The 72089-nt window shown below is 37.7% G+C and overlaps 1 pseudogene; it reads left to right on the top strand.

The window, feature by feature from the left end:
• Positions 1-15313: 15313 nt before the first annotated feature.
• LOC132514035 (tRNA pseudouridine(38/39) synthase-like) lies at positions 15314-45875 on the top strand (annotated as a pseudogene).
• The last annotated feature ends 26214 nt before the right edge of the window (positions 45876-72089 follow it).

The raw sequence follows: 72089 nt of genomic DNA, 5'->3' as shown, positions 1-72089 counted from the left end.
TATAATGCTAACATAGCATTAATAGCATTGAGATCACAGTATTAACGCAATTTTATCAAATTAACAGTATTGTATTTACCATATAACTTTGGGATCATAGTACTTATCAAATTTTATGTAACTATGTTATTAGATATTCTTCAATTATAATTGCTGGATCCTGTTCCATCATAGAATTTAGCAATTCTGTTAATGTTGGGTACTAAAGTGATTTCTATGTTTTTATAAACACATTGTGTTTTAAAAATTTATATAGGAGACTTTTATCAAATATTTTAAAACTTTGTCAAATGCAGTGTGGTATCCTAAATCGGATCCTGGAAAAAGGATATTAGTGGAAAAACTGATGACATATGAATGCAGTCTGTAATTCAGTTAATAGTGTTATACAAATGTTAATCTTTTAGTTTTGAAAAATATGATTATACAAGAAGTTAACTTTAGGGGAACCTTGGTGAAGAGGATACAGGAACTCTGTGCTATCTATGAATCTTATCTGTAAACCTACAATTATCCTAAAATACAAAACTTAAAATTAAAAATCTTACTTGGTCAAAGCTGTCAACTTTGGGGGGAAATTTTAAGGAAGTATAGCTTACAGGAAAGTGCCCAAGTCATAAACGTGTAGCTTGATTAATTTTCAAAAATTTAACACATGCATGTAACCACCACCCAGATCAAGAACAACATTAACAGTATCACAAAAGCCCCCCAGTGCTCCCTCCTGGTCACTACCCTCGGCTAATGCTAACACTATCCTGATTTCTAACAGAAAATATCGATTTTGCCAGCTTTTGCAGTTTATAAAATGGAATCACGTAGCATATTTTTGTGTCTGGAATCTTTTGATCAACACTGTGAGACTTGTCCATATCATTGTGTTATAGTTTGTTCGTTCTTATTGCTATATAGTATTCCACTGTATAAATATAGTGCAATTTATTCATATGTTGAACTATTAAAATGCATTTGAGTAAGTTGCAGTTTGGGGCTATTAAAAATACTGCTATGAATATCCATGTACAATATCTTTTGGTTAACATATATGTACACGTTTTGTAGGGTATCCATGTAGAACTAGTACTTCTGGGTCAGAGAGTATGCATTTGTTTGGCATCAGTGGCTATCTCTAATGAATAACGAAAAATAGCTTTCTAAAGTACTTGTACCATGTAATCATAATGGCATCAGAATTTTCTATGACAATACTGTGATATAGAAGACAACTGAAAATGCCCTAATACTTCCAAGGTTAAGTACTTCTAACCTGGAATTGTCTACTTAGCCAAACACTCACACAAATGTGAAGGTAGATTTAATCCATTTTCAAATGTACACATCTCAAATAATTTCATTTCACAGACCCTTTGTCAGGAAATTTCTAGAAAGTGTGCTCCTCTGAAAGTAGAGATTAAACCAAGAATGAAGAATATATTAAAAAATTTAAAGAATATATCAGAGTTAACATGAGAGAGAATGGGTGATGTTGAATGAGAATCCTATAATGAGAGCTGTGCATCAGGCCTCAGAAAAAGTAACTCAGAGTGGAGCAGGTGGATGTCATTCTCTAGGGGAGAGATGGCCCCCCCCCAAAAAGTTCACTTAATTGATTACCTGATATATTTACCCTTATTGAGAAGAATTTTTATAGTGTAGTTAAAAATTGGGGGGGATAGTTTCATAGAAAATTACAAAGTAAAAAAATAAGGCAATTATAAACTCTAAAAGAAAATTATAACAAAAAGCAATCAGTGTACCTTATGAGTGTGCCATAAACAATACTTACATAGTTCTAATATAAGTGCTGAATATTGTCTTGATAAAAATGTGATTTATTTATCACAGGAAGAGAAAGTTTTAGTGTGTGACTATGGTGAAAGAAAACAAAATCCTTAACTTTCCTAATAGGACAAAAAATAGGAAATGTTTACAATTGGTGAGAAACAACAGTGTACACATATTATTTAGATATATGAAGAAAATAATACAAGAAAGAGCTAAGAGTTGATAAAATTCTGTGAGCGGTGGGGCAGTATGGCCGGTAACTACTGTTTTAGTTTTAAGCGTATGCTTTGTGTAAAGCCCTATTAACTTGGGATTAATTTATGTGTAATGATTTTTACTTTTATTTAATAGTTTAGAAGTTGTGTAAAGGATATAAAAATAACTCTTAAAAGTCAGTATTAAGACAAAAACCTCAATAGAAAAAGAGTGCAAAAACATGAACAAATCCTTCACAAAAGAATATATACAGATGGCCAATGAGCACATGAAATGATGCTGAATATTTATCTCTAGTGAAATAGAACTTTACTCTGAGATACTCTTGTACATCTACTTGAATGTCTAAAGCTGGAAAGACTTAAAATACCTCAGAAAGGATGCTGAGCAACTGGAGCTTGCTCGAGTTAACTATGTTAGTGAAAAATGGTACAACTGTTTTGGAAAATAGCTGACAGGTTCTTATAAAGTTAACACATTTTTGACTGGAGACATATTACGGCCACAGGTGCTGGTTTCTGCAAAAATCCCCCAGTCAATAATGTGTTAACATATACCTACCTATGACGCAGAAATTCATCTCCTAGGTATTTACCAAAACAAAATAAATAAATGTTCACATAAAAACTTGTACACAAATATGCATAGGATTACTCATAATCCAAAAGAAAAAAAAGGAGGTCTTCAGCAGGAGAATGGATATATTGTGGTAAATTCACACAAAGGAATGCTACTTCAATAAAAAGCAGTGAACTATTGATACCTGGAATAATGGTGATAAACCTCAGAAATGTCACTTTGAGAGAATCCAAACACATCCAAGATACATACTGTAAGATTCTATTTACGTGAAGTACAAGAAACCAGAAAGTAGTTGCCTGGCTGTAGAGATGTGAATCAAACTGAAAGGGGGGCCAGGGAATTTTGGCAGTAATTGAAATGTTCTATTTCGTGTCTTGGGTGTTGGTTATATAGGCAGATATAATTGACAAAAGATATTAAACTTCATGTAAGACCTATACTTTTTTTGTATATAAATTACATTTTGGGGAGGAGATCAAGATGGTGGAATAGCAGGGCATGGAACTCACCTCCTCCCACAAAGACATCAAAAATACATCTATATGTAGAATAATTTTCACTGAAAACTAACAGGAAATTGTCAGACTCCTGTACAAGCAAGGCTGTGAGAAAGATCCACATGGAATCGGGTACAAAAGAAAGAGAAGTGATCAGGTCAGGACCTGTGCCCCTAGGAGAAGACTCAGAGGAAAAGGGAGATTATATGGGCAGAGGCTCACCCTGGGGAGTGAGCAGTTCAAGCCACCTATTGGAAGCTCCAGCCATGGGGTCTTACATAGGGAAGACAAGCCCCCTTGGCTGGCTGGAGGGTTGGTGGGATTACCAGGAGGGCTGTGGGAAGCCTGGACTTCACTCCTGAGGATTGCATGCATGCTTGCTCCTGAAGCACGGTGGAGAGGGCAGGCAGATTGAAAACTGCTCAAGTGGCAGGCCAGTTTAGACCATCCCAGCATGTGCCACAGTCTGATCCATGTGAGTGTTCCAGCCCAGCTTGCATCACAAAGCAGCTCCACACTGGGCGATGGCTTGTCTGAGACACAGAGGTGGCTCAGACCCAAAGTGGCATCTGAGCAGGGTCAGGGCAGCCATTACCACTGCTTATACATGCTGCAGATCAGAAGCAGTCCTGACCACTATCTGAGTCTGGACCATCAGAGCTCACACCAATCACTAGTAGTGAAATTGAATTTGTAAAAAAAAAACCCAAAAAACAAAAACCCCAGCAACCAAAAGTTCAGGAACACATGGCTTTACAGGGGAATTCTACCAAACATATAAAGAAAAGCTAATACCTATCTTTCTCAAACTATTCCAAAAAAATTTGAAGAGGAGGAAACATTCCCAAATTCATTCTACGAGGCCACCATTACCCTGACACCAAAACCAGACAAAGACTCTACAAAAGAAAGTAAATTAAAGGTGAATATCTCTGGATAAAGATGCAAAAATAAAAAATATTAGTACCCGAATTCATCAATATATAAAAAGGATCAGTCACCTTTGATCAAGTGTGATTTATTCTAGGGATCCAAGAATGGTTCAAATTTGCAAGTCAATGTGACATACCACATGAACAAAAGGAAGCATAAAAATCACATGATCATCTCAATAGATACAGAAAAAGCATTTGATGAAATAGAACATCCATTCATGATAAACTCATCAAAGTGGGTATAGAGGGAACTTCTCAACATAATAAAAGCCACTTATGACAAACCCACAGCTAACATATACCACAGTGAAAAGCTGAAAGCCTTACCTCTAAATTCGGAAGCAATGATGCCCTCTTGCCACTTCTATTCAACATAGCATAGGAAGCTCCAGCCACAGCAATCAGACAAGAAATTGCAAGGAGAGAAGTAAAACTGTCACTATTTGTAGATGACATGATACTATATGTAGAAAATCCTAAAGTCTCCACCAAAAACTTATTAGAATAAATGAATTCAGTAAAATTGTAGGATGCAAGATTTAATATACAGAAATCTGTTGTTTCTATACACTAATGAGTTATCAGAAAGTAAAAAAATAAAATCCCATTTAAAATTACATCAAAATGAATTAAATACCAAAGAATCAACTTAACCAAGGAGGTGAAAGACCTGTGATGCAGGGACAACTTCCCCAGGAGAACACACGGCGAACCTCAGGCTGTTGCAACGACACTCTGGCCTCTGCTGCTGAAAGCTCGCCCCACATTCCGTACCCCTCCCACCCCCCGGCCTGAGGGAGACAGAGGCCCCTAATCAGCTGGTACTTTAACCCGGTCCTGGCTGAGGGATGAACAGACGCCCTCAGACGACCTACATGCAGAGGAGGGGCCAAATCCAAAGCTGAATCCCAGGAGCTGTGCGAACAAAGAAGAGAAAGGGAAATTTCTCCATGCAGCCTCAGAAGCAGCGGATTAAATCTCCACAATCAATTTGATGTACTTGCATCTGTGGAATACCTGAAGAGACAACGAATCATCCCAAACTGAGGCGGTGGGCTTTGGGAGCAACTGTAGACTTGGGGTTTGTTGGTATGCCACTGACTACTTTCTGATTTATATGTTTATCTTAGCTTAGTTTTTAGCACTTGTTATTATTGGTAAAATTCTTTATTCATTTGATTGTTCTCAAAAATTTGTTTTATTTAATAGTTTTTAAATTTTTTTATTTAAATAACTTTATTAGTTTTTTTCCTTCTTTTTTTTTTTCACCCTTTTCAACTGAGGCATGTGCCTGACAGGGTCTTGCTGCTCTGGCTGGGTATGAGGTCTGAGCCTTAGAGGTGGGAGAGCCGAGTTCAGGACATTGAACCACCAGAGACCTCCTGGCCCCATGTAATATCAAACGGCGAGAGCTCTCCCAGAGATCTCCGTCTCAACGCTAAGACCCAGCTCCACTCAATGACCAGCAAGCTCCAGTGCTGGACACCCCATGCCAAACAGCTAGAAAGACAGGAACACAACCCCACCCATTAGCAGAGAGGCTGCCTAAAATTATAATAAATTCACAGACACATCAAAACACACCAATGGACTCAGTCCTGCACACCAGAAAAACAGGATCCAGCCTCACCCACCAGAACACAGGCATAAGTTCCCTCCACCAGGAAGCCTACACAACCCACTGAATCAACCTTACCCACTGGGGGAAGACACCAAAAACAGCGGGAACTATGAACCTGCAGCCTGCAAAAAGGAGAACCCAAACACAGTAACTTAAGTAAAATAAGAAGACAGAAAAATATGCAGCAGATGAAGGTGCAAGGTAAAAACCCACCAGACCAAACAAATGAAGAGGAAATAGGCCGTCTACCTGAAAAAGAATTCAGAGTAATAATAGTAAAGATGAGCCAAAATCTTGGAAATAGAATGGAGAAAATACAAGAAACATTTAACAAGGACCTAGAAGAACTAAAGAGCAAACAAACAACGATGAACAACACAATAAATGAAATTAAAAATTCTCTAGAAGGAATCAATAGCAGAATAACTGACGCAGAAGAACGGATAAGTGACCTGGAAGATAAAATAGTGGAAATACCTACTGCAGAGCAGGATAAAGAAAAAAAAAATGAAAATAATTGAGGACAGTCTCGGAGACCTCTCGGACAACATTAAATGCACCAACATTCGAATTATAGGGGGTCTCAGAAGAAGAGGAGAAAGAGAAAGGGTCTGAGAAAATATTTGAAGAGATTATAGTTGAAAACTTCCCTAATGTCGGAAAGGAAATAGTCAATCAAGTCCAGGAAGCACAGAGAGTCCCATACAGGATAAATCCAAGGAGAAACATGCCAAGACACATATTAATCAAACTATCAAAAATTAAATCCAAAGAAAAATATTAAAAGCAGCCGGGGGGAAAAAAAAAGCAGCCAGGGAAAAGCAACAAATAACATACAAGGGAATCCCCATAAGGTTAACAGCTGATCTTTCAGCAGAAACTCTGCAAGCCAGAAGGGAATGGCAGGACATATTTAAAGTGATGAAGGAGAGAAACCTACAACCAAGATTACTCTACCCAGCAAGCTACCACCTTTTAATTCATTGTTTGCAAGCCCCTCTCTAGAAGCAGACATCTCTAAAAGGTGAATGACGCACACCAGTTTATGCGTCACGCCCTAGCTGGGTCAATTGACTAGGCTTTTAAAAAATATTAAATAATAGAGAAAACAATTATAAGGGCATCATCACTCACTTATATATACTATTTCTATAAAACATCTCAGTATTTAATTTATACTACAGAAGAGTTACAGAAACTTTCTAAACTCTTTCCCTCCAAATAGTGGACTGGCTAAATAAGAACTGGTACATCCAGAAGATGCAGCCATTAAAAATCATCTTTGCCAGCTCTTTTTGGAGATATAGCTGACTCTAGGATTGGAGCAGAAAATTACAATATGATTCTGGAACATCCTGTCATATCAGAAGTTAAATATCAAAGATGACTGGATCATGCTAAAAAGGACTCAGGAAGCAGAAAAGTTACCTGGGCTAGGCCGGGAGGCCAGGCTGCTCGCTGCGCGGAGGCTGGGGCGTGGAGTGGAAGCCGCAGACGCGGGCCGCTCGCCGAGCTCCCCGCTCCCTTTTGCAGGAGCCACGGGCACTCCTCGGAGAACACGCCCAGGGATGGCGCCCGGCCAGGCTCGGCCGCCTCGGGGCTTCAGGACCGTTACTCGCCGCCAGGGAGGGAGCGCCCCGGGACTTCAAGAACCTCATGCCGCGGCTGCCTCCTCTACCCGAGCGCTGAGGCGTGCTCCGAGTCCACGCCTCCAGACCCTTGCCAATCTCGTGAGCCTTTAGATTTCCACTGAGATTTCCGCCTGGCTGTCTATCCCCCGCCCCTCCCAGACGCACCGCCTCCCACCCCCCACCCCCCGCCGCCCCAGTCGGGGCATGGTGTTCCTGTCCTTCACCCGCGCGGCTGGCAGGGTCTAGGGGCTTCCGCCAGGTGTCACACCTGTGCCTCTGAGGTGGGAGAGCCGAGTTCAGGACACTGGTCCACCGGAGACCTCCCGGCTCCACTCCACGTACTATCAGACGGCGAAAGCTCTCCCAGAGATCTCCATCTCAACACTAAGACACAGCTCCACTCACCGACCAGCAAGCTACGGTGCTGGACTCCCTAGGCCAAACAGCTAGCAAGACAGGAACACAACCCCACCCATTAGCAGAGAGGCTGCCTAAAATCATAATAAGGTCACAGACACCCCCAAAACACAACAGCAGATGCGGTCCTGCCCACCAGCAAGACAAGATTCAAGCCTCATCCAGCAGAACACAGGCACTACTAGTCGCCTCCACCAGGAAGCCTACACGACCCACTGAACCAACCTTAGCCACTGGGGGCAGACGCCAAAAACAAAGGGAGCTACGAACCTGCAGTCTGTGAAAAGCAGACCCGCAAACACAGTAAGTTTAGCAAAATGAAAAGAAAGAGAAACACACAGCAGATGAAGGAGCAAGGTAAAAACCCACCAGACCAAACAAATGAAGAGGAAATACGCAGTCTCCTGAAAAAGAATTCACAGTAATGAGAGTAAAGATGATCCAAAATCTTGGAAATAGGATAGAGAAAATATAAGAAACGTTTAACAAGGACCCAGAAGAACTAAAGAGCAAACAAACACTGAGGAACAACACAATAGATGGAATTAAAAATTCTCTAGAAGGAATCAATAGCAGAATAACTGACGCAGAAGAACGGATAAGTGACCTGGAAGATAAAATAGTGGAAATACCTACTGCAGAGCAGGATAAAGAAAAAAAAAATGAAAATAATTGAGGACAGTCTCGGAGACCTCTCGGACAACATTAAATGCACCAACATTCGAATTATAGGGGGTCCCAGAAGAAGAGGAGAAAGAGAAAGGGTCTGAGAAAATATTTGAAGAGATTATAGTTGAAAACTTCCCTAATGTCGGAAAGGAAATAGTCAATCAAGTCCAGGAAGCACAGAGAGTCCCATACAGGATAAATCCAAGGAGAAACATGCCAAGACACATATTAATCAAACTATCAAAAATTAAATCCAAAGAAAAATATTAAAAGCAGCCGGGGGGAAAAAAAAAGCAGCCAGGGAAAAGCAACAAATAACATACAAGGGAATCCCCATAAGGTTAACAGCTGATCTTGCAGCAGAAACTCTGCAAGCCAGAAGGGAATGGCAGGACATATTTAAAGTGATGAAAGGGAAAAACTTACAACCACGATTACACTACCCAGCAAGGATCTCATTCAGATTTGATGGAGAATTTAAAACCTTTACAGACAAGCAAAAGCTAAGGGAATTCAGCACCACCAAACCAGCTTTACAGCAAATGCTAAAGGAACTTCTCTAGGCAGGAAACACAAAAGGAAAAGACCTACAATAACAAACCCAAACAATTAAAATGGTAATAGGAACAGAAATATTGATAATTACCTTAATGTAATGGATTAAATGCTCCAACCGAAAGACATACTGGCTGAATGGATACAAAAACAAGACCCGTATATATGCTGTCTACAAGAGACCCACTTCAGACCTAGGGACACATACACACTGAAAGCGACGGGATGGAAAAAGATATTCCATGCAAATGGAAATCGAAAGAAAGCTGGAGTAGCAATTCTCATATCAGACAAAATAGGTTTTAAAATAAAGCATATGGCAAGAGACAAAGACACTACATAATGATCAAGTGATCAATCCAAGGAGATACAACAAATGTAAATATTTTTGCACCCAACATAGGAGCACCTCAATACATAAGGCAAATGTTAACAGCCATAAAAGGGAAATTGACAGTAACACAATCATAGTAGGGGACTTTAACACCCCACTTTCACCAATGGACAGATCAACCAAAATGAAAATAAATAACGAAACACAAGCTTTAAATGACATGTTAATTAAGAACATTATATTTATAGGACATTCCAGCCAAAAACAGCAGAATACACTTTCTTCTCAAGTGCTCATGGAACATTCTCCAGGATAGATCATATCTTGGGTCCCAAATGTAGCCTTGGTAAATTTAAGAAAATTGAAATTTTGTCAAGTATCTTTTCTGACCACAACACTATGAGACTAGATATCAATTACAGGGAAAAAAAACTGTAAAAAATACAAACACGTGGGCGCTAAACAATACACTACTAAGTAACGAAGAGATCACTGAAGAAATCAAAGAGGAAATCAAAAAATACCTAGAAACAAATGACAGTGAAAACACGATGACCCAAAACCTGTGGGATGCAGCAAAAGCAGTTCTAAGAGGGAAGTTTATAGTAATAAAATCCTATTAGAAGAAACAAGAAACATCTCACATAAACAACCTAGCCTTATACCTAAAGCAATTAGAGAAAGAAGAACAACCCCCCCAAAGTTAGCAGAAGGAAAGAAATCGTAAAGAGCAGATCAGAAATACATGAAAAAGCAATGAAGCAAATGGTAGCAAAGGTAAACAAAACTAAAACTGGTTCTTTGAGAAGATAAACAAAATTGATAAACCATTAGCCAGACTCATGAAGAAAAAAAGGGAGAAGACTCAAATCAACAGAATTAGAAATGAAAACAGAGAACAACTGGTACTGCAGAAATACAAAGGATCATGAGAGACCACTACAAGCAACTATATGCCAAAAAAATGGACAACCTGGAAGAAATGGACCGATACGTAGAAAAGCACAACCTTCTGAGACTGAACCAGGAAGACAGAAAATATAAACAGACCAATCACAAGTACTGAAATTGAAACTGTGATTAAAACTTCCAACAAACGAAAGCCCAGGACGCGATGGCTTCACAGGTGAATTCTATCAAACACTTAGAGAAGAGCTAACACCTATCAGTCTTAAACTCTTCCAAAATATGGCAGAGAGAGAAACACTCCCAATCTCATTCTACAAGGCCACCATCGTCCTGATACCAAAACCAGACAAAGATGTCACAAAAAAAGAAAACAACAGGCCAATATAACTTTTGAACATAGACACAAAACTCCTCAACAAAATGCTAGCAAACAGAATCCAGCAGCACATTAAAAGGATCATACACCATGATCAACTGGGGTTTATCCCAGGAATGCAAAGATTCTTTAATATGCGCGAATCAGTCAATGTGAAACACATATTAGCAAACTGAAGGATAAAAACCACATGGTAATGTCAACAGATGCCGAAAAAGCTTCTGACAAAATTCAACACCCATTTATGATAAAAACTCTCCAGAAAGTGGGGAGAGAGGGAACCTACCTCAACCTAATAAAGGCCATATGTGACAAATCCACAGCCAACATCGTTCTCAGTGCTGAAAAACTGAAACCATTTCCACTAAGATCAGGAACAAGACAAGGTCGATCACTCTCACCACTCTTATTCAACATAGTTTTGGAAGTTTTAGCCACAGCAGTCAGAGACGAAAAAGAAATAAGAAGGATCTAAATTGGAAAAGAAGTAAAACTGTCACTGTTTGCAGATGACATGATACTATACTTAGAGAATCCTAAAGATGCTAGCAGAAAACTACCAGAGCTACTCAATGAATTTGGTAAAGTAGCAGGATATAAAATTAATGCACAGAGATCTCTTGCATTCCTATACACTAATGATGAAAAATCTGAAAGAGAAATTAAAGAAACACTCCCATTTACCACTGCAACAATAAGAATAAAATACCTAGGGATAAACCTAACTAAGGAGACAAAATACCTGTATGCAGAAACCTATAAGACACTGATGAAAGAAATTAAATATGATACAAGCAGATGGAGAGAGATACCATGTTCTAGATTGGAAGAATCAATATTGTGAAAATGACTCTACTACCCAAAGCAATCTACAGATTCAGTGCAATCCCTATCAAACTACCAATAGCATTTTTCACAGAACTAGAACAAAAAATTTCACAGTGTGTATGGAAACACAAAAGACCCCAAACAGCCAACACAATTTTGAGAAAGAAAAATGGAGCTGGAGGAATCAGGCTCCGTGACTTCAGACTATACTACAAAGCTACAGTAATCAGGATAGTATGGTCCTGGCACAAAAACAGAAAGATAGATCAATGGAACAGGATAGAAAGCCCAGAGATAAACCTATGCACATATGGTCACCTTATCTTTGATAAAGGAGGGAAGAATATACAACAGAGAAAAGCCAGCCTCTTCAGTAAGTGGTGCTGGGAAAACTGGACAGCTACATATAAAAGAATGAAATTAGAACACACCCTACCACCATACAGAAAAATGAACTCAAAATGGATTAAAGACCTAAAGGTAAGGCCAGACACTCTAAAACTCTTAGAGGAAAACATAGGCAGAGCACTCTATGACATAAATCACAGCAAGATCCTTTTTGACCCACCTCCTAGAGAAAGGGAAATTAAAAAAAAAAAAATGGGACCTAATGAAACTTAACAGCTTTTGCACAGCAAAGGAAACCATAAACAAGACGAAAAACAACCCTCAGAATGGGAGAAAATATTTGCAAACGAAGCAACTGACAATCTCCAAAATATACAAGCAGCCCATGGAGCTCAATATCAAAGGAACAAACAACCCAATCCAAAAATGGGCAGAAGAGCTAAATAGACATTTCTCCAAAGATGATATACAGATTACCAACAGACACATGAAAGGATGCTGAACATCACTAATCTTTAGAGAAATACAAATCAAAACTACAATGAGGTATCACCTCACACCCGTCAGAATGGCCATCATTAAAATATCTACAAACAACAAATGCTGGAGAGGGTGTGGAGAAAAGGGAGCCCTCTTACACTGTTGGTGGGTATGTAAATTGATACAGCCACTATGGAGAACAGGATGGAGGTTCCTTAAAAAACTAAAAATAGAACTACCATACGACCCAGCAATCCCACTACTGGGCATATACCCTGAGAACACCATAGTTCAAAAACAGACATATACCCCCAATGTTCATTGCAGCTCTGTTTACAATAGCCAGGACATGGAAGCCACTTAAGTGTCCATCGACAGATGAATGGATAAAGAAGATGTGGCACATATATAGAATGGAATATTGCTCAGCCATAAAAAGAAACGAAATTAAGGTATTTGTAGTGAGGTGGATGGACCTAGAGTCTATTATACAGAGTGAAATAAGTCAGAAAGAGAAAAACAAATACCATACGCTAACACTTATATATGGAATGTAAAAAAAAATGGTTCTGAAGAATCTAGGGGCAGGACAGGAATAAATACGCAGATGTAGAGAATGGACTTGAGTACATGTGGAGTGGGAATGGTAAGCTGGGAAGAAGTGAGAGAGTGGTATTGACATATATACACTACCAAATGTAAAACAGTTAGCTAGAGAGAAGCAGCTGCATAGCACAGGGAGATCAGCTAAGTGCTTTGTGACCACCTAGAGGGGTGGGATAGGGAGAGTGAGAAGGAGATGCAAAAGGGAGGGTATATGGGGATATATGTGTACGTATAGCTGATTCACTTTGTTATACAGCAGCAACTAACACAACAATGTAAAGCAATTATATCCAATAACGTTCTTAAGAGAATGACATCCACCTGCTCCACTCTGAGTTACTTCTTCTGAGGCCTGATGCACAGCTCTCATTATAGGATTCTCATTCAACATCACCCATTCTCTCTCATGTTAACTCTGATATATTCTTTAAATTTTTTAATATATTCTTCATTCTTGGTTTAATCTCTACTTTCAGAGGAGCACACTTTCTAGAAATTTCCTGACAAAGGGTCTGTGAAATGAAATTATTTGAGATGTGTACATTTGAAAATGGATTAAATCTACCTTCACATTTGTGTGAGTGTTTGGCTAAGTAGACAATTCCAGGTTAGAAGTACTTAACCTTGGAAGTATTAGGGCATTTTCAGTTGTCTTCTATATCACAGTATTGTCATAGAAAATTCTGATGCCATTATGATTACATGGTACAAGTACTTTAGAAAGCTATTTTTCGTTATTCATTAGAGATAGCCACTGATGCCAAACAAATGCATACTCTCTGACCCAGAAGTACTAGTTCTACATGGATACCCTACAAAACGTGTACATATATGTTAACCAAAAGATATTGTACATGGATATTCATAGCAGTATTTTTAATAGCCCCAAACTGCAACTTACTCAAATGCATTTTAATAGTTCAACATATGAATAAATTGCACTATATTTATACAGTGGAATACTATATAGCAATAAGAACGAACAAACTATAACACAATGATATGGACAAGTCTCACAGTGTTGATCAAAAGATTCCAGACACAAAAATATGCTACGTGATTCCATTTTATAAACTGCAAAAGCTGGCAAAATCGATATTTTCTGTTAGAAATCAGGATAGTGTTAGCATTAGCCGAGGGTAGTGACCAGGAGGGAGCACTGGGGGGCTTTTGTGATACTGTTAATGTTGTTCTTGATCTGGGTGGTGGTTACATGCATGTGTTAAATTTTTGAAAATTAATCAAGCTACACGTTTATGACTTGGGCACTTTCCTGTAAGCTATACTTCCTTAAAATTTCCCCCCAAAGTTGACAGCTTTGACCAAGTAAGATTTTTAATTTTAAGTTTTGTATTTTAGGATAATTGTAGGTTTACAGATAAGATTCATAGATAGCACAGAGTTCCTGTATCCTCTTCACCAAGGTTCCCCTAAAGTTAACTTCTTGTATAATCATATTTTTCAAAACTAAAAGATTAACATTTGTATAACACTATTAACTGAATTACAGACTGCATTCATATGTCATCAGTTTTTCCACTAATATCCTTTTTCCAGGATCCGATTTAGGATACCACACTGCATTTGACAAAGTTTTAAAATATTTGATAAAAGTCTCCTATATAAATTTTTAAAACACAATGTGTTTATAAAAACATAGAAATCACTTTAGTACCCAACATTAACAGAATTGCTAAATTCTATGATGGAACAGGATCCAGCAATTATAATTGAAGAATATCTAATAACATAGTTACATAAAATTTGATAAGTACTATGATCCCAAAGTTATATGGTAAATACAATACTGTTAATTTGATAAAATTGCGTTAATACTGTGATCTCAATGCTATTAATGCTATGTTAGCATTATATAGGTGAGCATATAAAAATGCTTTTCTGCAAGTGTATTAAAATGATAGTAGTGGTTATATTTGGGTTGTATGATTATGTGAGATTTTTATATTCTCTTTAAGCTTTCCTGAGTGACAGCTCCTCTCAGTCAGCTCACTAAACAGTATTCAACCTCAATTTTCTGAAGTGGGAGTGAGCCACCTTTTTCAGTAAAGGGCCAGATAGTAATTATTGTAGATCTTGCAGGTCATATGGTCTCTGTCACAACGATTACTCAACTCTGCCATTGTGAAAGCAGCCACAGACAATGGCATAAAGACTCATAAAATTAATGGGCATAGCTTGTTCTAATAAAACTTTATTTACAAAAACAGTCAGCAGGCCAGGTTTGGCCTGCAGGCTGCAATTTCCTAGCCCTGTTCTAAAACATTTCTTTTATTCTTCCAGAATGGTAGTTACTATGTACTGTCCTTGGAAAATTGAGAAAAGTTATTCCAATCATTTCCTATTGGGCTTAATTCTTTCACTGAATGCTTTGAGAAAGGTTGCTGTATTTTCTAATTTCTTAAAAACAATCAGCTATTTCCTATATAATCAGCATTTTATTTTAAATAACATGCATTTTAAATGAAATCAATATAATACAGAGAAGGGACAAGAGGAGGACGAGATGAGTATGGATGTGAAGGTTGTACAGAAAATGATATTCAGAAGTAAGGAAGAACACTGGGTATGGAAAAGTATGGATATATTCCAGAGATATTAAGAAAGTTTGACAAATTGGTGACTCATTGATTGTGAAGGGAATGGAATTTCTTCATTGATTCTGACTTGTGTATTTGGTAGATGGTGCGAGCATCTACTCTAAATGAGAAATATGGACACAGAGGAATAGATGATGAGTACAAGTTGAGGGATTTCTCTAAGTGCTTGTTTTAGAGAGACTCTGTAGTGATGGCATTGTCTAAGTGTTCTCTGATAACATCCATTACTTGGGTCTTGAGGAGGTGATAGATGGCTGTGAGCCAGGACCCTTTATATCTCATATTAGATGACTGCTTTAAAGACTTCTGAACGAGTATGAGATCAGGCTAATTAACTATAACATACATATCTTTGGGAAATGTAAAGCAGAGTCATTTTAGTATTTACCAAGATAAGAACAAAGCATCCCACCAATTTTTATGTCCTTGTAATAGCACCTTTATAAAATCCTCTATCATTCCTTCTGTCAGGTGAAAAGAAAAGTTGGAGAAGAGAAGAATTACTTTTAACTGGAAAGTCTTATGTCCATATAAATGACATTTCACATTTATATATCTTAAAGATTTTATGATTAAGCTAGATGTATGCAATAGACATGTATAAACTCACTATATAATCTCCAAAAGTATAGAACAGTCTCCATGACAATGGAAAAATACATCAATAAGAGAACTAACCAAAACAAGCCAACAAAAAAATTATGGCCATGAAAAAGTTCACCAAAATAAATCAGCTCTGTCTTCAACATTCTCTTTCAAAGGCATCTTGGATCCAGTCATCACAGATCCTTCATCATGCCTCTAACATCTGCCCCTCATCCCCATTCCCATAGCCCCTGTACCAGCACAGGCTTGCATTTCTTTTCTCTTATTACACTCACTCTCCATGCCTCTAGGCTCTCCTTACCCTTAATCCACCTTCTATACTCCTCACAGGATTCATGTTTAAGCTCTCACGAATGATGTTAACTCCCTAACTACAAAAGCTCATCTCCTGCTGCTGCGGCCAAATTAGATCACTTGCAATTCCCAGAACCCTCCCTCATTCTTCAATATCTGGCGACACTCCATTTCTTAATGCTATTCATTCTTACCCATTGATCTCCTTCTCCCTTTGTCATTATCTGTGCCTGTCAAAATCCTTCGCAACCCTTAAGACTTGTCTCAAAACTCTAAATTTGTTCTTTATTGAAGCCTTTGTAACTGTGTTGTCTCATTGTAACTTGGATCACTGATGAAACTGGAGAGCAGGCCTGGACAATATAGGAGCTGCACACATTCCCTTGACTAGAAGTGGATTCCATGGAGCTCAGTATCAAAGGAACAAACAACCCAATCCAAAAATGGGCAGAAGAGCTAAATAGACATTTCTCCAAAGATGATATACAGATTACCAACAGACACATGAAAGGACGCTGAACATCACTAATCTTTAGAGAAATACAAATCAAAACTACAATGAGGTATCACCTCACACCCGTCAGAATGGCCATCATTAAAATATCTACAAACAACAAATGCTGGAGAGGGTGTGGAGAAAAGGGAGCCCTCTTACACTGTTGGTGGGTATGTAAATTGATACAGCCACTATGGAGAACAGGATGGAGGTTCCTTAAAAAGCTACAAATAGAACTACCATACGACCCAGGAATCCCATTACTGGGCATATACCCTGAGAACACCGTAGTTCAAAAAAAGTCATGTACCCCAGTGTTCATTGCAGCTCTGTTTACAATAGCCAGGACATGGAAGCCACTTACGTGTCCATCGACAGATGAATGGATAAAGAAGATGTGGCACATATATAGAATGGAATATTGCTCAGCCATAAAAAGAAACGAAATTAAGGTATTTGTAGTGAGGTGGATGGACGTAGAGTCTATTATACAGAGTGAAGTAAGTCAGAAAGAGAAAAACAAATACCGTACGCTAACACTTATATATGGAATGTAAAAAAAAAATGGTTCTGAAGAATCTAGGGGCAGGACAGGAATAAATACGCAGATGTAGAGAATGGACTTGAGTACATGTGGAGTGGGAATGGTAAGCTGGGAAGAAGTGAGAGAGTGGTATTGACATATATACACTACCAAATGTAAAATAGCTAGAGAGAAGCAGCTGCATAGCACAGGGAGATCAGCTAGGTGCTTTGTGACCACGTAGAGAGGTGGGATAGGGAGAGTGAGAGGGAGATGCAAAAGGGAGGGTATATGTGTACGTATAGCTGATTGACTTTGTTATATATCAGCAACTAACACAACAATGTAAAGCAATTATACTCCAATAACGTTGTTAAAAAAAAGAAATAATGCCAATTACAGCAACGTGAATGAACATAGAGATTATCATATTATGTGAAGTAAATAGGAGAGAGCGAGACAAATACTCTATTACAATGTATATGTGGAATCTAAAAAATCAAACGAATGTATGTAACAAAACAAACAGACTCACAGATATAGAGAACAATCTAGTGGTTATCAGTGGGAATAGGGAGGGGGGAGAGGGGCAAGGTAGTTGTATGGGATTAAGAGAGACAAGCTGCTATGTATAAAATAAGCAACAAGGATATATTATATAGCACAGGGAAATACAGTCATTATTTTGTAATATCTTTAAGCGAAGTATAACCTATAAAAATATTGAATCACTGTGTTGTACACTGAAACTAATATAATGTTATAAATCCACTATACCTCTATAAAAATTACATTTCATTTTTTTAAAAAAATTACCATTTCTGTTTTTGTGCTACTATCACAAGTATCTTGGATTTTTACTACTGTTGAACATTTAGGTTATTTATATTTCTTTTTTTCTATTTGAAGCAATAGTTGATGAAAAAGCTTTTTACTTAACTTTGAATGTTATTGTGAGGGTACAGTTCTATCTAGGAGAGAACTGCCTGTTTATTCATAATGCACATTTTAAAGAGTTTTGATTTTTTTTTTTTTTTTTTTTTGCTGTACGCGGGCCTCTCACTGTTGTGGTCTGTCCCGTTGCAGAGCACAGGCTCCGGACGCGCAGGCTCAGCGGCCATGGCTCACGGGCCTAGCCGCTCCGCGGCATGTGGGATCTTCCCAGACCGGGGCACGAACCCGTGTCCCCTGCATCGGCAGGTGGACTCTCAACCAGTGTGCCACCAGGGAAGCCCACACATTTTAAAGATTTTAAAAAACATGTTAGAAACTTATACTCCAGAAGATTTGAAGCCATTTTTTCTAACATATACGAGCATGCCAACAGTGATATTATTTTTTCTTATATTTGCTAAGTTCAAGAGGGCAACTGTTTTATTTTTCTATGGAATAATTATGGTCTTTATGTCAGCTGGATCTGAATTTGAATCTTAGCTCTGCTGCTTATTTACTCCGTGTCCGTGGGCAAGTTAGTTAAACACTCTAAGTTCAAGTTTCCCTATTTGTAAAATGGGACCAGTAGTGGTAGCTAACTCTTAAGGCTGCTTATGAGGATTGGATGAGATCACAGAAGTAAAAAGCTGAGTACAGGGCCAGGGGGCCAGTAACTACGTAAAGTAGCTGGGTAACGTCATATGGAATAAATTCCTTGATATTCAATTTACTAAATGAGCAATTCCCTGCAAAGTAGAAGACAAGTAACTGAAACCTGACCTACATTGGTTCACTACAGGCTTTACATTGCCAGAAGGAGGAAGGCCCAAGTTCACAAAAAAGACTGTCTTTTGGGAAGAAAAGAGAGGCATAAGTGAAGTCAGGGGCAGGGGAGATATGGCGACAGAGTCAAGAGGGAAAGGCCACTGCATTTAGCCTGCTACTGCCAAATACAACAGCAAGAGGCAGGATCAGGAGAAGTTAGAACTTAATAATTTGGCAAATTTGTCTTCTGTTAGGCTGGATTTCAATGAATTGCCTTCCAGCAAATGAGCCTGCTCCCAGGACTCAATGACTGTATACTATTTGTGCTTAAATTTGCATTTAATGATGTGGAAATTTAAACTTCAACTACAATTTTTCTTGATCACATGTTTCTCAAATTGCAAATAAGTGTGCTTATTATAACATATGAAACAACATACTCCATCTGTATGGTCCCACCCCCAAACCCATGGTAACTGCTTTACTTTTCTCCATGTTCATATGGATATACACACATATACTTGTATACACACAACACTCATAGGCATATACACATTTTGTTTTTTATCATTCTATGCTTTAAACATGGGATCATATATTAATATGTTTCTTTCTGTCTTTGTTTTTCTTACTTAGCAAAACTTTACAAAATTCCACTGAGTCAACTTTTAAAAATTATGCATAGTAGTCCATGGTATTAGTGTATGCTAAATCATTTAGTTATTTCCCTCATTTAGAGAGTGGAAGGTCATTCCCAGCTTTGCAATCCCATGAGAAAAGCTGCAGTAAATGGCTTTGTGTATTTATTTAGGTGCTGGAACCTTTATTTCTGTGCAACAGGGTGATTAACATCTTTGTTATGTTTTTTCACTAGATATAAGTATGTATTCTTTTGCAATTTGCAAAACACCTAAAAAGATAGGCTTTTATTTTAAAATGTTACTCATCATCATGAGTGTGTTAGATGGGGCTCCTGAGAAACAGACTCCAGGAGGGAAATTTGCATTCGGGAGGTTGACTGGGGAGGATATACAGTAGGAAACAGCACCTGTGAGGGAGGAAGGGTGGGGGCGGGATTGAGCAGAGGGAAAAGGTGAGTCGTGATGCAGTTGTAACAGATTCCTCATCTGATCCGACAAGCAGGTCTGATGCTGAGATGGCCCTTCACAGTGGTCCAAAATTGAGGCTAGGGGCCAGGGCCTTTGTACTGCTCCATCATTTGATGCTGACTGCCCTTGGGGAAGAGATACAGCCTTGAGTGAGGCAACTCTTTTAGACCAAGGGCAATGATCAGAGAGGATTGCAGCTGTGAGCCATCCGCAGCCAACACTCCTGGAAGCTGGGGAAATAAGTTCCTTGGTCCTGAAGAGGTATCTAGGCAGTGCACCATGGTATTCCCCACAGCCAGTCATTAAAAGTTCAAATGAAAACAAATAATACTTAACATTCACTGAATGCTAGATGGAGGCCAATCAGTCAAAAATCAATTGGCTGGAAGCCAATGTTTTAAAATGACCAATTCACTAAATTACGGAGGATTGCTGGGTCAAAGAGTAGGTATCTTTTTATTTAAAAGATGATGCCTGGTTTCTCAAACAGGTGTATGACTTGCATTTCCATCCACAAGGTGAGAGACCCAGAACCAGTTTATCTTGCTTCGCTGCCAGCATTTCGGTTAACTGTTTAGTAGAGTCAGGTGTGAGGCAGCAGGGAATGGCCTAACCTCTGTTAGACTGAGCATGTTAGACTTGCGCAACTTAAAGATCTTGAAATTCAGTTCTTTAAAAACTACTATGTTGGCCAAATAAAACATCTGCAGGATTTGACACAAGAGCTGCTAGATTTGACCTCTGTGGTTTAAAAGGAATATATATCGTGGAACAGAAAACTGCATAGCCAAGTGAACGGAGACTTTCCTGTTTACTAACAAGGGAGAGAAAGACTGAGTCGTGCAATCTCCTGTGATGCTGGTTTTGATTTGGGGCAGGATTAGAGTTTGGAGAGTATTGAGATCTTATGAACAACCAGTATTTTATTTTTTAAAAAAAGGTTTTCCCGCAAATCTATGGAGCAGATATGTTATGATAGAACAGACACTTTCTGTTTAAATGCATTCAAATTATGCCTTTAGTAGCACTCTTCAATTAGAAAATTCTGTAGTAGAAGCACAGCTTTTCTGCCCCCCACCACTGTCTTTTTAAAATGGAAATTCACTTACCATACTTACTGAATGCTTACTATATGTTAAGTGCCATGCTAGGACTTGGAGTTCAGTAGTGAATTAGAGGCAAAGACCTTGTATATAGTGGGGGAGACAAAAAATCAAAACAAGAGAATAAAAAAGCAATTACAAGTTGGAATAATTGCTGTGAAGGAAACAGGCAAAATATTGAGAGACAACGTTGAAAAGTTAGCATGTCACATTCTGCTATGGAGGATGGGCAGAGCAAGTAATAATGCCAGGGAGAGAGAGAGAGAATGGCTTGGTAATAAGAACGTAGGTTCTGGAGCCCGTCTCGATTTTGTCATTGACTGGCTTCACGAACTTGGACAAGCCATTTAACAGCTTCCTGGCTTGATTTTCTTATTTTTAAAGTGGTGTTACCAGTGTATACCTCAGAGAGTTGCGAGAATTAAATGTTTCCAAATGTAAAGATCTTAGGATGCTGCCTGGCACATAGTAAGAGTTCAATAAGTTAGCTTTCCTTATTATAATTTAGAGTTGCTTGTATGAATTAACTCACCAACCAAGAATGAAATTGTAAAATGAAATGCAAAGCAAGGCAGCATTTGAAAGAGGTTGCATGTATTTATTGTACAGGGATGGTGCTTTCTGCTGTCCCATTTATCATTGTCATCCTTGTACTTTTTGCTATAGAAATAACTAACTAAAATTTCTAGGACACACAATGCTGTTTCAAGCCTCTATGGTGTTCGCCGAGCCTGGAGTGCCTTTCTTGCCTCCATTTTTCTTACCTCTAACCTTGTGAGTCTTCTTTCAAATTCAAGGTCAGCTATCACCTTTTGCAGGAAGCCATAGCTGCCTCTCTTTCCTCCCACATAGTCTATCATACCTTCTTCTGTATGAGGCCTGCACATTGCAGAGAGTGGAATTCTGTGCTCTGACACTGATCTGTTTCCATGGCTCTCTCCCATAAGAAGCCATGGGCGTCTCAAGGACAGGGACTTTGTGTCACACCCATCTCCCTATCTTCACAGTTTAACACAGTGACTAATGCATATAGGCTTTCAATAATTATTTGTTGAATGAATGAGTGGATAAATGAATATTTTCATTGGCATCTTTCATAACCGTTTTTGGTTAACTTTCAGCAATTACACAGATAAGTAGGTGAATTAGTACTGCAGTAAAGAGAGAAGAAGGCAATCAAATTGCCTATGAGAAATAGTAGTACCTAATGTTGATTGCTAGCTCTTTTACATACCATGTTTAATCTGCCTAACAACCCTATTACATAATTTTGATTATGATCCATGTTTTCAGAAATAGAAAATGAGGCTTGAAGAAGTTAAGCTCTTGTCCCAGATCATAAGCTAATAAGTGCTGGAGCCAAATACCTCTCCCAAATTATTTCTTCCTTTATTACACTATTTGAGCTTTTGCTAGCTACAGTAACATTGCTTTAGAATCATGATATTTGAAATTTATTATGATAAATACAACGACAGAAATATTAAAGTTTTTACGGTAAAATAAATTTGAGAATACTATAGCTTCCCCTTGAGATGTACAATATACTTTAGCATGTTAAAAACTCTAAAAAGTCCTGTAATAAAGGACTTAACTACTTTCTTACACAGCTTCAATTGATGACATTTTTTTCAGGAGAACACTAAAAAGGGGTTCTGGTCACCAATTCCACTGTTGGGGATGTCCCCACACATCCAACAAGCAATTCTTTGACACCAGCAGGGTGTCCTACAATTTAACTTAATTCTGACACTACCCAAAAATAGCATCATATCCCACAAGTTAAGGGCTCAGTCCTACAAGGCTGACCTCCCTTTCAGATGCCAGTGGAAAGCATAGATTATCACCTGTGTTTCTGACCAACTGGCTATAAATCAGAGGTTCCCTCTTCGGTTTCAATTATTTTGCTACAGTGGCTCACGGAACTCAGAAAGATTTTACTTACTTGATCACCAGTTGAGTATAAAAAGGTATAACTCAGGAACAGCCAGACAGAAGAGATGTATAGGACAAGGCATGAGGAAGGGGCATGGGGCTTGCATGCCATCTCTAGATGCAACCTTCTCCCAGCACCTCCATATGTGCACCATCATATAAGCTCTCTGAACCAGGTCTGTTTGGGTTTTTATGAAGGCGTCATCACCTAGGCGTGATTGATTAAATCATTGACCATTGGTAGTTGATTCAACCTCCAGCACACACACCCCTGGAAATCAGGGGGTGGACTTAAATTTCCACCCTCCATTCATGGTTGGTTCCCCTGGCACCTGGCCCCCATCCTCAGGTGCTTTCCAAAAGTCACCTCATTAACATAAGCCCAGTAGTGGGGGGAAGGAGCTGTTGTAAATAACAAGACACCCTCTTCACATTCATGGCTCTGATGCATTTGCAGGAGCTGAGAACAAGAGACCAGATATTATAACAAAAGGTGCTCCCATTGCTCTTTTCGCTCAGGAAATTCCAAGGGTTTTGGGAGCTGTGAGCCAGGAACTGTAGACGAAGACCAACTATGTATGAGAAATATATGATCAAAAGATATATTTCTTATAATATTGCAAATACCAATTGATATTCAACAAAGCTAGGATTCTGAGGAATACACTTTGGAAAGTGCTCACTAATCTACAGGAATAAAGCATAGAGTTTAGTCTCAGAGGGTCCTGTATAAAATATGCTGAGTCTGTTTAGTTCCTAAACTCTTCTAGAGTCAAGAATGTTCCTGCTAAATGGAATCCTTTAAATAAGAATAACGCAGGAATAAGATCATGCTGTATGCAAAGAGGAGATGACACTTGATGTAAACCCAATTTTTGTGTTCAGTGCTATCTGCAGAACTTTATCTGCAAAGAGAAAAAAGATGCTTACCACATCATGTGATTGGTGACGGTGATAAGAGCTCACTGATGGGGCTTCCCTGGTGGCACAGTGGTTGAGAGTCCGCCTGCTGATGCAGGGGACACAGGTTCGTGCCCCGGTCTGGGAAGATCGCACATGCCGTGGAGCGGCTGGGCCCGTGAGCCATGGCCGCTGAGCCTGCGCGTCCGGAGCCTGTGCTCTGCAACGGGAGAGGCCACAACAGTGAGAAGCCCACGTACAGCAAAAACAAACAAACAAACAAATCTCATTGATGTTTTTAGTATTCATTAGTATCTTTTATTATTTAAATTGGAATACTGGTCTATATCTCCACAAAGAACTACATAGTTTATCTTAGGCTGCACGTACATGGGACAAATGAGAGTTAAAAATCACTTAGAAAAATTCCATTAATGAAGAGAGTGAATCAGTGAAAATTTTGTAATTTGGAGACCTCTGAATTTCCTGATGAACTATTTTTTTTTTTTTTTGCGATATGCGGGCCTCTCACTGTTGTGGCCTCTCCCGTTGCAGAGCACAGGCTCCGGACGCGCAGGCTCAGCGGCCATGGCTCATGGGCCCAGCTGCTCCGCGGCACGTGGGATCTTCCCGGACTGGGGCAAGAACCCGTGTCCCCTGCATCGGCAGGCGGACTCTCAACCACTGCGCCACCAGAGAAGCCCCTGATGAACTATCTTTTAATTGAATATTGCCACATGATTTCAGGGCCTGTGTTTAGTTTTGTAATTGTGTTGGCTCCAAGTACTACTACTTAGCCTTGAACTAGCGACGAAACGTTAGGTGTGGGTTTCATATCTAAGTGATGTATTTGCACCAATGAAGGCCAAATTATGCAATGACATGTTGTACAAAGTGAGTTGAAAATGGCTTGACAATAGAAAAATGATGGGAAGAATTGTGACATCATACCATCCTTGGTAACATGGTATTACAAAGCTCAAAGACGCAAGCCATGACAGTCAGTATCATTATATGTGTTTTACAGAGTGCTTTTGTTTCCATAGATATTATGATTTTGTTGTCATTTAATTATAAATTTTACTTTGTTTTATAGTACTATGAGTTATTAAAACAAGTTTGTACTTAGCTTTGTTTATACACATTGAAGTAACATTATTATAAAAAAAAGTCAGCACTGAGAATCTGATCTAAAGTAATTGATTACTGTTTTCTAAATAGAAGGTGGTGAACGATGTGAATTCTGTAACTCAGTGGTCCTCAAGTGGGAGAATTTAGAAATGTGTGGAGGCATTATGATTGTCATAAAGACTGGGGGCTGCTACAATCAACTACTCTATGACTTAGAGGACAGTGGCTAAATGTCCTGCAAGTGCACAGAATAGACTTGAAAGACACAAAATTGTCATGTCAAAAATGTCAGTAGTGCTGTTGTTTAACTCTTACCCCCTTTTGGTCACTGTGTTGTTAGAGATAAATCTTAGCCCAGCTCTAGCAATTGCACTGGACCATATGGTCTGTAAACAGTAATTCGTATATCAGGACCCTCAACATGGAGGCCACCTAAGTGGCCCTGTCCACATCACAAATCTAAAGCCACATCAGCCTGTGCTTACAGGAAACACCTGTCTAGGGAAACCTAACATACAACAATCACAAACTTCCAATTCAGTTTTAGCTAGTTCAACTCACCCTAGAAGACAGGACCAACTAGCCTTGTAAGGAAATCCCAACCTCCTAGCTAGTCATGCCCTGTTTCCATGTTGCCTTTTCTAATGCTCTGTGAAACTGGCTCTTGGCTCAAATCCCTCCCAAACAGTGCTCCACTGTTTGGGAGGCACTGTACTCCCCCAATCCATGGATTATTTTCCCTTGAATAAAGAACATCAAATCTGTTACTCATTTGCATTATTTTTGTCATTTGACAATATGCCAGTCTGCCTCCTTGCTTTAATATCCTCCCATTCCTTTTTCCTCTTCATTCACAATTATTTATGTATACCCACCTCATTACATAAAGGACCAGAGTGTGTTAGTGTACGTGTGTGTGCATGCACCTGGTTGACTAAGCAGTTGCCTAAATTAGACTGGAATTTTTTGGTTTATATCTCTATAACTATTATTTCATTCTTTTATACTATAGGTCTTTGTGTCTATATTTGTATATAAATGTCATAATATATTTTGTCTAATAGATTATAACATTTTTCGATCCTTCACAGCACATAGCCCAGGGTTCTTTTTTTTCCCATTTTATTTCCATATAGTATAAATGTCTTAATCTTTCTTTGCCTCAATTTTATCATCTATAAAATGGAAAAGGGCACATACCTCTTAGGTTTGTTGTAAGGATTAAATGAGAAATAAGTGAGTACATAGTTTAGGTCAGTGACTACCGCATAAGTGGTTAATAAGATTTAGCTATATAAAGCTGTATATACTTTTTTCCAGTGAATGCATTTGGATTTTGATAGTCCCGTTAAAAAAGAAACCTGACATTTTAAAGCACAACAGGAAAATAGAGCTATTGCTGCAATAGAAGAAACGGAAGCCCAGAGAATGGTGTCACCAGTGTCCAATATTAGACACTGACTAGTGAGTCCATTCATTTTCATGTGAATGTTTTCCCACTTTCCCACCCTTCCACCCTGGAGGTTGATAAAAGAGTTAAGGAGTGGGAAGATGGCAGAGCTAACCATCTTTGAAACTATTTTTTACATTTATTTAACATTTAAACAAGAGTTGGAGAAAGCAGGATAAGAGACCATTTATTTAGAAGTAAAACTGCATTTTATCAATATAGAAATAAACCACATTTGTTTTCTCAAAATCAAGGTAAAAATTTGTTTAAATAGTCACTATAATGTGAAGCGTAGCATGTCAATTGCAAGAACACATTTTTAAAAACATCTTTATTGTAGTATAATTGCTTTACAATGGTGTGTTAGTTTCTGCTTTATAATAAAGTGAATCAGCTATACAAATACATATATCCCCATATCCGAGAACACATTTTGGTTATCCAACTCAGTGGCAGCTTCTGCTAAGAAAATATTTTATGTAGATCTTTTAAAGGCATTTTTCCCCTCCCTCAGAGGCATATTGAAATTTATCATTGAAGAATTATGTTATTCTTGATTTAATATGCTGCTTAGCTCATTAAGCCATACTTTAAATTTATAAAGGCTGATAGTACTTACACATCCAAGTAAGCAGAATGCTCACTTTCATGTTTTATAAATTACCTGTGGAAAACTGAGTTTCTCCTTGACCTTGCCTTTTTTTGATAGACCAATTGCATAGGCCCCTAACCAGGACGTTTTCAGCCCTGAAATCCCTGACCTCCCTCCTTCGCAGAATCTCTTTTGCTTTGGGAATGTTTAACCTACATCATGCTGCCCGGCTTATCTTTGTTTTAACACTGTCATTAAGAAATATCAATTCTTTAGATTAACTAGAACTCTTCAAAAAGATTTACTGTCACTTCTGTGGTTTTTCTCCTTTGATGGGAAGGCAGATAAGATAGAGGCAAGGAAGAAAAGTGAGATCCGTATACAAAACAATACCTTAGCTTTTTTTCTCATTTCCATTTTTCTCTGAGTTGTATTTACAGTTTGTATTTCTGGAAAGCCTTTTTCATTACATGCTGCATAAACATGAAGAATGTAGAGTGGTATCCATGCTGTTTATGGTTGGTTTGCTCTTTATGCTTATGTTTTCTTGCCCTTGGCAAGAAATAAAAAGTGATTTTGCAGTTTTCTTCACTGCCTTTTTATGAGTATAAAAAAGTACTTGTTCTTAATATTTTTCATAGATCTTTTAGTAGTGCAGTTGTCAAATAAAACCTCTCCTCTCTGGGTTGTTGATTTTATGGTCCCAACCAGAAGGTGGGTAATTTCAATCACTCGATAGCGTATTAGGATTAAAGCAAAAAGGATCTTTGCATGTTTTCCAGTGTGCATTTTACATGAAACAAAGCAGAATGGATGCAAGCCTTGATCAATTCCTGGTGTTTTCCTTGTCCACCAAAGCTTCTGTTAGAGCTCTTAAGGAGTTTTAAAAAAAATCTAGGCACAGAGGCTGTCATCTGCTATTGCCAAAGAACAGGCAGCCCAAAGCAAATGCCAAGAGTTTTATTGGGTTCTTTTTCTCAATTTGTTATTGCATCTGGTCTTGTTCATTGCACTACATGTCAGCTGATGCAGAGAGAGGTGACTGAAACATCTAGGTTCCAAATGGCAAAGTGGGAGGCTATCCGAAAGCATTTTATGTGTTTGTATTTGTTTCCTGAAGTTTAATGAACACAAAAGGCAGCAAGGGTTGACATAAAGCAGGCTGCAGTATGGGCTGATGGGGAACGCTTACTGCTCTGTTTTATTAGTACCAAGTGGCAGGACCACCAGAAAGGTGATGCCCATCTTTCCAACAAGTTGAAATATAATTGAGTGCCTTCTGCTGCTATATATTTCCTTTGTACTATCTTGAATTCTGCTTGGGTCCTCATCTTTGTTTGTGCGATTAGAATTCATTGTCACTCACTGTTCTTCAAACTTTGCAGTTCAGTGGTTACCCTCCACCTCAGACTAGGGGATGCCCAATAAAGAAGGAGGATGAGTCGTCTCTACAGCATAAAGGGACAAGAATATATCGGAGTTATGCTATAGACCATATAATTGCCCACGTATACCGGGGATGGGGTGGGGTTAGAAGTGATGTACAAAAACTGAAGCTCTGGGGAAAATGGACATAATAACCCTTTATCTGCCTGGATGAGGCGGACACCCAGTGGTTACATTCTTGATGATTCACATTGCGTGTTGTGGATTCCATGTGAAAATTCTCCAGGGACAATTGGCATGTGTTTCCAATGTTTAATTCAAATTTACTTACAAGATGGTTGGGGCAGATGTCACTATCTTTTTGTGGGCTCAACTCTAAGTGATTATTTTAAAAGATGCTCCAGGAAAATCAAAGCAGGAATTTGGGGCAGTAATCCTAAACTCAGATCCTTATCTAAATGTCCAGACTTTGGGTGTGAGCAGGGTTGTCGTACTGTAAAATACCTAGGCAGCGACTCAGAATAGCTCTTTTCTCATCACAGTGATGGATATGTTAATTAACTTGATTGTGATAATCATCTCACAATATATAGGATATCAAATCATCACATTGTATACCTTAAATATATACAATATTTATGTATTATACTTTATATATTTATATAATTTATATATTATATAATTATGTCTCAATAAAACCAGAAAATAATTTCAGCTCATATTTAGTGATTTTTTAACCTTAAAGTGAAAAATAATGGTGAATTATGATGTTAACTGTAACCTCTCTATAATTTAATGACAAATTTTGCCGAATATTGTTTTATTTTTATTTTCTCCTAAAAATAATTAAACGTCTTCTGTGCTTCAATATACACGGTACTTCATTTAATCCTATAAGCCAGTCACTTTTTAAATTTAGATTCAGAGATGTCAAATAACTTTAAATATTTTTCAGATTTCTGTCTTACATATTAATGTCTACATGAACATACGAATTCCTGGGTGCTGGGTTGAGTTCTCTGATCAATCAGCATTCTTCCCAGAAGTACCAGATACATCAAGAACAGTGAGCCATCAGAACAGAGATGGCCAAACCTGGGACCTGTTGGCATTAGGGTTCAGGGTCTCTTATCTATGTTTCATATCAGGTGTTTTTGCTTTTTCCTATTTTAGATATTAGGGCTCAACATATATTTTGAAAAAAATATCGAACTAATAGTTGGTTAAGATTCATAATGCCTCTCATCTCCAGAAACATAGCAAGGGGGTGCTGAAACCTGTGCTTAGTAGTATTTGCATTTACCCCTGGCTAGGGTTTTAGGGCATAGTTTTAGGCCAAACCTTATTAATGTGCAGCCTAAGTCATTTCAGGTATGAAGATCAAACGCTCAAAAGAGCAAAGACCTAGGCAGGCACTGCAGGTTCATTTGGAATAAATTGCTTTGTAAATCATTTTATTTGCACCATTTCAATCCTCATAGTTACGTTGTATAGAGCTGTCTAGTTTAGCCAAAATATTTCAAAACTCAGTATTGAAGAATGAGCTCATGAATCTGTGTTTTTTTTTGTATCCTGAGATTGGCTATAAAGAGCTTAGTACTTTTTAATCACTTCTTTCTTTGTGGGAACAAGTATCAATTTGGACTATAAACGGGATCCATACCTTATGACTTGGCAGATTTGCTGAAATGTTGTGCATATTTATCTGAGGGTCAGCATGGCAAGAACTCATCTTCCAGATGATATTTAAGAGATTTAAATTACTTATAAATTACAACATGCCTAATTCTAAAAGGATTAAGATAAATATGAAAATATTTCTTGATAAGGGCAGTTAAATGCAAAAAAATAAGAGTACGCACAAATACAAATTCATATACATGTGAGAACCTATTTTAAAAGAGGGCAGAGAGAATCAGGTTGGACTCTGGAATGAATGAAGTACAGAAACTGAGCAATCGATTTAGCAGCCCAAACAAGAAGCAGGACCCACTGGATAATGTTGTGTGATTTTCTGGTGAAAAGAAGCAAAGCTACCCAAACACCTGTTTTCTTGACACTGAATTCTAAGAAGGACATGTAGGGGGATCCTTATCTTCAGATTCAGTTTTTAAATAAATACAGCAACACTCTTCAAATGGATACATCTCAAATGGATTCTCCAGAAATGGTGAATGTCACATCAAATCAGATTTGAGTGGAGTCATCTCTGTGGACCACAAGGCAAACTTGTCCGGTGCAAATATGGCTGATGGAACAACATGAAACCAGTGCTTAGAGTACCTGGAGGAAGGAGTCCATGAGATCTTCTGGTACTTTCTCTCGTGCTATGAGCCAAGGGTTCAAATTTAAGTTTGTCTTGATTAATAAGGAAGGAAGGATGGGGGAGGGAACAAAAATCCATTAAGCCGTACAGGATAAGAGAAATGGAAACTCTGCATTTCTGTCCCAAGGGTCAGTATTTCTCTATAAAACTTGAGGCCCTAAGCCTTGAAAGGTCTGCTGGGGCCCAGGGTAGGCCACCCCAAAATGTGCCTCAAGGACATATTGATTATTTTGAATTAAAGTTATTTAATAAACAGCCAATGCAGGAGAGGCACTCTGACCTGCTTTATGTCTCCCTGAAATCAGGAAATAAATCTCTCATGAAAGGTGCTCTCCCTGCATCTGGAGGTAGAAGGACACCCTTATCACCAAAGATAGGGAATTGGGGCCAAGAAACCTATATATACAAACTACCCCAAGCCCAAACTCTGTTTAGAGTTTTCACTAATAAGGTACCCAAACCTAAGTTTCTTGGTCCTGTCAATTCCTCACAATTGTATTCTTTTCTTTTCTAAAAAGTATAAAAGCTGCCTACTTTGGCCACTTCTGAGGTTCCAAATGGGCCCTCCATATGCATGAATTAAAATTTGCTTTGCCTTGCATCAATTTTACTGTTAGTCCAGCCACAAGAACTCAAGAGAGGGAAGGGGGAAATTTCCTCCCTGACAAATCCCAGAGATGGGTTTGACTGTAGTTTGAGGACGAAAAGCCTTTTCCGGCAGAGCATGGGAAAAAGGGTGATTTGCAAAGCAACATTAAGGATTGAAGCTGAGATTAAGAACCAAACAGACAGTAGACTAGAAACATTAATCCAAAAGGACTGTGGAGAGAGTCATTAACTAGTGAAAGTTGACTAGATAAACACATGGTAGGTCAGGGGAGAACAATCAGGTGCAGAACAGAGTGTGCTAGGCATTCTCTGGAAATATTGCTAGGCAAGCTTGCAAATTTACATGGAGTTCACTGGTATTTCCCATATATGGGCCACTGACTCAAAGAGAATCAGTTTGGTTCATATACCACACATTAAAAATACACAGTAGTTTAACTGTATATTTCCCCTTCTAGACTGTGAACTCCATGAGGAAAGAGACAGCTTGTCTTATTTACTGCTAAACATCCATTAGGAGGCACATGGCTTGACAATTAGAAGAAAACAAAAATGTTTGAAGGACAGAATTAACGTGCCTATGTTTTCTCATTTAATAATGGCTATTTATAAGGGGGAGGTGGCATTATCCCTATGTTATGGATGAGGATGTAAGACTGAAAGTTGAGATCACTTACACATCCTACAGCTCTTTATCCACTTAATAAGTAGCAGTGCCATCATTTGAACGCAGGTCTGCTTTAAGTAAAAGCCCATTAAGCAACACTGTCTCCTTACCAAGCAAACATTTACAGACTAGGCACAGGGCACTGATTGCAATGTTAGATATTGGAGATACTGCAGAGAAAAGTAAGATGTGGTCCTCAGCTTCCCAAACAGAAAAGCAGAGGGTCATACAAAAGTAAAACACAGAGCTTTTTTAAAGATCTAAAGATACGAAAAAATCACAATAGATGACAGCACAAACATTTAACCCTCATGAGAGAGGATCAGAAGTTTTTGATGAGATGCTTACAAGATAGACATTAGAAGAATTTAAGGAATCTGATACCTCATGTGGACATGGGAGGTGTGGTAGGCAGAATTTTGGCCCCTGTGGCCTTCTCTCTCTCTTCTTTCTCAGTAATATGTTGAATTGCAGGCCAAAATGGACTTTGCAGATGTAATTAACATTCTTATTAGTGACTTTAAAATAGGGAATTTATCCTGGATCATCTGGCCAGGCCCAGTAATAAGTATATGAGCTCACTTTTTGATCTCCATTTTGTTTACTGCATTTTGTTTTTCTGATTATGTTAGCTATATTGGTGAGTAATGCATAAATATATTTCTTATCTTTACAAAGAATCAGCTTTCGTTTTGTTAATTCTCTCATATTTTGTTTTCTGTCTCATTTGCTTTGCCCTTAATTGTATTTTAAACCTTCTTTTCAGATTTGCTCTGTGATATTTTTTTCAAGCTGAATTAGTTGAATGGTTTTTTAATTTTTTCCACATAGTCTAATAAAAATATTCAAAACTGTAAATTTCTCTGTAAGTTGTGCTTTAGATATATTCCACAGTTTTGACAGATACTACTTCTATTGTTCTTAAGGTCAAAGGATCTCATCATGTACATTAGAATTTATTAGTTAATGCGTGGTTTATTTGGTGTATTTTTCCTCAAGACACAGAAGATTTTTATCACGCCTTTATTATTCTAAGAATTTTTTTTGTTTTAGTTATGTATTGCTACCTAAGACAACCATTTTTATTATGTTGAAGATTGCTGTGGGACATCAATTTAGACAAGTCACAGGAGGAATGGTTTGTCTTTGCTCCACAATATTTGAGGCCTCAGATTGGAAGACTCAATGACTGGGGCTGGGACGGTAGACTGTAGTGACTACACATGGGCTCTCTATTTGGCTTAGGCTTCTCACATCATGATAGCTGGGTTCCAAGAGGAAGTATCCAGAGAGCAAGTATTCTAAGGGACCTAGAGACTCAGAATCTGCTTGACTTTTTTATGACTCAGTCGAAAGGCACACAGAGTGGCATCTGTGAGACTCTTTGCTGAAGCCATCCCAATCTAGCCCAGATTCAAGGAGAGGGGAAATAGCACTCACCTCTCGAATGAAGGAGTCCCTAATAATCTGTGGTCATGTTTAAAACCTGCCTCAGTCGTACCATGTTCAAAGAACTTGTTTCTGTGTACTGTTAAATCTTATGGTTTATATGTGCCTCATTTATTTCCCCATACGTTTATTTACAACAGTTTTCTATTTTTAAGTATATCTTTTAAAAAGCAGGATATCTTTGGTATTTTTTGTTTATTCAATATTAGAGACTCTTTTGATTGCCCCACATTAATATAGCAGGTACAGATCCATGTGTCCAGGTTTGAACACTCTTTGGGTTGTGCTTTTATTTATTTCATTGCTTTTTCCATATGTATTTTGTTTTATGAGGGCTCTGAGTGGTCTCAGACTAGTGCCAGGACAGTAACTAGACATCTAGGTTCGTAAGTGCAATTGAGAAGTGCCTCCCAGCTCCAAGTCTGACTTAGCCCACCTTGATCACATCGATATCTTGGGGCTCTCCAGGACAGTGTGAAGGAAATTAGTGGCTACAAAGAGAATCATCTACCCCAGCTTATCCCCCTGCCTTGGGTTCTTTACCCTCTCCAATTTCCATTAGTCATTTCCCCTCCATTCTTAGACCCAAACACTTTCTATATGTCTCTAAGGATTTCTCACACTTTTGTTTCAGGTGTGGAGTGTAGGATCGTGTTCTGTCAATATCTTGACTTCTTCGTTGCCTCTGGTTGGGTTTGGAGAGGAAACCCATGTTAGTTTGACATCTTGTCTCAAAGTTTTTGGTTTCGTAAAAGTATATTCATCTGATGTTTTAAAAACATACATAAATGCAATGGTGTATTATACATTTGCTCTTCAGCTTAGAAAATCTAGTCATTATAAATGAGGGGAACTCTCCCTTGTGCATAGCACTTCGTGGATTTTATAGCATCATCATCTTCATTATTTCAATGCTCAGAACAACACTATGACATAGTTATAGACGAATAAACTGAGAAGTTAAGTGACTTGCCTATAAATGTAGCTAATAAGAAACATTGATGAAGTTCAAATTCAGATCCTCTGACTCCACAAATTTCTTTCTACTATACCCTCTCAATACTAAGTTTAAGATCATTTCTCTGAGTCACAAAAACAGAGGCACAGATAGATTGCATGTTGAGTGAAGACATTTTTTAAAATAATTTTTAAAATATTTAATGTAAGTATAGCTATTATGTGTGACAGAAAAGACCAGCTTAAAATGATGGATTGACTATGTAGGTTTAGAAAACCAGTGACAAAATAGGCATCCATCTGGTGTGCACATTTATTTTTTAAATTGAGATTTTTTGTTCAACTTTATTTTTACACAATTTCAAATTTATGGAAAGTTGCAAGTATAGTACTAGGAATTTCCTTTATTCTTCACCAAATTCACCAATATTTCATCACGTTTTCTTGCTTTCACTCATTCATTCATTTGTTTTCTTTCTCTCTCTCTCTCTGTGTAAATAATACATATAGTATGTAAATATATAGTATTTATTCCCCCAAAACCATTTAAGGGATAAGTCACACATATTATGAATCATTGACCTAAATCCCTAAATACCTTAGGATGTATTTCCCAGAACAATAAACCACAGTAATACCAAAATTGGGAGATTTAACTTTGATATAATAATATTCTCTAATTTAGGAATCTGCAAACCTTAGGTCTCAGGTCAAACATGGACAACTGCTGCTTGTTGTGAATAAACTTTTTCTGGAACACAACCACATTTTGTCTATGACTGTTTCTGGGCTACAACAATACAATTGAATAGTTACAACAGGTACCATATGACCCACAAGTCTACAAATATTTAATATTTGATCCTTTACAGAAAAAGTTTTCTGATCCTTCTAGAATCCATAGTCAAATTTGACCTTGTCTAAATAATAACCTTCATAGTTGCATTTCCTCATTCACGACCCACCGAAGATCATTCATTTTATTTAGTTACGTTTCTTTAATCTCCTTCAGTCTACAACAGTTCCTCGTCCTTTCCTTGTATTTAATGACGTTGAAATTTTTGAAGAATAAAGACCACTTATTTTGTAGAATATCTCTTTATATTGGTTTATCTGATATTTCCTCACGATAGATTTAAGTTGTACATTTGTGACAGGAATAACACTGAAAAGATGCTGTGTTCTTCTTAGTGCACCTTATCAGTAGGTATATTAGATGTCAATTTCTCTTTTGTTAGTGATATTCATCTTAATCACTTAAGTTGGTGTTTGCTAAGTTCTTCCAACATGAAGTTACTATTTTGCCATATTGACATAATTTTTTGGAGCATCAGCTGAGACTTTATAAATATCTCGTTCTGAACGAATTATCACTATGATGGTTAAAAAGTGATTTTTAAAAGTCCCATATGCATATTTTAATATCTTGGTAGGATGATGAAGCTCAGGCCTATGCCCACAAAGTGCAGGAGAAATGTTTAAGGCCAATACTCACTAGAAGCCAGGATTCACACAGAATGCTGAGCCTTATCTTCAGTGCCTTTTTGAGTCTGAATAATGGATGTGGTATTGAAAACAGGGAACATTGTTTGGCTGACAGAATATTTATGGAGTAAAGTACTACAGGAGTGCTCAGGATAAGTTCTGAATAATATTCTTTCAGAAAATTCAGTATAGAGATTCAAATGTAAAACTATAAGATGAATAAGAAATTTCCATCAATTCAAAATGGTTCAATATAAGGCATAACTGTCTGCATGCCAGAAAGAAACAGGCCACAACATACAGGTTTGGGTGACAGTGATTTGTAGCAGCTGTCCACAGCCAAATATTTCACTTGTGTGAGGCTGTGAGAAACAAGTCCATTGGGCTGAGCTTAGACACAGTCTCCATGCCCTCGGTTAAGGGCAATCACTTAGACTGCCACTTTCAAAATGACTTTCTCAGGTAGTGGTAGCTGACATACCAAATGTATGAAACTTCTGATTTGACTCGAGATAAAGTCAAAACGAAGGTCATATCATCGTCCTCAAAGTCAGACTTTGTTCAGGAAGTAATTAGAAGAAGGATGATTAGGGAAGCAGGAACAGAACATTTTCTTCCAAGTGTTATTGACTTAGCATTGATTGATGTTTCTGTTCTGTCCACTCTGATTTTAAAAAAAGGATGAGTTGAAGGACTAATTTTGAGTATATTCATTTTCAATTTCCGTTCAGTATTGGCTTGGAATAGAGCAAATAGTGAAATGATAATGGTAAAGACAAAGAAGGGTAGCAAATGTTTTTCTAGATGGTACCAGAGGGATTTCCCAATACAGCACAAAGGAAGTAGTAGGAAAGAAATCTCACAACATATTTTATGTGATTGAAGTATCAATCTCTAGGTCTCCCCATTTAGACATTTACATAAAATGTTGCAAATAGTCTTGTAAATACTGGTTTTTAGGCAATCCTATGTGTAATTTTAAGAAATTTTATTTTTAGAGTATGTCAGGAAGCTATAATTTTGGGGTAGTAATAATGATAGAATAAGTTGGCTTCAGTTATAGTATCCTAAAAAGGCATCAAATAATCACACTCTCATTATAATGTACAAATACAAGCCCTCTAAGAGAACAAAGATTAAGTGAAAGAAAAGAAAAATTATACCAGTGTTGAACCTTACCATATCTTGTCATACACATATGAAGATAAGAGCTAATGTTTGCTGAGTTGTTACTCGCATTCAACTGAATCCCATGTGTGAACTGATTTATAAATCTGTACATTCCATGGTAGGTTCTCTTCTACTGCTATTCACCACAAAAATGTTCGTTTAGCTTCTCTGCAAAGTTGTTGATGTTTTGAAGGATATATTACCTATATACATCTGGATCATTAGCTTCGTAATTCTCCAAGATGGAGATTTGTTAGGAAGTTAATTTTAAGTGGCAAAATGTCTAAATTATTTTAAGATTGGAAATATCTCTCTACTTCCAATCATTGAAAGTTTGCTTTTCACAATGCAATAATATATTCATTCAAAATATGTTTGAGAGCTTACTATGGAACAGAAATTTTTCTTAAAAGCTGGGGAATATATTGTATGTATTGAGGGTATTCAGGGAAGGTTTTAGGGTCACATAGTCTGAAGTGAGAAGTGGCGAGAAAGGAAGGTTTTAAAACTAATTCAACAACTGCTATTTGGTATTAAGATTTCCATGAAAAAGCTACTTATGATGACACTTTAAAAGAAATAGTCTTCCTGTGGAAAAATAGTTAGGTTTCCAAAATGTAGATATTAATAGTTTATGAAGACTCAAGGGTATTGTATATTGCTATTTATCTTGATTTGTACCAGGATGACATAAATAGGCACCAAGTCCCAGCCAGAATTTTCTGTGGGAAAAGGGAAACACAGGAAGTGCTATAGATTATTTTTTAAATTATGGTGATTTGAAGGACTGTATCTGCAGACAGATTGCCTGAATTCCAATCCTGGCTCTGCCATCCACTACTTGTGTGATCTTGGGTAAATATGAGAAAACGTAAAACCTCTCTGCAGTTTCCTACTCAATAAGGTTACTGGAGGATTAAATAAATGTATGTAAAATATCGGGTTGGCCAAACCCGAACAAACTTTTGGCCAACCCAATATTTATAAAAGTGGCACGTAGTAAGTACTTAGGTACTAATATTACTATTAAATAAGGGAAAACTGTACATATGAGAAAATCCAGACTAAAGAATTTTCATCATTAAAGAAGAATGAATGAAAATAAGTGAAGATGCAATTCAAAAAGTTAAAAATACAAACAGAACAAAAGGAACCATGAGAAATGAATTGTTAAATTTAGCAACATAAATTATTGGATTGAAAATATAGATTAAAATCAATCCAAGCCTTGGCACATGGTAAAGATAATCAAAATGGACAATTTGTTTATGAATCAGAGAAAACACAAGATATGCTATCAGAAATTTGGAAGGGAATAAAATTATTCATAATGGTGGTGATAACTGATAACAAAAAATAAACTTGTCAGTTGCTTCTGGAAAAAGTAGTTTCTTTGTTAGGAGACCAAAACCAAGTAAAAAGACCAAGTCATGTAGTTGAATCATGGTTGCTGTGTATTTCTCTGAGGGGATGGTGATGTGAGCAGCCGGCTGACACTTGGTGAAGAAGATGGCAAAGAGGGGCTTCCCTGGTGGCGCAGTGGATGAGAGTCCGCCTGCCGATGCAGGGGACACGGGTTCGTGCCCCGGTCCAGGAAGATCCCACGTGCCGTGGAGCGGCTGGGCCCGTGAGCCATGGCCGCTGAGCCTGCGCGTCCGGAGCCTGTGCTCCGCAACGGGAGAGGCCACAACAGTGAGAGGCCTGCGTACAGCAAAAAAAAAAAAAAAAAAAGATGGCAAAGAGGTGAGGGAATAGGAAGCAAAGTTTAAGTGACAGTACTTGGAATAGAAACTTGAACTTGCCAAGCTTGGCAAGTTTTTGCTTCCTAACATATTCTTATATATTTTCTCCCTGAATTCTGAAAAAAAAACATTACTTTTCAAAATGCCAGCCTGGCTCAGCTAGATTAAGGGAAAAAAAGGAATAGGGTTGCACCAGAGATCGAGGGGCAGAATCACTCTTCTGGGAAATGGATATGATGGCAGAGCCCTTGTGTACTGTTGGTAGGACTATAAATTAGTGCAGCCAATATGGAAAACAATATGAAGGTTTCTCAAAAAATTAACAATAGAATTACTATATGATCCAGCAATTCTATTTCAGGATATATACACAAAAGGGTCTGTAATCAGAGTCTTGAAGATACATTTGTATACCCATGCTCATAGCAGCAGTATTCACAATAGGCAAATGATGGAACCACCCAAGTATTTGTTGATAGATAAATGGTTAAAAATCTGGTCTATACATGCAATGGGATATTATTTAGCCTTAAAAAAAGGAAGGAAATTCTGACACATTCTTACAGCATGGGTGAACCTTGAGGGCATTATACTAAATGAATAAGTCAGTCACAAAAAGACAAATACTGTATGATTCCATTTATATGAGGTAGCTGGAGTTGCTAAATTCATAGACAGAAAGTTGAATGGAGGCAGGGGGATTGAGGAGTTGTTTAATGGGTATAGAGTTTCAGTTTTACAAGATGAAAACAGTTTTTTGAGATTGCTTGCATAAATGGATTTAATATTACTGAAATGCACACTTAAAATGGTTAAGATGACAAATTTTGTTATGTGTATTTTACCACAATTAAAAATAAAAAGCAGGAATGACTATATTAGTATCTGGTAAAGTAGACATCATAGCAAAGAGAGCTACTAAGGGCAAAGAGGAATATTACATTATTATAAAAGCATCAATCCACCACAAAGATATAACTGTCCTGAATATGTATCAACCAAACAGCAGAGTTTCCAAATACACAAAGCAAAAACTGACAGAACTGAAAGAAGACATTGACTAAGCCACAGTTATACTTGGACTTCAAACACCTAACACTCAGCAACTGATAGAACCACTAGGCAGAAAGTCAGCAAAGACTGAATAACTGAACAAAACAATGACCAATAGGATCTAATTTATATATAGAAGAGTCAACAACAACAGAGTACACACTTGTTTCAAGAGTCCTCAGAGCATATATTGATACCAAGATAATGTACATCCTGGGCCATAAAATGAGCCTCAACAAATTTAAGAGATTGAAATACTACAGAACATATTTTCTGAGCATAACGGAATCAAACTAGAAATATGTAAATATGAAAGACAACAGGAAAATCTCTAAACAATTGGAAATTAAACACACTTATAAATAATCCATGGGTCAAGGACAAAGTCGCAAGGAAAATTTTTTTAAAAAGACATTGAGCTGAATGAAAATGAAAAGACATATCAAAATATGTGGAATGCAGCTAACGTACCACTAAGAGAGCAATTTATAGCATTAAATGCTTACATTAGAAAGAAGGAAAGGTCTCAAATCAGAGACCTAAGTTCTTACTTAAAGAAGATAGGAAAAAAAGAAAATAAACCCAAAGCAAGGAAGTAAATAAAGAGCAGAAATCAACAAAATTGAAAGGAAGAATAAAATAGTTTTTCCCCATTGATTTTCTCTATTCAAAACAATCAATGAAATTGACAAAACTTTGGAAAGACTGACAAAGAGAAAATTAGAGAAAACAACGACAAATATCAGGGATGAAACAGGGACTATCATCACAGATCCTGCAGTCAGTTAAATGGATAATAAGTGGATACTCTTGTTAACTCATAAATGTGAAAAATTAGAAGAAATGAATCAATTCTTTGAAATACCACAAATTACCACCCCCCCCAAAAGGTTATATAGGCAATGTAATTAGTCCTATAACCAATAAAGAGATTGAATTTGTAGTTTAAGTTCTGAAAAAGAAATACCCATGTCCACATGATTTCACTGGAAAATTCTACCAAACAGAGATTATACATTGACATTTACTCTTTATCACAAAATCAAAGAGGGTGAGGACATTTCACATCTCATTTTATGAAGCCAGGATTACCCTGATAACAAAACTACAAAGAGAGTACAAGAAGAAAGTGGAAAGAGTCACCATACCTGGTATTAAGGTTTACTATGCAGTCACAATAATGAAGACAGCATGGTGTTTGCTGAGGGATGACACATATATCAATGGAACAGAATAAAGAACCCAGAAATAGACTCAAACCAATATTCCTAACTATTTTAGACAAAAATGAAAAAGCAATTCAAGGAGTAAGAGTACCCTTTTTAACAAATTGTCCTGGAGCAATCGGACATCCATAGTTTAAAAACAAAACAAAATAACAACAAAAAAACCTTGGCCCAAATCTCATACCTTATACAGAAATGAAAAAATATCACACATTGAAATGTAAAACTATATAATCTTAGAGAAGATGTTTGGTACCTAAGACCAGGTGAAAAGTCCTTAGACACCAAAAGCATGATCCATAAAAGGAAAAAATTGATAAACTGGACCTCATGAAAATTATGACTTTTGCTTTGTGAAACATGCTATAATGATGATGAAGCATAAGCTACAGACTGGGAAAAAATATAAATCACATTACCTGACAAAGGACTTGTATCTGAAACGTATAAAGAGCTCTTGACATTCAACAGTGAAAAAATTTAAAAATCCAATTAGAAAATGGGCTACAGCAGTGGCCCACGATAAGCAGATGGGTTGGACCTATATGGCTCCTTTATTCCTGGGGTTATCATTTCATTGCTAAAAATGACGTAAACAGAAACCAGACCGAAAAACTCCTAATAAGAGTACAAGAACTGGAGAAGGAGATGCAATGGCTTAAAAAGGAACAGGCCAACAACAACAAGAATTCAAATATTAGAGAAAATTCTTCAGGAACTGGAAGTGCTAAGTGTGCTCTTTTTTTTTTTTTTTTTTTTAAATTTCAGTGCTCATGACCAAAGACATGCAGCCCTAACATTAGTCTGTCTGGTCTGGACTAGGGATACCAAGGCTTTGCCAGTCAGGAGAACACAATACTACTGAACAGAAACTGAGGCTTAACCAAGATTAGACTAGGAGAAAACAGGCAGACCTCCAACCCTCGCTGATGTGGGTGAACAAACAAAGACATTAAATGACTTTGGACAGGTGATTTCTCTTGACCTTTGTTTTTACTTTCCAAGGGGCAGGGATTCAGAGGATTTTAATTTGAAAGGGGTCAACGATGCTGCTAAAGAGATTCATTATGCCCACATTTCCAATCAGGTGCTCCCTCCAGACTTCTCTCTACTGGCCTGGGCCCCTGTAGAACCCAGCTTCAGTGCTAGGTTCAGCTATCATGAGCAGACTTATTGCCATTTTCCCTTTGTGCTGATTTAGATATTGTAACCATGAATTATACAGCTCAGAAATATGACGACACATAAGATTTTAGGAACTTGTGTAAAATACATGTAGCCAACAGAGTGATTAATTTTCAGTGGACTACTCTCTCTGCTCAAGTACAGCTAGGAGTCCAGAGCCTGGGTGAGGGGAAAGGACAAGAACCTTTCTAGTTATGTCAATGTGAAGTGAGTGGCCAGGTGTTACTTTATCGTCAAGTCTGCTGTACGATGGCTGTCTTTTTCTGATTGCCAAAGGAATGGAGAAGCCAGAGATTATTGATAAATCTGCTGAACATAGAGAAATATCCCCAGAAACCTCACTATGGTATGGCTGTAGAATTTTCTCTTGTCTTATATGACTTTAAGTTTGAAAATATCAACTGGATCTAGGATTGGGAGGTTTAGGAGTTCAGTGCTACCCACCACTGACAGCTATAGGCTAAATACACTGTTAAAACTTACATGTTGTATAGTATACTAGAAGGACTGGACTCTGTTGCCATACCCTGTGGGAAAGGACCAAAAATGGATGGAGTGATAGAATAAAGAAAAGTTAATAACTCTGTCATAAGGCAGACCATTGCATTTGTAGTAGGAGTGGAAATGTACATTATAAGCCCCTAATAGATCATCCTAAATGTCAAGTATAGGAATCCTGATCCAGCATCTTGTAAGTAGGGGATGCATCGAGCATCCACGTTTATTTCATGAAGAGTAAACAAAAGCCTAAAGGGACTGTAATGACACACAGAGGAAGAAAATATTATATATAGAAGACAACAAAGAGGCTCTGTGTTTATACAGAAACTAAAACACCATTTAACCACAGAAAAACTCACCAGGGTCTAGGAGGCAACAACCAGCTAGTGGTAGGTGGGTGTAGAAAGGAAATAATATACATGCTATATATATAATTGCAAGAAGTCCTAGAAATTCAGATGATCAGCTCTTAACAAAAGCCCATAAGGTCATAGTAAGGAAGGTCTTGCTGCTTAAATAAGAAACAATTTGTTCTTTTATCCCTATCATAAAAGATTGAGATTTTTAATAAGCAGTCGTAAAATGGAGATGTATTTCTGTGCACCTGGAAACCTGTGCCTTGTGTTCAAATTCATGAAAGCCTGATTTTGTCAGTGTTAAAAAAAAATAGGCTATAGACATGAATAGAAATCTTAGTGAAGAGGATATACAGATGGCAAATGAGCACATAAAAAGATGTTCAACATTTACCATCAGGGAATTGCAAATGAAAAGTTCAATGAGATATCACTATACATGAACCAGAATCACTTAAAACAATTTTTTAAATGATAACACCAAATGCTGGTGAGAGTGCAAGAGACCTGGTGGGACTGTAAACTAGTATAGCCACTCTGGAGAGAAGTATGGAACTTTTTTACAAAACTGAATATGCCATTACCATATGACCCAGCAATTGTACTCGTGGGCATTTATCTCAGAGAAATGAAAACTTTAAGTTCATAGAAAAACTTATACAGGAACGATCATATCAGCCTTATTCGTAATAGTCAAAAAATAAAAACAACGAAAATGTCCTTCAATAAATGAATGGTTAAACTGTGGTACATCCATACCATAGAATACTACTCACCAATAAAGAAAGCAAAAAAAAAAAATTGATACACACAACCACTTGAATATATGTCAAGGGATTTATGCTGAATGTAAAAAGCCAATCACAAAAGGTTATATGTTGAATGATTCTATTTATTTAACATTCTAATGGCAGCATTATAGACATAAAGAACAAACTACTGATTCCAGGGGTCATGGAGAGAGGGAGATAGTTGTGATTATAAATGAGTAGCATGACAGATCCTTGTGATGGAAACTTTCTGTATCTTGACTGTAGTGGTGATAATCACAGGAAATTACACAAGTGATAAAATTGCATAGAACCATACACACACGCACACAAACTTGTGCATGTAAAACTGGAAAAATTGAATATGGTAAACGGATCAAAACAATTTCAGTTTCCTGATTGTGATATTGTCCTATAGATATGCAAGATGTTACCACTGAGAGAAACTAGGTTAAGGGTGTAAGGTATCTTTCTATTTCTTATGACTGCACATGGCTTGACGATGATCTTAATTTTTAAATAAAATTAAAGCAAGTTTGTGGCATCATTTAAATGCTACTAAACTCTCAACAAAATAACAATCATAATATTAAAAAGAAATGTAATATTGATGTACACAAGAACATTGACTCTCTATGCTGAGTAACAGAAGCTGGATAAAAATGAGTACATACTGATTCCATTTATATAAAATGCCAGAACATGTAATCTATGGAGACAGCAAGCAAATCAGTGGTTATCTGAGGATGGGGGTGCAGAGAGGGACAAGAGGAAGCAATTGTCAGGGGGTAAGGGGAGACTTATGGGGGTGATGGGTATTTTCACACCTAAAATTGTGGTAATGGTTTAACAAGTATACACATATGACCAAAGTCATTCAGCGGTCACTTTAAGCATGTGCAATTTATTATATGTCAATTATACTTCAATAAAACCACTTAAAAGGATCGTCTCTTCAGAGAAAAAACAACAACAACTTTGGAAGGAATAGAGATAAAAGATGTTTGGAGGGGAGATGATGTTGTTTTCGAATTCTTTGTAGACAGTTGCCTGTACTGAGAGCAGACAGCTCTTACTTCCCTGCCCTTGGGAAGCCACTGCTCCACCTTAAGTTTCTTTAGAAAGTGGGCTGATCAGTGTTGAGTTTGTGGCTTCCATCCACCATTATTTGAGTCCTCAGGGTGCTTTCAATAACTTTTAGTAGGGTGAGATTTTTGGCCCTCTGGAGGACCTTTAGTCGCTGGCATCGTAGGGTGAGATGTAGCAAACACTTGTATGACGTAGGTGGCCTGGAAGTGATTTGTCTATTTCTTGGGATGATACTGCCACCTACACACCTCAAACCACATAGGTTCTGGCAATGTACACTTTGTCGTGCCCCTCGTCCAGCCCCCTACCCCAAAGACAGAAACGCCAAGCCCCTTTCCACCTTGCCTGTGGGTTCAAGTGTTAAGTAGGAAATTTATCTTCAGCACTCAGTCCTGACCCATTCCTTATCCCCACTGTCTGGTTAACTGTGATTCTGCCAGTGTCCCCCGCAACCTTGCAGGACTCAATGTCCCTCCCTCCTCACACACCTGCCTCTTCCCTTCCTTCCCTGCTCCCACCATGAGAGAACTCGCAGAAACACACAGAAATTTTCACAAGTTGATTTTTATTTAATTAGCATCCGTGTACCCTGATGTTGTAAAATTCCGTGTCTACACAGTTGGCCATTTCTCAGACTTCAGACTTGGCAGATATTTCTGAGGTCTCTGGCCTCCCCCTGAGCTTTACTGGCTCACCAGCTTTTCGCTTGGAGGGGTGTTGCCGCACGGCACTTGGTTCTGCACGGCCTCTTGGTTCTGCTCGGCCTCTTGGTTCTGCTCTGCATTATTCTGATGTTGATTTAGTGTCTCATCCAGCCTGTGAGAACAGCTGGAGAGTGTTTGTCTTGTAGCTTTCTTCTGCTGTTTTGTGGGGTTGACAGCTTTCTTAGAGGCTTTTTTATTCAGACTCCTTTGACGGGGTTTGCTCACGGTCCTGGCTGTCTTCAGCACCTGGAAGGACAACAGAGTGAGGTCAAAAGGACATTGGATTAGGGAGAAGAAGATGGGCTATTGATGGAAAGGGAGACTTCATGAGAAGGGGTCAGGGCTGAGGAGGGGGTTTGTGCCAGGCAGGGAGAGGGTAGGATTCTTGGGGGAGAGGGAATCCATGAAGAAAACAGCTTGGGTAGGGTCATCTTACGTGGCCACCACGTCTAGGTCTGAGGTTATAGGGAGCCTCAGCCACCCTCCTCCTTTTGGCTTTCGAGGGTTTTCGATCCATGTCTGTATCAGGCTCCAGTAGTCTTTGGCACGCCTCAGCTGTATTGAAGCCTACCAGTGGTCTACTCCGGGCCTACTGACCACGCTATATATACAGCTCCCCAGGACGATGAAGGGTCCGTCCCCTCAGCCAATGGTGGCTAAGGAGGGACTTAGCCATCACAAAGCAGCCCTTGTGACACGTCTGTTGATGTAGCTCAGACATTTCAAAGAACCATTCCTGACACCTGGGGCGGGGTGGGGGGGGATGATGATGAGGCGGGGTGGGGGGGGGATGATGATGAGGCCAGGATGGCTCGGTTAGAGAGAAGAGTCTTCCCAAGCCGAACTGCCACCCTCCTCATATCCCTATGTTCAGTTGTGGTGGTGCACATGGTAGAGAACAAACCTTTCCTCCAAGCTATTCTCCAAGGCCACCCCTACTCAGTGGTTTATTCTGAGATCTCCCACCCTTAGTTATCAGCTAGTGTTTTGGATATCTTCCTTAAAATCCCTCCAAAAGCTGTATGGCTGAATTTAAATATTGGTGGAGATATGAATCATCTTACAAACTAACAAAAAGACAGCTCCCATGAATAAACATCTCCCTACCTAGAGCATCTGGCATTAAAGCCTGCTGATTTTGATTAAATTATCTTCTGCCCGCTCTGCAACTTAAAGGCAGGGATTAGAATTAACTGCCCACTCATGAAGGTTGCTTTTATTTTTTCTTTTATTCTATTCTTGGACTCTGGCCATATTGTCATCATTGAGTTTGACAAGGTTCTTTCTCCTACAGTTTTTCTATTTTTCTTTCATCCTAGAGTCCAACACTCATTTCCTTCCCACAATTAGGCACCTACTCGGATGTGTTTGAATCATGCCCTCGTATATGTTTGTACTCTTGCGAAACATATAGCCTTATGAAATGTGTGTGTGTGTGAATATGGTGCATTGTGCCATAGACCTCGTTCTGTTTCTTACCTTATGCTTTTAAGTTCAACTTATGTAGCTATATGTATCTCTAGCTAATTGTTTCTAATGCTGCATCATATTCCATTAGAACGAATATCCCAAGTATAACTTGTCCATTCCTTCCTCTTTTGAGGGACATCTATGTTGGCTCTCCACTCCACTGCCAGAAACATTGCTATGAGGAGCATTCTCATTCATGTCTCCGTATGGACTTCTGCATATATTTTTCTGTAATATACGCTCAGGAATAGAATTTCTAGGTCATAGATATCCTTAGTCCGTTTGAGCTGCTAGAACAGAATACCATAGACTGGTGGCTTAAGCAACAAACATTTACTCCTCACAGTTCTGGTGGCTGAAAGGCCAAGATTAGGATGCCAGCATGGTTGGGTTCTGGTGAGGGCCCTCTTCCTGCTTGTGTCCTCACATGGCCTAGCTCAGTGTGTACACACAAAGAGAGAGACAGCTATCTCCTGTGTCTTCCTCTTTTTCTAAGGGCATTAATCCCATCATAAGGCCCCCATCCTCATGACCTAATCCAACTTTAATTTTCTCCCGAAAGCCCCACCTCCAAATACCATCACATCTAGAGGGCTAGGGTTTCAGCATATGGATTTTGGAGGGACACAAACATTGTCTATAAGCAATAGTTTTTTCTAAATACTGCCAGGTTGCTCTCCAGAGTGACAGTACCAGTCTGTTTTCCCGATAGAATTCTATTATTACTTGTTTCCCTGCACACTCATCAATACACAGTGTGGAAGCAGCTTCTGATATGACTCCCAATAATCCCAGCCTCCTGATGTTCACATGCTTGTGTAATCCACTCTCCTTGAGTGTGGGCTGTACCTAGTGTCCTGCTTCTAATGAGTTGAATCAATAGAAGCCAGCAAAAGTCATAGGATGTGATCAACATGATTAAGTTTCCTCTTGCTAGAACTTTGTTGCTGACGGTCTCTCTTGCCCCCTTGTTTTCTCATTCTGATGAAAGCATATTGTGTGGTGCTCAGTGAAGAGACTCGCATATCAAGGAACAGCTCCTGAGGACCTGAGCTTTTTAGTGCAACGACCCACAAGGAGCTGCGTGCTACCAACACCCAATTAGGGAAGCAGATCCTTCCCAACTGAAACTTGAGATGAGGTAGCCTTAGAAGATATGCAGAGCCAGAGGACTAGCTAAGCTGCACCCATATTCTTGATCCATAGAAACTCTGAGGTAATAGATTCTGTTGTTTCAAGCCACTAAGTTTTGGGGTAAGTTTTTACACAGCAAGTGATAACAAAGACACTTAGTATTACCCGACTTTTAATTTAAAAAAACTCTGATTGGTAAATAGTGTAATCTCCTTTCACTTCTGTGATTACTAGTGATTCAGCTATTTAGATTTTCTATTCTTTAAATTGTTTCTTGGTTAATAATGTTTCTCATTCTATTGGATTTCTTCTCTTTTTCATGTTGGTTTTACCATTCCTTTGTATTTTATGGATACTAATTCTTTGTTAGTGAACTTTGATATGCTTTGGGTAATGTTCAATACTTGTGTTATCCTCCACATAGAGTTCCTGCACCATGTGGTATGTGGTGATATCTTTATCATATACCTTTTAGTTTGAAGGGGTATTATTTCATTGATCATGGCCTCTAGTACTAGGTTGAATGTAGAGACAATATCAGACATGGATATCCTGAAATTTATGTGCCTAATGTGTTATAGTAATTAGGAGAAGGTTTTCTGGGTTTTATTTTGTTTTATTTGCTACAGAGACTACATCATGTTAAAGAAGTTTCCTGCTATTCTTAGGTTTTGGAAAGCACTTTGTAAAAAATCACGTGTCTTTACCAAATGCTTTTGATCTCCCCATTGAGATGATTATTTAAATTAAATGTTTTCCTTATCTTCTTAGGGTGGGGGATCACACAGACGTATTTTCCTATCTTAAATCAGTCTTCTCTTCCTAAGACAAATCTTACTTGATGATGATGCATTATCCTATGATCATATATTATTTTCCAGTTTTGTATCTATGTTCATAAGGGAGATAGCCTTTAAATTTCATTGTATGATCCGTTCTATCTCAGCTATGAAACCAAGGTTTATACGAGCCTTATAAGACGGGTTGGTAAGGTTTCTCTCATTTTTTATCTTCTGAAACAGCTTGTGTGAGAGGTGGAATTATCTGTTCCTTGAACATTTTGTACAATATATCTCTAAAGCTATATAGATCTAGGGCTTTCCTGTATGTGGAGCAGTGGACAAGGGTGAGTCTGATGACTGTTTTATTTCTGTAATAGTTACAGGCATTTGGATTTGTGAGATGGGCTAATTAATAATACCCATTTCTTCCCTTTCCGAGTTTGGAACCTATTGGTAGATACGTATGCATCAGAGAGACATAGATAAAGCTGACTGCAAGTTGTGACTTTAGATCTCTAGCCAAGCAGACTTGCTAATAATTCACCCCTGAATTTGCTCCACTCCTTACTACGTGGCAGATCAGAATTCATCATTCAGCTGGTAGGTTGATCCTGTGAAAAGTGAGTGGATCCGAAGGGGCTGGGTGAAGCATGCCCCACTGCTGCTTACAATTTTACCAAAGAAATCCCTGTCTCTTCCTGGAGAGAAGCGAGTGAGGCTAAATGTGTTTAAAAGTTAGACCAGAGAGAATTCCCTGGTGGTCCAGTGGTTAGGACTCCATGCTTCCACTGCAGGGGGCACGGGTTCAGTCCCTCGTTGGGGAACTAAGATCCTACATGCCACACAGCGCTGCCAAAAATAAAGTAAAATAAAATAAAAAGTTATACTAGAATAAGTGAGAGTCTCCCAAACAATTGGCCTTTTCAGGTTTTTCTCTGCAAAATTTAGCCATTTATATTATTTCCCCCAGCAGTATGCTCATTCTTCTTGGGCTTCAAGCTTATTGGCATACACTAATTCATAATATTATTTCGTTACTTTTTAAATTGCTATAGTATTTTTACTTTTCTCATTCATATTTTGCTTTAGTCTTGGCTCTTTTTTTCCCTGATGTCTCCCATGGTTTATCTTGTAAATCTTTTAAAGTAATCATTTCTTGATTTTATAATTATTCTTTATTTTTGGTCTGTATTTCCTCATTTGTTTATTATATCTATTTCCTCCTTTATGGTTTCTTTCACATTTAGTCTGTTGCCCTTCATTCTAGCTTGTGAAATTGAACACAAAGCTTATTTGTCTTCAATATACTTTTTTGAATTCTGATAAACGTATTCAGAGCAGCAATTTTCTCACAGAGTTCTGTGTTAGCTACAAGTCACAAATCTTCTCCTGCTAATACATGTTAGGAGTATCTCATTTTTATTATTTCTCCTTTCATCCAAGGATTATTAGGTAGTATGATTTTAGTTTCTAAGCATGTTAGGTGTTTAAGCTATCCTTTAAAAGACCTAATTTTATTATAGTCAAACAACACAGTCTGTAGGATATTAACTCATTAAAGTTTTCTGAGACTTTCTTTGTAAACTTGTACATGGTAAACTTTTGAAACTATTCCTTGAGTGCTTGAAAATAATGTGTATCCTCTACTTGTGGAGGGTAAGTTTTCTCTATACCAGTTTGTGCTTATTAATTCTATTATTCAGATCCTCTATCTTTGCTTTTTCTCTCCTTCTCCTTTGGTTTCTTGTTGCCTGGCATAATGATTTCCATCTCTTCCCCTTCACCCACCATAATTCTGATGAGGACCACCCTTGGTCAGCAGTCAGTACCTCCTCCGCTGACTAATCTAGTTGGACAGTTGCCTGAGCCTAAAAACTTTTCCAGGTGTCCATCTGATGGCCCTAGGCTGAACCTTCACTGCGAAGTCCCGGAACATCTGCAAGAATTAGAAAAATGTATAGGTCTCTGGACCCCTAGTGAGTGGAGGGGAAATCCCCCTACATTTGTGCTTGTGGGGAGTAGAACTGAAACATTTGAGACTTCCCCCAGCTCGGAAAGTTTTAATCACAGTTGATTCTGATCTTTCACACCTTTACTTTTATTATTATAATGTGAGATTTTAGTGAACAGAAAGTGGGAGGCTTTGCTCTCTATTCAGGCAGTGGACATGTAACAACGGCTCAGTAAATGCTTGGATGAGTGAGTGAATGATCACATGAATAAACAAATAGGCACCCGTGAGAATACTGCTACTGGGAAGCACTAAATGTCAACTTTCACATCATCATCTATGATTATTTTGTTGAATAATCCTCATTTTGTTTAAATAAGCATTTCATTAAGACTAATACATATTTATACATGCCAGTAAGCCATTGGTGTTTCTTTCCTCTGATGTCCTTATTCATGTCCCTTTCCTTGGGCCTCTTTGTCCTTAATTTCTCTATCTGTATAAAGTAATTACTCTTTAATTGTGTGAAGGTCATACTGTATTATGTAAAATTACCTTTTGTTTGTCAAATGGATCTGTCTAAAATGGTACCCAGATTCCCATTTGTCTTTTGAGAAATGTGTTCATCATCTTTCTGGCATATAGACATCCTTAATTTTTTTCTAGTAAGCTGTGTTTTTTTCTTTATGGCTTATAGTTGATACGGTTTTTTAAACATATTATTGTTTGGAGCAAGTATTAGAGATTTGAAGGCACTGAGGCTTATTGTTCTCTCTTGTAAAATCTTTAGCAAGCTCTTCTGGTATTTCTGATATCTTTAAGTGCCTTTTGTCTTACATACATGTCTTTTATGACATTTTTCACAAGTTTTAATAGTTTATTGTTAGTGTCTGTCTTTCATGCTAAAAATAGGTAGGGAAATGACATTTCTACAACCACCATAATGCATATATGAAAGCATAGCTAATTGATGGTGCCGTAATTTTCTGCTGCAGCCTCAGAATCCACTTAGAAACAGTAAAAACCTTAAAGGAGGAATATTTTTAAATGTTTAAATGTTGATCTTTACCTAACTCAATATTTACAATTAGGTCTTTCTGGAACCTGAACTAACTTTTCAAGCCCAGAAGAACTTCTAATAGTAAAATATTAATGAATAAATTATCCTTTTTGCGTGGAGTACCAAGAAATAGTCAATATAGGACTGGACTGTCAGTAATGACCTGATTAATATTTCTTATTACTGGTAAAAAATATATATATATATATGCTCTCCCCCTGATAAAGCAATTTCAGGATATGAGAAATCTATCTTTCTAAATATAAATCCAGGGCTGACAAATAATTTTTAAAATATATTTTTAAAAACTCAAATGTTTTCTGTAATATTGTACTTCTACATTTTATCTTATTTGCATCACAATTAAATCATTTGGGGGTTGTATTGGTGGGCCAGATTGTCAGAGCTTTGCCTTTCCATTATAAACAACCTTTAGAATGAAATCTCCTTTATTACATTTTTAATAAGGACCAAATGAGACTTATAGAATACATTTAATAATTTTATAGTTGGGTCGGTTATTCTGCTTTTCTTTCCTTTTTTTGAAATTTAATATGTGAAAATTGGTATTTTATAATCTTAAGGAAATCGATCAGACTGCATTTTTCAAATCTATTATCTTAGCGTGGCTTATAGTAATCCTTCACTTTAAAATCTCTTTTATGGGTATTTAATATGTTGGGATATTTTACATTCTTGCTTGAGTTCTTTCTCGATGGCAGTTATTGAAAAAAACAAATATATATATATATATAGTCACTGTGATTTAGGGGCCAGAAAACCAGTGTCCATGCGGGGGTAAATATAGACCACAGCTGCTTATTTTTACAAATAAAACTTTGTTGGAACATAGCTGTACACTTTTACTTACATAGTGTCTGTGGTTGCTTTTGTGCTAACACAACAGAAACCTATATAGCCTACAAAGCCTAAAGTATTTACTACCTGACCCCTTACAGAAAATGTTTACTGACCCAGTATTTTATAGATCAGAACAGTGAATCTCAGAGAAGTCCAGTAACCTGCCCAAATTCACACTAATGTGTAACTGACAGAGCTGAGACTTAGATCCAGTCTCCCAGATTCTAGGACCCCTGCTTATAATGTATATATCATAATTCCTCATTATCTTATTGGGCTATTATTATATTATTACTCTCTTATTCTCACCAGTGGTCACAAGCTTTTATCTTTTCCCCCCCAAATATTGGATATTTCATTTTATTTTCACTTTTTATAAGTCAAATCTCCAGTCAACACAACTGGTATTTGCAAACCTGCGCAACTTTTAGTTAGTTGCCACATGAAGTCTTAACAAAAGTCTTCTAGATTTACCATAAAAAAGGAGCCTGCTGAGAAGATTGGCAATAGCAGAAACCAGAGTATATGAAGGCTCTGTCCTACGTGCATTTTTAAAATATGGCATTACCTAGAGTTTTTTTAATATATATTTATAGCTAGAGTTTTAATGACGTGTACAGTAGGAAAATAAATGAACACCTAAAATGCTGTTAGAGAAATTTGAATCTCCCATTGAAAAATCGATTCCATTTTACAAAAACTAGCTCTTCCCACAAGACATTGTGGTTTACAGAGGCTAAATTTTAAAATCTGCTGTCTATATCCATAAATCTATGTATCTATCCAGTGATATATATGCATCTTGGCATGGATGTCCATGGAGTGATCTGAAGAGTAAATGAGCTGCATAATGATGTGCATAGTGTGTTCTAATGTTTATAGGAAAATAAAATAAACACCCCATACAGGGCATTATAGTGGAATTTCTCTCCCTCCCCCGCCGACCGCCTCCTTCCTCTCCCTCTCCCTCTTTCTCCTTTCCTCTCTCTTTCTCTCTCTCTTTCTTTGTATATGACAGATATACTTCAGTGAAACCCATGAGGTAGATACTGGGGGTTAAAATGGGATGTAAAGAGAAAATTATGTAGCGGGAGATTATTGTTGCATTATATGCCTTACAAACCACTACTGCATATCAACGCTTAAGCTATGATATATTACTTTATATATAATAATTTCAATAGAAAAATATATTTTCTAAATCACTTTCTTGGGGATAATAGCAAGTCTTTCAGGTTCTACAAATCCTAAATTTCTCCACCCATGGAAATGTGATAAATAGAACCTAATCTTATCTCTTTGGTTAGTGTAATGATAGAGTGTTTTGAAATTTTCTTTTCCCACTGTAGTCTCTGTTGCTTCCAGTATCTTTTTTTTTTCTGCTTGTTTCTGTATTACTCTTCGTTTTTATTGCTTGATGTTTTCCTCAGATGCATGGTAATCCTTGATTGCTTATGATTAAAGATGTGGGAATAAAATGATGTTGGAAGTTCTGAGTGTATGGGTCTAATTGGTTGACTGAATTTTACTGTAGAATTATCTGGATGCAATTTTTAAATCAAGGAATGCCACATTTTTGTATCTTTATGTCATTCTTTTGTGTCTGATGAAGTTTAACTGAAAAGAGACTTCTAATCTGCTGTCTAGATGGTAAAAATCTGGCTGCCAGCGATTTGGGAGCAACACTCAATGAGAATGGAGGCAGGAGAGCCTGGAATTCTCAGCATTCAATATGCACATGGTCCATGGTCACTTACCATGCCTGTTTTTTAGGACCCATACCCTCAACTGTGCCAGGTATTTCCAGAGAATAAACCTCCAGGTATCTGCTGGAGTAGGAGAAAGAGTTCCCTAGAGCATAGACTAAATAAGGAGATCTAGAAATGTGACTGTTTTACCCTACCCCTTATTTGAGCCTCTCCCTTTTATGCCGAATTTCTTAAGTACCTGGAGCTAATATTTCCTGAATCTTTGAGGATTCTGTAATATACATCTGGTTGGTTCTCAGCTTTTCCTAAGTGCTGTTTGAAATTCAGTTTTCTTAGTTCTGCTAAGTTAATTGTCACTGGTTCATTTGCTTTCCAACTTCCAGAATGCTGTTGCTGTTTTATTCGCTCCTGTTCTCTCTGTCCTTGTGGATCTTAGTGGAGTTTTCAGAGCAAGTGAAATTTGATGTATATATTCAGTCTGCCATCTTATTTTCTTATGCCTCTGAAGTAAAGCACTAGGGATTTATACATTTGTGAAACCTGGAGTAGTCTTCATGGCAGAGGTTCAGATATATAAACTACATTTAATTTGGAAATGAGCTACATCTGAATTCTTCAAGGAATTAAATCAAAATATATATGCAATGAAAGAAAATAGTTTTTTATTGTTCCCAGTTTGTCATTTAGCCTTCATTGAAATTGTGAAGGCTAAAAATATTTATTTTAGGGCTTCCCTGGTGGTGCAGTGGTTAAGAATCCACCTGCCAGTGCAGGGGGCATGGGTTCGAGTCCTGGTCTGGGAAGATCCCACATGCTGCAGAGCAACTAAGCCTGTGCACCACAACTACTGAGCCTGCGCTCTAGAGCCCGCAAGCCACAACTACTAAAGCCCGCAAGCCACAACTACTGAAGCCCGCACTCCTAGAGCCCGTGCTCCACAACAAGACAAGCCACCACATTGAGAAGCCCACGCACCACAACGAAGAGTAGCCCCCGCTCGCCGCAACTAACGAAAGCCCACACACAGCAATGAAGACCCAACACAGCCAAAAAACCCCCCAAAAATACCACATTTATTTTATATAGGCTCTATTCTTCTGATATCAAGTAAACAGCCTGGCTTCCTATTTATTAGGTTTGAAAAACAGTTTAAAAACTTTCAGTCCCTCTTCTGGCAATAGGCTTGTCACTTGGAACAGTTCCAAGTGTGGTAGGTATGATGGTTACTTGGTAATAATGTCATGTCTTGCCATAAATTGAGTTTATTAGCATAGTTTGAAACCAAGAGAAGAACGAAGTTAAAGGGGCCTGGCTGTACAGTGTGACTGAACAGGACAAGGGGCACAAATGTACAATATCAAAAGGAAATTGTGTTCTGTTGGAATGAAATGAGATGGAAAATACATTCTGAACTGCAAGGGAGTAATGACAGAGTTTTTGCCATCATTGTGCTTGTTTTCTCCAGTAACACACTGCTGTTGGACTGATGCTAGTATTTAGGTATCAAAATGATATTTCAACCTGTCACAGGCTTTTAACAAATTACATTTAACACAACATTAGAAATTAATGAAATTACTTTTCAGAATGGGTATTCCATCCCTAAAGTCCACAAAAGATATGTGCCTACTGTATGGAGAGCAGTCCTTTAGAAGAAATAGAAATAAAACTAGAAGCTAAAATTAAAGTTCCTAATCTGAAAGAGCTTAAAATATAGGTCAGGTCCTAGAGACACAGCCTATATCCATATATGTATATCATTTCAATGTGAGAGAAAACCATGAGGAAGCATATAGGAAAATTAAAGTCAGTAGAAGGATAGTGGATCAATTTTTAAATGACGGCTATAAATTGGCCTTATGTTTTGCAATTTTATTCATTCATTTACCAGTGTTGTTCATGCTGGATTCTCTGCTTGGTGGCTGGAATATAGACCTGAAAATATTAATCATTACTACTGTCTACTGAATGCTTACTATGCAACAGGACTTGTGGTAGGCAGACTATTAATATGCCCTTTCTTATTTATTCCTCACAAGAACTTTGAGTGACAGTCATTATTATCCCTGATGACTTTTCTAATATTTATCAGTTAGGGTCTCCATAAGAAACAAAGAACCTATTCAGATTAGGATCATTTGTGGAGGAGGGTAGGTTTTTATAAAGGAACTGATTATAAAGGTGTGGGTAGGATAAAGAGGAAGCTCAAAGAATACTGCAGGAAGCGGTTAGTAGTGGCAAAATTGTTACCACCCCCAGTGTGAAAGGACCTGGGCAGGGTAGGGGACTGTGTAAAGCTGGACTCCTGAAGAGGAACAGTGACAGTCTGTCTAGGGACACAACCAGTCTGGTATTAGCCACCTAGCTGAAAGGTCACCAGGGGAATAAATGCTTTGATCTCACTGCCCTCCCTCCTTCAGTCTCCTCCTTGGGGTTTTTTATTGATCAAATTCAACCCCAAACTAGGTGAGCCTGTTTATGCATTTCCTATCAGTCAGCCCACTGTGAAGAAAGTTGGATGGAGGAGGGTGGAAAATAGTTATGGAGGGATGCACATATCCAGTACATAAGGCCACACAATAAATAACAGTTACAGAATTTGAACCCAGGTATAAATGGTTCCATTGTCCATGGGTTTTTCATGAAGCATTTCAATCTTACACAGTTCTGCCTTGATAAGATCATAATTTGGTGGGAGAGGCACTCTTGTTAACTACAATACTCCCACAAATGAAATAAGCTAGGTTACGAAGATAAATTAGTGATTTTAAGACACACCTACCTCTAGCTTATAAAATTCCAAAAGTTTACATTTTGCTGTGACTTTAGATTTTGCCAGGATCCTGGAGTCTACTTTAGTCTGAAGCTTCTAGAGCACTGTGACCCAGAGATAAATTAGACATCTCAAAGAGCTCAGTTTAGTATGATATATATATATGTGTCATATGTCTATATATACATATATACATATATATACACATACACATACATATGATATGAGTATTATATATATATGCATATATATGTATGTATATATATGTGTGTATAAACACACACACACAAACACCTAACTACAACACAAGTGTCCCTATCTCTAGAAATTGCAAGAACAATGCCCTGTGTATCATGGAGGAGGAAACTATTAGAGTATGACTGAAGGTTGGAGAAATAAGGAAAGGTTTTATAGAAGTGACATTAAAATAGGAACAAGAGAATCAGGAAGTACTCAAGGTTAACTAAATCTGAAATTCTAGAACCTTTATCAGGAAAGGTCAACTCCCAGGGCATGATTAACCTATCTTTTACCTTGCAAATCTGGGACTAAAGTCTGATCTCCAAGAATTTGGTCTACTGGGGAGGGGGGCCCAGGTGGAAGAATACGGAGAATTGACTATGCATCAGGCCTATTCTAAGGTAAAGCAAAATTCTAGTGGGGGCTTTTACTGCTTTTGGCAACATTTTCTCATCTTTCATTGAAAGTATTAATATGTTTTTCTTCTGGCAAAGCCTATTTGTCATCAAGATAAAGTTTTTTTCCCCTAAAACATATTTTAGTGAACTTTATGAAACTAAAATGAAAGTAGAGGTGGAAATGCAATCTTCATTCAAGGCAGAGTACAATCTTTATCACCACATTTCATTATTCATACAAAATCTTACTTTAATTTTCCTTCAATATGTTCTTGGAATTCATCCAAAAGGTGAGAGTTTAATTCAGATATTAGCAGCATCAATACTTATGAATCAAACGGAAAAGGAATTCTTTGATTCACTTCTAAGTCTTTGGCTAACTTATTAGCATCTCTTAATTATGGCAGAGCAAAACCGAAAGCATATAAGCAAAATACATGCTAAAAATTCTAAGCTCTGTCACTCAATGAATACGTTATTTAATTGTTCTCTGGGAATACGTTTACTTTCTTTTTTTTTAAACGTCTTTATTGGAGTATAATTGCTTTACAATGGTGTGTCAGTTTCTGCTTTGTAACAAAGTGAATCAGTTATACATATACATATGTTGCCATATCTCTTCCCTCTTGCGTCTCCCTCCCTCCCATCCTCCCTATCCCACCCCTCTAGGTGGTCACAAAGCACCGAGCTGATCTCCCTGTGCTATGCGGCTGCTTCCCACTAGCTGTACATTCTACGTTTGGTCTATGGTGTTAGGGAGTGTTCTAATGTCATTCTTTTACAGGTAGCTGTCCAGTTTTCCCAGCACCACCTATTGAAGAGGCTCTCTTTTCTCCATGGTATATTCTTGCCTCCTCTATCAAAGATAAGGTGACCATATGTGTGTGGGTTTCCCTCTGGGCTTTCCTATCCTGTTCCATTGATCTATATTGCTGTTTTTGTGCCAGTACCATACTGTCTCGATTACTGTAGCTTTGTAGTATAGTCTGAAGTCAGGAAGCCTGATTCCTCCAGCTCCATTTTTTCTTTCTCAAGATTGCTTTGGCTATTTGGGGTCTTTTGTGTTTCTATACAAATTTTGCAGGAAATGGAGAATGAAAATATTTGAATGGAGAATGAAAATATTTGATTTAAAATAGATTGGATATCATTTTGCTTGGGTAAGCACTAACTGGCCAAATAAATGCTTGATGTCTGACCTTGCCATATCTTGTTTTCCCAAGTAAACTAAATGAATTAGACAATGAAATATGAGTTTCCCATTTCTGCTGCACTTGAACCTTTGAGGGGAGGTACCAGTGAGAAGATAGCCTTCCCCTGTCTTCTGGATGGGATGGCACGATGAAGAGGGCCATATTTTACTACTTCAGGTGATGTTTCAAGTTTCATTTTCACTCTGTCTTGTATTCTCCTATACAAAGAAGCAAATAAACAAAATTCGGGGGCCCAGCCGTGAAATGTTGGCCTAGGAGAGGTCACCAATGTAATATCCATTCTCTGACACATGAGCTCTGAGGAAGTTTACAGTTTATGAAAATCTTCTATTTTGAGATCAGAGTAGCAATTAGGAGGATGGAGAGTTGGTACCATTTGCCTTTTCTTTTGGTTTATTATTATTATTATTCTTGCACCTTATAAATAAGTTTTCCCAGATTTATTTTTTAGTGAATGAGGTCAAAAGTATTTACGGTTGAACTGTGGATGGACTTAGGGAAATTGAAATAGATCGCTGTAAATTAGGTGATATCTGGAAGCAATCCAAACAGGATAGACACCTGTCACCTCCCTCAATTTTCTTCTGGAAGATATTCACGAGAGTGGCATCTGTGAAATTTGCAGCATTTCTGAATTATAGTGCAGGCACATTTCATTATCATAGCTCTGTCTAGAAAATTTCGCTCTAGAGAAAATAGCCAGATTTTTTGTGTGTGAGGAGTGTTCCTCTGTCAATACATTTTTCTAGTCGATAGTGCCAAAAATCAGCAAAGGGAAAATCCGTGGCTTCTGTGTATTTAACTAGAGCTGTTGTGTTCATCCATTTGGTGCAGCTCCCCGATTCAGGAAAACAGCATTTACCTACCTCTCCCCAGTCTCTAAAACCTTTGGCTCTGGTTGGTTTTTGACGCAGAGGAGCTCTGGAAAGCGGGCTAGCCTTTTCCTGTTCTGCGGACCCCACCATGTGCTCGCCTCTCCTACAGATTTCCAGACCCTTCACCATTTGTCTTGTAACTAAGAGTATGATGGGTTCGCTGGGGGGGGAGAAAAAAGAGGATCTCAATATCTCCCAAATTACTTTTGGGTTGACTTTATGATATACCAGTTTGGACTAAATAGAAAGTTGTGATGTCAATTTGACAAGGAAAACTAAATTTTGCTTCAATCCGGATAATATCAGTGAATAACAAATTGCTTTTTTTGCCTTTCAAATGCCTTATACAAAACAAAACAATTTGTTTTTGTAACATTAGAATCTACATAGGAGGGCAGTGTCATCTTTAGTGTGTAAATATCATGACTTTGTTCAGTTGAAGTGCTTTATGAAGGAATACATTTGTTACTTCATTGACCAAAAAGATTTTTATTTTTACTTGTAGTATTAATTTGGGGTTAGGGATCGAGAATTAAAATTCTCTTACAGATTTTTTTAACTTCCTGAGCACACATCAAAATATGGCATTAGGCAGAATTTATAGATACATAGTTTATAAAACATTTCCAGAGAGAAGAAAAGTTTTCCTAAATAAAACAGAGCACTTTAATTATGAGAGATTTGCATCGATGTTAATAACTGAAAGATGTTGATGCTCAATTGAAAATATTAGTAAAGAAATTTTTACTTGGTTCAGCTTGGGTACAAAAAATTGTCATGTAGCAATTAAGAGTGATGGTAACACAGTCTTTGAAAGGGAAGGGTTTATGTATTTTAATAAATGATACACAATTATACCCATACTTGGAGGCTATAAAATTTCTCTAATAAAAGATTACAGGTATGGTGGTAGAAATTTTGGACTCCTCATTTTGCCAGCTGTGGTCTTTCACTTAATTACTTTTTATTAATTTAAAATAAAATGAACTTATTCATGAGTGTGTAACTATCCAGAAACAGTTTTTGTTACCAATTATGTATGAAAGAGCTATCAGAACTTTTTTTTAATCTCATATAACATTTAGTGATGCAAGAAACATTCCATTAGGGAATAATGAAATCGTACCTGGATCCTCTAACTTCCTTACTAACACTATACTTGTAAGAAGATACACACAATTTGTCATGTATGACAAAGGAGCAATTTGGTTTTAAAACACATTGATCAAAACAAAAAAAAATCAAAGAGAATGTATATGAGGCTTAGAGAGTTTTCTGAAGACTTAAAAATCGTGCTCATATCTTTAAAACTAGAAGGTAGAATGACCCTGAAAACTTCAGATTTTTCCATTCTATTCATATCCCTGGAAATGTACCTGAAAAAATTACTAGTATGTTTCTATGGTTAATTAGCAGGCACTGAATGGGGGTCCAAGGAGCACTCAAACATGACCACAATATCCTCAGCCTTCTTGCATGTTCTGGATTAAACAAATAAATGTCAAGGCCTGCCATGCAGTGAAACTATCTAATAAAATGAACATATATAAGTGGCAGGATTTAGAAATGGATAAAGTCTAATCTACCTCGTTTTGAACATGAGGAAACAGCCCAGAGAATTGAAGATGGGGTTTGCTCAAGGTCACCCAGTGAGTCAGTATCAAATCTGAAGCTAATCCAGGTTTACTGACTGCCCAAACTGGGGTCTTGGCAAGAGCACATGTTCTGCTTCAGGTGATGTTTTTGTAGCCAATGTTGCCTGGCTGCTTGCTGCGATGCTGCTTGTTTTCTATTCAGATTTTCATCATTCACCTTGATAAGGTACCTCAGATGTCTCACTGTGCAATTAGCAAACAGTGGTCCACAGCCTGACTATGAATCCATAGTATTGCTTGTGCACAGAGAGTCTCACCGTGGCATCAAGAAATAACTTTCCCTTAATCGTGCATGATGTTAACTTGATTAGTTTGGCTCAACACACAACTATTTTCCCCATGCCATTTTCCATGGCCTTCACTTAACCTGCACTCCAGACATGCTGGCCGACTTGACAGTTCTTGGGCTGCCATTTTCATGCCATTGTGTCATTGCTCCAGCAGTTCTCAAGCCGTAATGTCTTCTCCACAATCACTTTTCTGTATTCCCGAATTCTTTCTCACTGAAAATAAGGGAAAACAACACAAATGACCCAGCAACAATATGCACAAAAAACATGAACAGTTCATTTATAGAAGAGGAAATGCAACTTGTCAATAAACATAAAAATGTTCAACCTCATTAATACCAAAGTGCAAAGGAAAATGAAATGCCATTTCTCATCTTGGAGATCAGCAAAAATATGTTTGCTAATAAGCACTATTAATGAAAAGGGGGGGAATAAGCACCCCCATGAACTGTTGGTAAGTGTGTATATTTATATATCCTCTCTGGGTGAGCAATTTGGCATTATTTGTCAAAATGAAAAATGCATGAACTATTTAAATCTAGCAAAGACAATTCTAGAACTCAGAAATATTCCCGTGTACATTAGAGCATTGTGCTTATGTGTATATACGTGTGTGTATTCATGCAAAAATGTATACATGTGTGTGGCTTAGGTCAGTTAAGTATTAACTACACACAGGATAATTCAAACTTTATGTGGAAATATCAGTTCCTCACACTTAGGTGGTACTTTATAGAATCCAAAACACGTTCTTATTTATTTTCTCATTGGAAACTCAGGAAATGGTATCTTCTAGGCATTTTTAAAACAAAGTAAGTTTATATTCTGTTACATTCACGTGAAGTGATTTTTAGGAAAGGGAGCTGGTTAGGAGGACCCAAAGAAATACTGCTTGCGCAACTGGCTGTCTAAACCTTCACGTGGGTGGTGGGGGTGAGGGAGGATGGAAGAGGATGCAAGATGGTGGAACAGGCTAGAAGACAAGGGCTGTGAATGAACAAGACAGGAAATAGACAAAAGCAGTCCCTTAGGATCACCCACTTCTTTGTCAGACATTTCCTCTCATTCACAAAGAAATTTCCCATCTGCCTGTTTTGTTTTGAAAATGATTACCTCCCAGGTACCCTTCCTCAGACCCAAGGAGCTAGACATCTGCAGAGAACCTTAAAATCAGTACCCATTCCAAAGACAGCATGGCCTGTATTTATTCTGAATGATTCTGTACATTACATGTGAACGTGTGTCATTTAATTTAATTTTATTTCATTTCATTTTTGTCTATCTCCAACTGATTAAAGGAAAGCAACATCCAGGGAATGAGCTAAATTTGAACGTTTATGCTTGATAAAATATTCAATATGCCAGTAGCTGAAGTTTTCTTTTTTCCTGAACTCAGAACAGTGCTGTGAAATCATCCTTCCATCTTTTCTAAATATCTTACTGCAAAGAAACTCTTGCCAAAACACACAACCACCAACTTTCCTCTAATTAGCCCTGACGGAATTGTTTTTAAAGTTTTAATTTCCAGGACACAGATGTAAGCTTAAGTTCTAATAATGAAAGACATGGGTTTCTTTTTTAACTTTTTATTTCCTTTGCTGACAAATGGGAAAACCCACTGTTTTCTTCAAGGATAATTTTCCAAAGGCAGAGGAGGGGTTGGAAAGCAATTGAGTTCTTCTCATGAATGGAGATCGTAAAACACAAAGACAAAACATTTAGGCCTGCCTCAGAAAATAATGCCAGGTTTATGCATGAGCTCAGAGCAGTCAGAATCACCTGCATACATGTACATGTATGTGCACCTATGTGAGCACATACATTTAACACCAGTGGTGAATAGAAGAGAGGATAAAAAAATCTGTGCTAACAAGAGGCAAGTGGCTCAGTACTATAGTGTTGATAACATACCAAACACAAAGTAGGAACTGCAGAATTGGAGGATTCTGGCAGAGCACTTACTTTTTGAGAGACAGAAAGAGGAAGAGAGAAATTAGCAGTCAGGGTTATAAGATCCAGATGCCAGCTTCAGGCTGAACCTTAGATACGGGCAGAGATTCTTAATTGTCTATCCAATAAACTTTCTCTTCTGATTCCGTATTATGCCACAGTTTTATTTTGGATAGCAACATGACCAACTGAAAACTATTTTCCATTCTCCTTTGCAAGAAGTTGTCATGTGACAGTTCTGGCAAGTGAAGTAGCGGTCAAGGTCATTGGGTAGCGTTTCTGAACAAAACCGTCAAAGGGATCTGAGTCTGCTGACACGCAGATGTTTGCCCCTCCCCACTCTTTCTTCCCCCTTTCTTTCCAAAGGGAAACAAGATGGTTATAGCTGCAGTAACCATCAATGAGATCGGGAGCTGACCTTGTGGATAGGGGACCAACTATGGGAAGCAGAAAGAAAGCAGCAGCCTAGGACATTGACTTTACAGAGCTGCTGCACGAGCCCCAGACTGCCTACCTTAGACTCTGGAAAAAGAAAAATAACATACCATTTGTTTAATCCTCTGTGTTTCCGTTTTCTGTTATTAGCAACTGAATGCAATCCCCAGCTGATTCAGAGAGATGTTTGAACCAGATAAGGTTTGCTAATTGAAGACTCTTCCAATTCTGAGAATGTGGGGCGCCGAAAGTGTCCCTCTACTTCCACTAAAACCCACTAAGTAACACCAATCAAAATTCAGGGAGGCAGGCAAATCACCCATGTACACCAGAAGAAAGTCAACAACAGCCATACCCAACAGTAATACTTCCCAGAAAGAAATGGCCGTGTACGCATGCCAGCAACCTTCGGTACTGAGAATTTTCCAGGACAAAATAATTTCTTTGAACCTATATTTACCAGACCAGTTTCCAAATGGATGAAATTGATGTGGAATAAACTGTTCCAGGATTGCTCTGAACAGTAGCACAGAGAAATGATGGCAAAGCAGAAATCAAAATTAACTCAAAGCTAGTTAGTCCTCAAATGAACTTGCCCCTGGCCTTGGTTGGTTCTTGCCCCTACACATCTCTACAGCCTAAATTTCATCATACCCTCTTCCCCCTTCCCTCCCAACACACCTTTGTCTTTAGCCACGTGAAGCTACATGTAATTGATAAAACCTCATGCTATTTATCACCTCTATCTTTTCACACAAGCAGTTTCTCTGCTAGCCTGCCCTTTCCCTCTTTGCCCCCCTCTTCCATATAACTCATATTTGCTTTTCCGGACTCAGCTCTTGTTCTGCTTCTTCCTGAAAGCCTTCTGTTTCTATCCTTCACATCCTATCTTCACATATAGTGGATGCTGTGTCTCCTTCATTTGCTACCCAGGCTTACCACTCTCACAGGCCTTAGCACAGTGAGCCATCACTGTCTCCTTATTTCTTCTCAAGTTGCTGGGAGCATGAACTATGGATGACCCATTTCTGATTACTAAGCCTTAACACAATACCTAGTCCTTAGTACTCATTCAATATTTGTTGAATAAATGGATGTCATAAAATATTTTAAAATGCTTTTGATATTTTCCCACATTCACAATGCTTGTCTAGAATTGATGTTCAGTAAAATATGTCCTTAGGATAATTTGTAAAATATGTCCTTAGGGTAATTTGCTGACATAAAGCCAGGAACTAACCAAGCTTCACCATGATGCTGGATAAACTCTAAGATGATTTAGGGTTGAACACATAGAGGGATAATAATTTAATGTAGACCTTTCTTCTACATTCTAATATTTATGGCAAATTATTCTGGCAGTTTATAAATTCCCCCTATTTATTTTTCACATGTGTTTCTGTATTTCAGGCCAAGCAGGCTTTGTGGTGTGAACAAATTTATCATTAGGGATTGGAAGAAGATGCCAGTTAAAGAGTTGAGCATACACATATTTATTCATTTATAGTGCATTGAGGAGGCTGGTCTTCTTGCAGGAAATTGGCAGATTCAGTGTAACACTCTAGAGGGATGAGAAAAGAGTACCTGACATTAGCCCAACAGCACACATGGTGGACTTAACTAACTTGTCACAGCACTCTTTTACACAGAACCTATGTGTTCCCTCAGAATCTTTCCTAACATAAATCTTCAATCAGTCATTAACAATTAGAGTCAGCCTGTAGAATAAAAGCTCTTTGTTACATTTGGGTTAAATAAGGGATTATGGGGTTTGGGAATCAAGAGAATTATTAACCTGTAGATATGAATGGTATGTCTTTATCATGGCACACTTAAGTGTGTAAAAATTAAGTGGAATGAGACAAGGTAGACCACCGATTGGTCCTGAGAGATATAATTCACAGGTTTCTCTGTGTCAGCTAGAGGCATCTGTTTTCAGAATTAGGTGTGCATCAGAATCACTGGGAGGGCTTATTAAACCACAGATTGCTGTTACATCCCCAGAGTTTTTGATTTAGTAGGTCTGGGGTGGAGACTAAGAATTTGCATTTATAACAAATTTCCAGGGGTTGATGACCCTGCTCCTACAGAGAACAAGCTTTGAGAACCACTACCATTGGTATTTCAGTTAAGGTGATTCCAGTCCGTATTTGGAAAAAGTTTAGGAGATTGCAGAAAGAAGTGAATACCCTGCAAGGCTAAACTCTGTGCTCAGCCTAGGGACAATATAAAGACATAAGAAGGCATGTCCCCTCTCCTCAAAGAACGAAGTGTCTTTAGACATCTAAGACAGACTCTCCCTGGGTGATTTCATTCACACCCATAGCCTGACTGCCATTTCTGTACCGAATATTGGCAAATACGTATTTCTACTTTGGTTCACCCTCCTGAAAATCAGACTCATGTATCTAAATGCTCACTGACTTTCCCATCTGGATTGTTTGGTATATATCTTCCAAATCAGAGATGGCAAATAGGTTTATCTCCTGTGCCAACCAAAATTGATAGTAGCTGTGCTGAATTGAGAAGGATCCTGAAACCAGGTGAAGAATAAAAAAAAACAAAAACAAAAACACTGATTAATTTGTTTGACTGCCAGGGACATAGGAGCATTTGGTGTTGTCATCTGAGTAGGAACTATAAACATCCCCTGACCCAAATCCTCCCGTCCTTCTTTTCCTCTTTCTCTTCCATCCATGAATTCAGTGAAGAGATTGGAAGGTGCCTTTTGTTCCCTTTAGGGCTAGAACCACAGCAAGTATATTCCTGGGCAAACAGACTCACTCTTACATAGTATTTAATGCAAACCATCTTGCTTTAGAATTCCTCATTCCCATCTCCTTTTACTGCTGTTTTTTTGTTTGTTTGTTTTTCAAAAGTATCTGCTCTCTCTGGGTTATGTCAAAAGGGTATTTATGAGCTTTTTAATAGTGAATTCTGATATCAACTCTGGATACATCTTTATAGTCTTGCCTTCAAATTAATAACCAGTGATGAATTCTGAAAACCCATGATTTTCATCTCTACTAAATAAGCTCTGCATTGTATGAGCATAATATTCTCTGATAATGGTACCACATCAACCAAGAAACTTACTCCTTCCTTTCTCTTTCTCACCAAATCAGGTTGCAGGCTTCAGTAATGTTTATTACCTATCTTCTCCATTTCTGCCACCATCATATTATATCACTGACTTTCTTGGTCCTTCTTGGCTACAGTCTCTTTCTCAACCAAAAATATGATCATCGATGCTCACTCCCAACCTATTTAAAACTCTTAAATTACTGTCCATTGCCTACAGTACTTCTTAAAAGGCCTATAATTCTATAGAACATATGACACTTATTCTGGCTCATTAGGGGTGAGTTTCCTAGGCATGGAAGATGAAATATTTTATTCTAGGCCAAGTAAACTTGATGAGGTTGGGTAGGGGAAAATACTCAAGTGTCTAATAAAATGGTACTACTGTAAGGGCAATGGTGCCCTTGTCTCCACTTCAACCAGAGTTGATTCTTTGATCTATTTCATATATTGGATCCTGCATAAGTTTCCCCTTGGGAAGAAACACTCTTAAGAAATTCTGTAAATCTTTGGGGTATAAGACAAATCTCCAAATATATTAGGTAGTCAAGACTGTCCATGATCTAGTCCCCACCTACCTTTTCAGCATCTTATCTTACTATATTGTCTCATGTCCCTTTTAAAATAAATGTAAATCCTTTCCAACACCCTTTTCCCCATGTCTTCACCTCTGTACATGTCGTTCTTTCTACCTAGAACACCATTTTTCATCTGTTATGGCCCAGAGCAAGTATCAACTTCTAGGTTAAGTCAGACACAACTTAGATCATCTGTGCTCCTATGGTGCTTTGCAAATGCTGCAAACACTCCCTTGACTCAGACACTTAAATCTCCTGGAGGTGGCAGCATCTTTGATTGCCCCAAGTCCCACCACCTTACCTGACATAGGGTAGCTGCTGCTCAGTACATGCATTAAAATGAATGAACATGAAAATAAAATTTTATTAAACATGTAATAAACAACGCTGATTTACATTCATATCATTTGATGTTTGATACATTATATTTCAGTGCCATGCAGTGGTAGAGGTGATACCAAACTAACGGGCATTACATCCTGGCTATACACTTCATTGGCTTTATAGCTTTGGGCAAGTTACATAACCTCTCCATACTGCAGGTTCTTCATTAATAAGCAGATAGTAGCTACCTCAAAGGAATGAACTCTTTGACACATGTAAATCACTTAGCAGAGCACCCAGCTCATCATAAGCACTCAGTATGTTAGCTAATACTATTATCTAATTTGATTGTTACATTGACTTAACATTCATTAAGTATATTTTAGTCTCTCATTTCAACAATTGAGAATCTTCAGGACTTATCCAAGTCTCTCAGCTTTTTATACAATCCTATGTTAATCAAGAAAATAGCCAATGAAATGAATAGATTTTTATGCTATATTTAGAATTTTTGAGTGATGAAGATATTTTCAAAAATAATTCCGGTTACTAAGGCTATGTTTATTGTGTTCTATATTGCAGCTCATGGACATTTGTTTAAAAATCCAGTATAGAAGAAAAAGTCATTATACCTAGTCACTCATTTCAGTTTTTGAATTGCCTCCTAATTGCCTGTTTAAGCTTGATTTTAATTAGGGTATACCTTGCAACCAATAAAAATGGATAAGTGTTCAGTACAATGACTTGACAAGTTTTTGAACCCCTGTAACTACATTGCAAAGGATGGTTTCTAAGACCTTGAGAAAGACAGACTGAGTTGCAGGAGATACATCCACATCTCAGAGGGACAGAGGAAGGGTTCACAGTTGTAAGCTCTTTGTGGTAAATGCTCTAAGAAAGAGGGGCTGGGTTGAGGCCTGTTGTCTGGCTTGGGCTGGAGCAGACAGAAAATTCTTTTGACAGCCCTGAGTTTTTTACAAAAAAGGAACCCAGAGAGAGGGGTTTGGGTCACCCAGGGAAGGAGCCTTAGGCTGCTGGAAGCCATGTTAGGGTTGGTCATGTCTCTTAGTGCAGGGGTGCTGAGAGTTCTTTTGTACTTCTCACTTGCCTCTTAGTGTTCCTAATGGTATCTTTTGATGAAAATATACTTTTAATTTTTATGAAGTCCAGTAATACTCTTTTTCTTTTCTGTTTGAGGGGTGTGTGCGTGTTCGTGTGTGTTCCTCTCTTAGGTATCTTTGCCTACCCTAAGGTTACAAAATATCCTCAAATATTTTCTTCTGGGAGATTTATACTTCCGGGTTTAACATTCAGGTCTATGATCCATGTCAAATTTATTTTTGTGTACGGATTGAGATTGCTGTTCTGGTGCATATTTTTCCCATGTAAACATACAATTCCCCAGTACCATTATTTTAAAACAAACATACCTCCCCCCCATGGAATTATCTTGACATCTTGGTATAAAGTCACTTGGCTATATGTGTGTGAGTCTATTTCTGAACTATTATGTTCCATTGATCTGTTATTTATCGTTAATCCAATACCACACTGTCTTAATTGCTGCAGCTTTAGAGTAAGCCTTGAAATCTAGTAGGTTGAATCTTCTATATTTTTCAACATCATTTTGGACCTGTTAGCTCTTTTGCATTCTCAGATATTATTTTTTAAAAATTTTGACAAGGGTTGCATCACAGGCAAATTTTGGAAGAATGCTATCCTGTTAATACTGAGACTTTCACTACATGTAAGTTTTCCATATTTATTTCACTATTCTTTAATATCTCTTAACGATGTTTGTAGTTTCCAGTGTACTGTTGTTACACATCTTCTTTAGCCAATTTCTTAAATATTTGATATCTTTTGGTGTTATTAAAAATGGTAATTTCATTTTTATTTTCCAATTGTTTGTTAAAGTACATAGAACTAAAATAGAAATAAAATAGAAATTTTATGTTGACTTCATATCAGCTGCTTTGCTAAATGAGCTCTGTACAAGTGTTTTAATTTTTAAATTTTGATTATTGAAAAATTTTTTAGACTCCATAAAATTTTTATACATAACAAATTTTCTATGAATAACAAGAATTTTACAACTATTTTTCCAATCCTTAATTCTTTTTTTGCCTTATTGCACTGGAGAGAAGCCTAGTATAATGTTGCATAAAAATGGTGAGAGCAAACTTCTGTGCTGTGTTCCTGATCTTAGGGGAAAAGGGCTTAATTTTTTACAATTAAATTTTTAATTACAATTTATAATGCTAAATTTAATGTTCATTGTAGATTTTTCATAGATGACATAAAATTGAGGAATTTTATTCTGTTCATTGTCTGCATGGCCTGTAGTGTTGTTCCCAATTTAATTTCCAAATTGCATAATTTGTGTCTTTTTTTTCTTAATGTGACTAGAGATTTATCAATTTTATTGAGTCTCTCAAAAAATCAGCTTTAATTTCATTGGTTCTCACTCTATTTTTTTATTTTCAATTTGTTGATCTCTGCTCTTCATTACATCCATCTGTTTGCTTTCTTTAAATTTAAGTTTCATATATTTTCTACTGTTTTAATGTGAAAGCTATGGTCATTGATTTGAGACATTTCTTACTTTCTAATACGAGTATTTACACCTCAAATTCCATTTAAGATGTTCTTTAGCTGCATTCACATAGTTTGATATACATTGTTTTGATTTTATTCAAGTCTAAATATTTTCTGTTTTCTCTTGTAATTTCTTCTTTGACCCTGGGTTATTTATTAATATTAAAATATTTTAGTATTTGCCATGTATCATTCTGTAATTTCTTTCTAGGTTAATTCTACTTTGGTCAGAGAAAGTTTATATTATTCAGTTATTTCACATTTGTTGATGTTTCTTTTATGTGAAATGAATGTCTTAAAGATTCCTTTTTCTTTTTCTTTTTTTCAGCAGTTTGTTGTGTCTTGGTGTGGTTAGTTTTGGTATTTGTCTTGCTTGGTGTTCCCTCAATTTCTTGGATACATGGATTGGTTTCTTTCATTAATTTTGGAAAATTCTCAGACATTTTCCCTTTTATGTAAAATTGACCCTTGAACAATGCAGGGGTTAGGGGCACTGACCCAAGCAGTATGATCTTGAGTCCAAGCTCATACTGCTTGCTGCACAAAAGGGCAATTAATTGCGAGATAAGTTGTCGGGGTGAGGAATAACGACTTTATTCAGAAAGCCAGCAGACCAAGAAGATGGTGGACTAGTGTCCCAAAGAACTACATTGCTGGGGTTTGGATGCTAGTTTCTTTAATATAACAAAGAGGGGAAAGTGAGGAGGTAAGTGAAAAAGGTAATAAATTGTTGCAGATATTTCCTGGTTTCAGCCAGACTCCTGGAGAGGATGTGTTAATGTCTTTTTTCCT

This window comes from Lagenorhynchus albirostris, chromosome X (genome assembly GCF_949774975.1).
Source record: "Lagenorhynchus albirostris chromosome X, mLagAlb1.1, whole genome shotgun sequence".
NCBI lineage: Eukaryota > Metazoa > Chordata > Mammalia > Artiodactyla > Delphinidae > Lagenorhynchus > Lagenorhynchus albirostris.
The sequence above is the reverse complement of the archived record's forward strand: the minus strand, read 5'-3'. Positions and strand labels throughout refer to the sequence as shown.